Consider the following 60,948-nt stretch of genomic DNA (forward strand, 5'->3'; position numbering starts at 1 on the left):
CATTTACCAATCCTCTATCCATGTAATTCCCAACCCCATGAGCCCTTATCTTGTGTAACAACCTTTTGTGTGGCACTTTATCGAATGCCTTTTGAAAATCCAAATATACGACATCCACTGGTTCCCCTTTATCTACCCTGCTAGTTACATCCTCAAAAAACTCTAATAAATTTGTCAAACACGATTTCCCTTTCATAAAACCATGTTGACTCTGCCTAATCATATTATGATTTTCTAAGTGCCCTGTTACCACTTCCTTAATAATGGATTCCAGCATTTTCCCAACTACTGATGTCAGGCTAACTGGCCTGTAGTTCCCTGTTTTCTCTCTCCCTCCTTTCTTGAATAGCGGGGTTACATTTGCTACCTTCCAACCTGTTGGGACCGTTTTAGAATCTAGGGAATTTTGGAAGATCATAACCAATGCATCCACTATCTCTGCAGCCACCTCTTTTTGAACCCTAGGATGTAGGCCATCAGGTCCAGGGGATTGATCGGCTTTTAGTCCCATTAATTTCTCAAGTACTTTTTCTCTACTGATATTAATTACTTTAAGTTCCTCACTCTCATTAGTCCCTTGGGTCCCCATTATTTCTGGTATGCTTTTTTTGTCTTCTACTGTGAAGACAGATACAAAATATTTGTTTAACGCAGCTGCCATTTCCTTATTCCCCATTATAATTTCTCCTTTCTTAGCCTCTAAGGGACCAACGTTTACTTTTGCTACTCTCTTCCTTTTACATACTTGTAGAAGCTCTTACAATCTTTTTATATTTCTTGCTAGTTTACTTTCATATTCTATTTTCTCCCTTTTCAATTTTTGGGTCGTCCTTTGCTGGTTTCTAAAACTCTCCCAATCCCCAGGTTTATTATTCATCTTGGCAATATTATAGGCCTCTTCTTTTAATCTAATACTCTCCTTAACTTCTTTAGTTAGCCACGGGTGGATCACTTTTCCTGTGGAGTTTTTATTTCTCAATGGAATGTATATTTGTTGAGAATATTGAAATATTTCTTTAAATGTTTGCCTTTGCTTTTCAACAGTCATACCCTTTAATTTAATTTCCCAATCTACCTGAGCCAACTCGCCCCTCATACGTATATAATTGGCTTTAAGTTTAAGACTCTAGTTTCTGACTTAAGTACGTTGCTCTAAAACTTGATGTGAAATTTTATCATATTATGATCACTCTTCCCTAGAGGGAAGAGATCTGTGAAATTACTAATTAACCCTGTCTCATTACACAAGACAAGATCTAAAATAGCCTGTTCCCTGTTTGGTTCCATGACGAGTTGCTCTAGGAAACCGTCTTGAATGCATTCCATGAACTTGTCCTCCAAACTACCTTTGCCAATTTGACTTGCCCAGTCTCTATGAAGATTAAAGTCCCCCATGATGATTGCATTACCTTTGTTACAAGCTCCTATTAGTTCATGTTTAATACTCTGCCCAACAGTATAGTTACTATTCGGGGGTCTATAAACTATTCCCACCAGTGTTTTCTGCGCCTTGTTATTTCTTATTTCCACCCATACTGATTTCTACTTCCTGATCCTCCGAACCAAGATCCTTTCTCACCACTGTCCTTATGTCATCTTTTATTATTAGGGCTATACCCCCTCCTTTTCCATTCTGCCTGTCTTTTCTAAACATCATGTACCCCGGAATATTTAGTTCCCAACCTTGGTCACTTTGCAACCATGTCTCTGTAATGGTTATTAAATCAAACTCATTCATCTATCTTGTTACGAATGCTCCATGCGTTCAGATAAAGAGTCTTCATTTTTTTTCCTGCTTTTACTTGTTGATGCTCTATTATTGGTAAACTCTCTGTCCCTTCCTGCCATACTCTGCTTATCTTTACCCAAATCACTACTCTCTGTTGCCTTGACTTTTCTCATTAGATTTCGAAATTTCCCCTCACTTGACTTCCCCCCACCCCCCCCCCCCCCTTTTTTAGTTTAAAGCCCTATCTACAGCCCTAGTTATTCGATTCGCCAGGACACTGGTCCCAGCCCGGTCTAAGTGGAGCCCGTCCCAGCAGAACAGCTCCCTCTTTCCCTTATTGATGCCTGTGAGGAATTGCGTGGCTTCACTCAATACTGTCCCGGAATGATCTGGCTGAGAGTGAGAGCTCACCTTTTCGGGGTATGGTGGGCATGGACTTTATTAGGGCTGCGCAATAAATGCTGGCCTTGCCAGCGACGCCCACATCCCATGAATGAATAAAAACCCATCCTGGACATTGCCAGCACAGTGCACTGAAGCTCCAGTACATCAGTACGCAACTTCCGATAGAGATTGTTTTGATTCGGTGCAGTGATATTCCTTAGACTGATGCTTGAGGTTAACCCAGTGCAGCCTCCTAGAGGTCACTGCTGTGGAGCGGTATCGGGAAGTAATGTGAAATCTCTAATTATAAAGGAAATCCGATGTAGGAGGAGGAGGGAAACAGGGAAAAGCACCTGGATGTGGTTCTGAGTTTTCCATCAACAAGCCATGCCGATGATTGTCTCTCCCTCTCATATATATAAAAATATATATATATATTTATATATGCTGCATTTTGCAACTATTTCCCAGTTTGCTCTGTCACCATCACAGTCCCTTTAACATGTTTTTTAAAAATTCATTCTTGGGATATGGTCGTCGTTGGCAAGGCTGACATTTATTGCCCATCCCTAGTTGCCTTGAGAAGGTGGTGGTGGGCCTTCTTGTAGCTAAAAGCATCCCTTCTGTTGGTAGGGGAACACTGTGAACACTCTTGCTGCTCCACGTGGGTAGACCAGCAGTCCTCAGCCCAGGTGCCGGGGAGAGCTACTGCTGCTGCTCTGCTCTGCTCCCTGATGCACTCCTCATTGCCGCTCCACTCCTGGAGTGGACTGTACTTTGTTACTATAGGCAGGGATTCCTGATCTGGCAATCAGTTGCTTTACTCCATCGGCTGCACACTGCAGGCCGGGGAATTCCTGCCTGCAGTGTGCAACCGATGGAGTAAAGCTACTGCTCTGGGACCAGAACCGACCGGGACGAATGCCCGAGGGGAGTGGGGGGAGATTTATTAGTTGGCTATAGGTGCATTGTGGTTATGAGGTTGGCAGTAATTCAGAAGATGTTACAATTCCACGTAAGAATCACAAGGTGGAAAAGGTCGAGAACCCCAGGGAACAATCCAAAGTCATTTATTTGTGCAGTAGTTTGCTTTGATAGCAAAGTGTGAGTAAAGTCTTTATAAAGATGCCTGTACATCACTGGGGTAGTCCAATGCTGCTCATTCTGTTCGTGCTGCGTATACCTCTGTGCAATGTGCAACAGGTGACTGACTGCACGGTAGCTTCAAAGAGGGGACTGTCCCCGACATTGAGCTACTGTTCTGCAGGCTGGCCTTGAATTTACCTCAGATATTCCCATCTTTATTTCTCAGTTTCATTACACCCACATTGCTGGGGGTCTTCAGTTTTTGTGTGGTCCGAGCCCACAGAGAGCGATGTCTCCCTCCCGCACATCCTTTGTCTGATGGGGAGCTTCGTACCCCAACTGCAGCAGCCTGGACTTGCTGCTGCTGCCACCTCCCTTTAACAGCGAAGATGAGCTTCCAAGACCAGCCGCGTGTCTGTACAGGTGCATACAAACACCTGTATACGTATACATGGGGGGCTGGAGAGACACCAAGTACTGAGACAGCTCCTATATGGCTTGGATGGTTTGACGGGCGCTGACGCTGTCAGTTCTTCCAACCCCTGCCCCTCCCAGTGTGGCTGAAGGCCTGTTTGTTTGTATCTCCAAGTTGATGTAACCTGCAGACCATAAGAAGGATCATACTTACAGATGTCATTTGACATGCCTTGAGTTTAGAGTTATCCTCACTCTTTGAAGGCCATCGACACATGCCCTTCGCACGAACCTTTAGCTTCTGCTAGAAAGTTGGAGGTGCTGGGTCGGAATATAAGAACATAAGAACATAAGAAATAGGAGCAGGAGTAGGCCAATCGGCCCCTCGAGCCTGCTCTGCCATTCAATAAGATCATGGCTGATCTGATCCTAACCTCAAATCTAAATTCATGTCCAATTTCCTGCCCGCTCCCCGTAACCCCTAATTCCCTTTACTTCTAGGAAACTGTCTATTTCTGTTTTAAATTTATTTAATGATGTAGCTTCCACAGCTTCCTGGGGCAGCAAATTCCACAGACCTACCACCCTCTGAGTGAAGAAGTTTCTCCTCATCTCAGTTTTGAAGGAGCAGCCCCTTATTCTAAGATTATGCCCCCTAGTTCTAGTTTCACCCATCCTTGGGAACATCCTTACCGCATCCACCCGATCAAGCCCCTTCACAATCTTACATGTTTCAATAAGATCGCCTCTCATTCTTCTGAACTCCAATGAGTAGAGTCCCAATCTACTCAACCTCTCCTCATATGTCCGCCCCCTCATCCCCGGGATTAACCGAGTGAACCTTCTTTGTACTGCCTCGAGAGCAAGTATGTCTTTTCTTAAGTATGGACACCAAAACTGTATGCATAGATATATCATCATCTGGCCGGGGATGTTAGAAAGTTGACTCGCACTCGTTGCCAGAATGGTTAACGTTACCCAGACAAACGCTGTCCAGAGATTGCATGCTCCTGGCCCCGTGGCTCTGAAACTATGGCCAGCCATGCCCCTGTGGCCGGCCTTTGATTCAAGACTCTTACTGGAAGCCTATGACTCTTACTCCAGTAGATTAGGTGGGGAGGCGGAGGGAGTTCCAGAGAGTGGGAGCCAGGTGGGTGAAGGAGAGGATATACAAGAGGCTGGATGTTCTCAGACTAGCCCAATAATTAAGTCGTTCTGTGTTGCAGATTCTGGCCTCGATTGAGCTGCTGGCCAGGTCCTTGCCAAAGATTCATCGCAGTGCGTCGGAGCCCTCACTCAATCGGGCCGGCTTCCAGACCGAGGACTTCAGCCTGTACACGTGTGCTTCCCCAAAGACACCCATCCAGGCCGGAGGATACGGTGAGTGCGCGTGAGGACAGAGAACCTTTCTCTCTGCTTCATCTCCCTTGTTCAGGTTGGACACTCAGCCCACAAGTTGCTGCTGCGCTCGTCTGTATACAGATCGGTTGTGAGAATGATGCTCCCCTTCCCTCCTTTGGGCATCAGTTTGTTGCTGGGCTGCAGTCTCCGGGGATTCGCTCCACTCCCTCTCCCAGCTGGGTGTTCTATTCCCGATCTGTGGCCCTCGGCAGTAAGCATCAGCGTGCTCTGCGAGCGGGCAGTGTCACAGCTGAGCCCAGTCCTGTCCTCACCTAATTGCCACGCCTTTCGGCACTGGTCGAAAGAAAGAAGAAAGAAAATGAAGTACTTTTTGAAGTGTAGTCACTGTTGTAATGTGGGAAACACGGCAGCCAATTTGTGCACAGCAAGATCCCACAAACAACAATGTGATAATGACCAGATAATCTGACTAGGTAGCAGTCAGGAGCAGGGAGCCCCAGCTGATTTTCCCCCTCCAGACCTAGGAGTGCCGAGGCACATTGTCGCAGCCCAACCGTCCCCACAGCTGACACGGCCGAACTCAGCACTGACCGGGATCTGTGGAGGAGACGTTTTACTCACAGAATGGAGTTCTTTTACCACTTCACCTTGTTCTTGCTGCAACAGACAGCTTCCATAGTTGAGCCTGAGTTCCCCATGGTCTGAAATGTAACGTATGCCCTGAGCATACAGAATATAGGGCACGGCAATCCGAGCATCGAGTGGTCAACAGCGTCACACGATCAGACGGTGATGGGCTGTGCTGCGCAACGCTGACATCCACTGGTAAGAACTGAGTACTACAAGTAGAAAACTAACTTTTGAAACACGGCCAATGTGATTGTACGGACACTATTTATGTTTCTCCCCCTTCCCTCTTCACTTTTCCTGTGATCCCCTTCTCCTTCTGGGAGGCGTGGCTCTAGATCTGCTCTGAAGTGTCCTGGGATAACGTGTTCAGCACCAGGCCCTACTCAGCTGTTCCTCAGTTGAAACTTTTTAAATCCCAGTGTTTACGCTTTAGTGAACCTTGCGCTCATTAAGGTGAGGGATGTTACAGTGATGGGGAATGAAGCCCATTCCATTTCAGGCACACACTGTTCAGTTGCACTCCCAGGTCAGGTATAACACAGACCCACAGTAAAGTTCCCTCCACTCTGCCCCAACATTGGATCTCAGGCCTAAGCTCAGATGAGTGCACCTTGACTGACATTGTCCCATTCCCCACAAGCACCTCTCTGTGAGATCGCCCATTAATGCTCACCAATGCCCACTAGGAATTGTGATTGAGACTGCCCAAACCCGTCTCCCACAGGACTAGTACGGGCAGCACTCGGGAGAAGTTCACCCCGTCAGTCTGGATCTGAACCCAGCTTCCAGAGGTGAAAGGTCGGTGCCTGATCCACTTGGGTGTTTGTGCTGCAGAACAACCTCCCAGCTCAGTTAGTTACAGAATAACGCACTCTGGGCAGGTACAGCATGGGTTAGATGCAGAATAAAGCTCCCTCTGCACTGTCCCATCAAACACACCCAGGGCAGGTACAGCACGGGTTAGATACAGAGTAAAGCTCCCTCTACACTGTCCCATCAAACACTCCCAGGGCAGGTACAGCATGGGTTAGATACAGAGTAAAGCTCCCTCTACACTGTCCCATCAAACACTCCCAGGGCAGGTACAGCACGGGTTAGATACAGAGTAAAGCTCCCTCTACACTGTCCCTACCTCTGTTTGTATCGTCGTGATGTTTTTCCATGTTTCGCACTAGCCTCTCTCTGACTGAGATTGTCAAATAAGGGCCGTTATATGAGTTGTTACATTTTAGTTTCACTCAATGGCCTGGCTGCGTTGCCAATACTGATTTAGTTTGACTGTGAGGACTGTGGTCATTACTTTGAAGGAAGTTAATCCTTAAACACAACTCCGTTTTGCCTTTGACAGGAGAGTTTACTGCATTCAAATAGACGGAGCTTCATCACCACCCATCGAAGCAGGTGTTCCGCCATCACGTCTTGTGTCCTCCCAGTTGTTCCAGGGTTTAACCTACAAAAACTACAGCTGTTGATAGACGATCCAACTGAGCTGCCCGAGACCCGTTTGTATCATTTTAAAGACAGACTCTGCCGCCAGTTTCTGTGCAGCTGTAGTTTTGAAGTTGCTTGACGCACAAAGCGCGAGTCCCCTTTAACCCCCTCAGTGGGGACCAGCTGTAGAAGCTGAGTGCTTTGATTGTCGCCCTTACAGAAGAACAAAATGGCTTCTCTGGACACTGCTGGGTGGGGGGAGGGGCAGGGGTTGGGGGTGAAGAGGGAGCTTTGGCACTCGGGGGATGTTAAAGTTAGAGTTGAATTCTTCCATGGTGATTATATTGCCAGCTCCCTCCCTTTGCCTCTCTGCCCCAGGTGTGGTTGTGCAATAACCTTATTTATGACCAGGTGAGGCCCCGTTACAATTGAATGGGTCTGTTGTCAGACGACGCGATTGGCCATCATCCCTCAGTCACCCGGGCGATGGAGCACAGAGACGAGCAGCGACACCGAGCCAGCTTTTATTTATATATTGTTTTTAATTTATTCATCCTTTTCACCAAGAGCTCACCACACTATCCCAGCGACTCGGTATTCCCGCTGCTCTTGAGCTCTCCGACTGATGCTTTCGTCTCGGAAAATCTTTTTGTCTCTTCCCCCACCCCCACGTGAGTTACACATGGTCAGCTAGAGAAGTGAATGATTGCCCAGTGGTAGGAAGGAGGTGAGATTGGAGTCAGTGGCCTGTAGAAGGCCTTATTGAAAGGCTTTTCCCTCTGCTGATCAGGCCCGAATGGCTGATCGAAATGGTTAGTTGGCATGTTGGGTGAAATTGGTTTGTTTTATTGCCCTTGTCCTCCAACCAGTAAGGGGGTGAGTGTTTTAAGCCTTGAACGGGGGCTCAATTGCAAGAAAGGTTTTAAGTACAGACCGGGGAGAGCCCCACGTCAATGCCGAGTCTGAGGCGAGTTCGTTCATCTCCTCTGGGGCGCAACATATGGCATCAGCACACCTGGGCTGGGAAGGAGTATAGCCAGCAGGCTATTCGACTGCAGATGGCGTCACAGCTGAGTCACTCGGCTGCGATGCCATCTGCAGTCGAATAGCCTGCTGGCACTCACCATTGAGGCTGTCCAGTACTGGAGGCCACCCACGGAATGGTACCCCAGGAAAGAGGGGGAGAAAAATTGCGGAGGGTGCTGAAGATGATTCAGCTTCTTTAGTGATCGTCGCCCATCGTTTGGAATCACAGCTTTGTCATTGAAGGCCCTGCCCGTTACCAGCATCACCGGTAATATCAGAGGGTCAGGCAAGGCGATGACCGATAGTTGCCAACGTTTAGGTCATTTTCAGACTTTCCATGTGACCAATTCCCGTGCCCAGTTTCAGTAGCTTTGCATTAAACTGTGGGGGAACCAGTGGGCCGAAGAACACTCCCTGATAGCTCAGGGGACATTTAAAATACCTGCGGCTCGGAAACCAGAGCAGTGCAGCCACTCCCAGTCTCTATCTGGATTCTCTTCTGGGCCTCACACAGGATTCTCCAGTTGGTTCCATCATTAACTCGGCAGGGCTCGGAGCCCGGCCCCCGGCCCCGCGGCAGGGCTCGGAGCCCGGCCCCCTGGCCCCGCGGCAGGGCTCGGAGCCCGGCCCCCTGGCCCCGCGGCAGGGCTCGGAGCCCGGCCCCCTGGCCCCGCGGCAGGGCTCGGAGCCCGGCCCCCTGGCCCCGCGGCAGGGCTCGGAGCCCGGCCCCCTGGCCCCGCGGCAGGGCTCGGAGCCCGGCCCCCGGCCCCGCGGCAGGGCTCGGAGCCCGGCCCCCGGCCCCGCGGCAGGGCTCGGAGCCCGGCCCCCCGGCCCCGCGGCAGGGCTCGGAGCCCGGCGAACCTCAGTTATGTCGGACCTGGCACTAGCCTTTTCCGTATCCTCATACACTGTACGATTCACAAACATTCGACAGTAAAAGATGTGCAAAGGCCGATTACCCTGTTGAGTTTGCCCCTCTGGTATCTTGTTTCCCCACAGCTCAGTATCCAGCTCCCCTTTGCCTCCATCACCTCACTTAGCAAAGTGTTTCAAACCATCGAGGAAATGCACTTGTTTCTAAGATCTATTTTTAAAGTTAGTTTTTATTTGTCCTCCTGTTCACATCAGGCCACAGTAAGTTGTGGTCTGAAGGTCATTGTGGGCAGTAAAACTCTGCCCTGCTTACGTTTGAAACCAGACCAGTGTATTCATCTTGGAGCTGGGCTGGGACCTGTCCAGCTCTGTCCATGGTGCTGATCTCCTATTGCAGCTTACCACGCACATCAATAGCAGCAGATCACCCGTGGCGCAGCTCATCCTCACTTGGTTGATATTGTTTTACGAGGATGGGAATGCAGGGTGTAGTATTCTGCTGCTAAGGCGGGGGGCAGTGCCCCTTGTGCTGATTCCAGTTGCACACTTGACCAATAGCTTGAATCGCCTGTTTTTAAAAGACCTTTTATTGCAAGAGAAAGGATGTTCCTTGGTTTTATTTCAAGTTAGTAGTTTTAAAAGAATCAAAATCCTCTGCAGTCATAAGGATAGTGTGTTAGCCTTTGCCATTGGTTCTGTGCTAGTGTTGTCTCAGGGTAAGTTTCAGTTCAGGATCTTGGAGGTCCAAAGTCTTTACGTTGAGACCTGCTACAACTGGCATGAGGTTTTTGGACCTGCCTGCCCAGCACTGTTGTCCATTGTAGTTCTGACTGTCAAATGGAACTGCATGACGGGGATCTCCCTACGTCTAAGAGAAGATCTGACATATCTCTCCCAGCTGAAAATACATCGACAGACTGGGCAGAACACTGTTTGTACCAAGGCCTGGTGACTGACTGAACCCAGTAAGTGAGCTGTGGCTCACTGCACGGACAGCTCTAGACACATACACCTGGTCCCTCCAAGTAATGCTCTCCACCATGAGTTGTGTCTTATGGTTCACCAGCTGTTTAGACTCCGACCCTGGAATGTCCTGAAAGCCGGCGTCAAGGTGGCACTGGTTGGGCACTGACTTTCGTATAGTTAAGAACTGGTGCAAATCTCACCAGGATGGCCATGTGCTCGTGTCACTCAATTCTTTGGGATTAGGTCATTTGTATAATTAGTCACAGCTCCACATGAGGGTGTGCCCTAGTGGTGGGAGGGACAAATTGCATGCAGGTGAAATTTAAAGGGATGCAGACATGTGAAGGGTAGTGGCAGAATGGGGGCATGCTATTTCTTGCATCTTTTGGAAAGGATCTCTAGGCATCGCAACCTGTTGCCAAGGCTGAAAGGGCAGTGGGATAAGACGTGACCGGTAAACCACGAAGGGAAAGAAAGGAAACCTAAGCTTGGGGGGCAAGTGAGGCGTCCAGCCTGCAGCTGAGCCCATGTCTGAGGGATGCTGACGGTGCTGTGTGCGGTGACTCCACTACACAGAGCCATGCCCAGGTGGAGGAAGGCCTGAGTCTGCAGGTGAGCAGTACCCATCACTGGCAGTGCCAGCCCAATGGTGCGGGTAAGCAGGCATCCTTGTAGCAGATGGTACAGCTCTCCGTCTGGCTCTCCTCTGACCTGGAGCCTGTGTAGACAGCTCCCCACAGCCGTCACCAGACAGGTCAGATGATATCTACAAATGTGGCTGGTGGGCCTGCGCCAGTCAGATGCCCTGAAACGCTGCCGTTCGTGCAGCTCCATTGAAAACAGGGCACACTGCGATCGGAGTCAGTCAGTCCATCGCGTCTCTGAACGATGGGGCCTGTCGTCATAACCTACCCTGACTAGGGGCTCCACGCGCAGCTGCCGACTGCACCCAGGCCCAGCAGAAACGTGTGTCCTGCCCAAGTGGAGGCAGAGACTGTCGTTACCGGTCTCAACCCCTTCACATGGGGAGTAACCCAGTATGGAAATCAGGGCCCCGGTTTTGTTTGCAGGAGTTGAGTTTCACCAGTTGCAACGTGCCCCGATCGGCATTCCGCTAAATATTTATAAATAAGAACGTACGGTAGAGTCCGCTCACTCGGCCCGTCCCGTTCGCCTACTTTAGATTGATACACAACATCCTCACAGACTGTTTCTAACTCTTTACCTGCTCCTTGTCCAACCCCTCCACTCACCACTGAATCAGGAACTTTGAATCAGGAATCCTCTCTGTTTTCACACTGTGGGCTTGTGGAATTAGGTGACTTTTCCTGACGTGTAAAGTACATAAGGACATAAGAAATAGGAGCAGGAGTAGGCCATTCGGCCCCTCGAGCCTGCTCCGCCATTCAATCAGATCATGGCTGATCTTCGACCTCAACTCCACTTTCCCGCCCGATCCACATATCCCTTGATTCCCTCAGTGTCCAATAATCTATCGATCTCAGTCTTGAATGTAGTCACTGAGCATCCACAGTCCTCTGGGGTAGAGAATTCCAAAGATTCACAACTCTCTCCGAGTGAAGAAATTTCTCCTCATCTCAGTCCTAAATGTTCAACCCCTTATCCTGAGACTATGCCCCCCAGTTCTAGACTCTCCAGTCAGGGGAAACAGCCTCTCAGCATGAAGTATTTACTCATCCAGATTAGCTTGTGTTTCTAAAGTTTTTAATCCCCCTTCTCCACCACTAGGAGTTAAGTTAGTGGTTGTGGGATGATCTGTTTTACAGCTGAGACAAAGTGGAGGGAGTTTGCAGCTTCCGTCTTTCTTGAAAGTCCCTGTTGTCCATTGCTGTTTGTTGTCCCTTTTATTGTCGTAAAGTTGGGTGCAATGGATGGGAAAACTTTTGGCAGAAACCATGGGTAGGCTGACGGAATTCTAAATTGCTCAGCTCCAAGATCCTCCATGGGCCTCCCAGCGCACGCCCCCCCCCCCCCCCTGTGGGCCTCCCCGCGCACGGCCCCCCCCCCCCCCCCCCTGTGGGCCTCCCCGCGCACGCCCCCCCCCCCCCGTGGGCCTCCCCGCGCACGCCCCCCCCCCCCCTGTGGGCCTCCCCGCGCACGCCCCCCCCCCCCTGTGGGCCTCCCCGCGCACGCCCCCCCCCCCTGTGGGCCTCCCCGCGCACGCCCCTCCCCCGCCCCCCCGTGGGCCTCCCCGCGCACGCCCCTCCCCCCCCCCCCCCCCCCCGTGGGCCTCCCCGCGCACGCCCCTCCCCCCCCCCCCCCCCGTGGGCCTCCCCGCGCACGCCCCCCCCCCCCCCCCGTGGGCCTCCCCGCGCACGCCCCCCCCCCCCCCGTGGGCCTCCCCGCGCACGCCCCCCCCCCCCCCCCCCCCCGTGGGCCTCCCCGCGCACGCCCCCCCCCCGTGGGCCTCCCCGCGCACGGCCCCCCCCCCCCCCGTGGGCCTCCCCGCGCACGGCCCCCCCCCCCCCCCCCCCCCCCCCGTGGGCCTCCCCGCGCACGCCCCCCCCCCCCCCCCCCCCCCCCCGTGGGCCTCCCCCGCGCACGCCCCCCCCCCCCCCCCCCCCCCCCGTGGGCCTCCCCGCGCACGCCCCCCCCCCCCCCCCCCCCCCCGTGGGCCTCCCCGCGCACGCCCCCCCCCCCCCCCGTGGCCCTCCCCCCCCCCCCCCCCCCCGTGGGCCTCCCCGCGCACGCCCCCCCCCCCCCCCGTGGGCCTCCCCCCCCCCCCCCCCCGTGGGCCTCCCCGCGCACGCCCCCCCCCCCCCCCCCCGTGGGCCTCCCCGCGCACGCCCCCCCCCCCCCCCCCTGTGAGCCTCCCCGCGCACGCGCCCCCCCCCCCCCCCCCCCTGTGGGCCTCCCCGCGCACGCCCCTCCCCCCCCCCCTGTGGGCCTCCCCGCACACGCCCCCCCCCCCCCCCTGTGAGCCTCCCCGCGCACGCCCCTCCCCCGCCCCCCCGTGGGCCTCCCCGCGCACGCCCCCCCCCCCGTGGGCCTCCCCGCGCACGCCCCCACCCCCACCCCCCCCTGTGGGCCTCCCCCCCCCCCCCCCCCCCCCCCGTGGGCCTCCCCGCGCACGCCCCCACCCTCCTGCGCGGGGGCTCATGATTTCTATTTTTAAAAATCCTTCCCAATTGAAGTTATTGCTGTGTTTACAGCCTCTTCTCGCTCTAAATCAGAGAGCTCAGGATTAAGAAACCATACATGGTCCCAGTCAACAGGTTTAGTTTGGTTTTATTTGTTCTTGGAATGTGGGCTTTGCTGGCAAGGCCTCATTCATTGCCCGTCCCTGGCTACCCTGAGAAGATGGTGGTGTTTAGCCTGCTCCTTGGACCACTGCATTCCTCGTGGTGATGGTGCTCCCACAGGTCTTCCAGTGGTCTAGGGGGTAAAGATGCCACTAATGTGACACTGAACCCTACAGATCTGTAGCAATCCCGTTCAACTCCTGCTCTGTGCTGAGTTAGCAGATCTCAGCCGGGTCAGTAAATGGGGCAATGCAGATAGTCTCTGGGCCCTGAAGTACAGAGGTAAAGGGTTCCTGCTCCTGACCCCTGCCCAGTGTCCCCTGCAGGACAGTGTGTTTGTGTAAATGTTGGGCATGGTTTGGTTTGGTTGTCCAAGCCTTCATATTTAAATAGCCTGCCAACACTCACTCGGTTCCCACATGGACAGTGGGCGAGGTTAGGGAGAGGGTCAGGTACCTATGAAACTGTTCTTCAGTAACAGCGTGGGAGAATGAAGCTAGTTGGAGGTGTAATTAGACACTTGCACTTATTGTGTTGCTGCAACGGTCTCTCTTCATAATGGGACTCTGACCCTTCCCAAATGCTCCAAAGTTGTAGAAAGAAGCCGTTTCCATAACATTGCACAAAGTGACTGCTCAGTAATTTAATGCGATGGTCCTGTTACTTTGCAGATGTTGGGCACAATTGCAAGTACTGTGCTCATTGGCTAGTGATGTCCTGGCCATGTCCATGTTTTTAACACCAACCAATCATATCCCTGGATTGGTGTCAGCTTGGTCAGTTGGTAGCCACTCGACCTTATCCACTTCTGAGTCAGAAGGTCATGGGTTCAAACCACATTACAGAGACTTGAGTCCAGAATCCAGGCTAACATTCCAGTGCAATACTGAGGGAGTGCTGCACTGTCAGAGGTGCTGTCTTTTGATGAGCTGCTAAACCGAGGCTCTGACTACCTGTTCAGGTGGATGTAAAAGAGGAAAATGCTGTAATGGGAAGATGGTACGGTTGGTGTTCGGGACAGGGTGAGATTGTAAGGGCTGAAAAGCCTCCTTCGCCCAAGCCTACCTAACCGAGAGCGACACTTAAATTGTCTCTGTCACTTACAGTAGTCGGATAACACACAACCGTTGCTAAATCTTTTTCTTACCGGTGATCAATGTGACTGGTGCCTGAGGGGAGTACTCAGGCATGTGACCAGAGCAGTTGGCTCTCTGTCACACATATAAAACCCATCACAAGCTGTTGACTTGTTTTAAGCTGGTTTTAACCCTTTTGCGAATACTGCATTATCTTCTTGTGGAGGGCCGACGGATTTTATAGATTGTAGCTTGGTGAAGAACGGGAAATGCAGTGTTGTAGGAGAACTAAATAAAGAACGTGTATTTCTATAGCGCCTTTCATGACCTCAGGACGTCCCAAAGCGCTTTACAGCCAATGAAGTACTTTTGAAGTGTAGTCACTGTTGTAATGTAGGAAATGCAGCAGCCAATTTGTGCACAGCAAGATCCCACAAACAGCAATGTGGTAATGATCAGATAATCCTGTTTTTAGTGATGTTGGTTGAGGGGTAAATAGTGGCCAGGACACCAGGAAGAACTCACCTGCTCTTCGAATAGTGGCCCTGGGATCTTTCATGTCCACCCGAGAGGGCAGATGGGATCTCAGTTTAACGTCTCCTCTGGAAGATGGCACCTCCAACAGTGCAGCACTCCCTCGGTACTGTAGTGGAGTATCAGCCTGGATTCTGTGCTCAGGTCTCTGGAATGGGACCTGAACTCACAATCTTCTCTCAGGGGTGAGAGTGCTACCATGGAGGGGTGGGGGGAGGGAGGCTGCACTCAGAGAAATGGTATTAGAACACACTGATCCCCTCCATTCACTGCAGTGAAGTCAAGAAACCCACATCAGAGTGTGTTTCCTAAGTGCGCTAATGAGCCTGTTGTCGCAGGGAGGAGAAAGCACAGGTGAACCTCAGCAGACTCATACATCCACCTCTATCGCATACTCCTTTACTGTGGACAGTGAATGGATTTTTTCCCCCCCGAGTTGTACTTGAAGGAAAGGGATATTATTTATACAAGAGCACTTCACCACCAGTTGGGGAATTCACTCCATTTTCATCCTGTTGACCCGCCCGAGCATCATACGTAGAAAATTATCTCCCCCATTTTGTGCCGTCCAGAGGTCAAACCTACAGCAGTGACCTTTTGTACAAAGATGTTTTTTCAAAGGGGTAACTAGGTGGGGAGGGTGAGGGATGAACAGCTGGGAGAGTGGAACCAGGGTTTGTACTGTAAAAATATCTGGGCAGTGTAACTTTTTTAAACCATTTCTTCCCCCTCCAAAAAAGAAACCACAGGTACAATAGAATCACAGAAGGAGGCTATTCAGCCCATTATCCCTGTGCCGGCTCATTGAAAGAGCTACCAATTAGTCTCACTCTTTCCCCATAGTCCTGCAGATTTCTCCTTTGGTCCGGTCCTGAGTGTCTTGAACCTTCGCATATCACCTTTTGTTATTTCCCTATCCCCTGGGGGCAGGAGCTGTCTCCAGTGCCATACCCAACACCTGTCACTTCACAAGGTGCAGGAGGCTCCTAGTTAGAAAAGGCCATTGTCCCACATTCATGTTCTTTTTATAAATTAGGGACAGCGTAGCTTCAAGTGGTCAATCTGTCTGTTTCACCTTGGGTCAGTGTGAAGACTAAACGTGCCCATACAGTCACAGTGCATTGCCTTGCCTCGTCCCCCTCCTCTACTCCTGCGGTACCTTCAATTCTCACCTGTAAATTTGTACAATGGAATATATTGTCAGTTTGCTATAGAGCATGGATACAAAATTTTGATAGATAATTCAAAAAAAAACCTTATTCTGTGTAAAGTTATTTAAAAGACTGTATTATAAAAAGTTATATGTATGTGAATATGAGAAACACTATAATAAAGGACCTGCATGGAACCGGGAGCTGTCTCTGGCCTGTTATTCTCACTGCTTAAGTTAGAAGGGATGCTAGGTCTGATTCTGCAGACGTCTTGTGGATAAAGGCAGCTCTTGGTGTAGCGCTGATCTCAGTTGAAGCAGCAGTGAGATACTGCAGTGGGCCTTAGTACTGGGTGGGAAGGGAAGTAATGGGGTAAGGTTCCTCTCCCCCCAGCCATCCACTGACTGACACCACCCAGCCAGCAAAGTCACCATGGACAAAGTGTAGATTCATACATGAATGTGTCACAGCTGAGTTGGTGGTTGTCTGGCAGGACCAAGAGACCAGCACTGCAGTGAGCACAGCCCCAGGAACCCCCTCCTGCTAAGAAACAGTTCAATATCAGGCCAGTGTTCATGTGTAATATCAGAGGGAAGCACTGGGAGCTGAATCATTCCCTGGAATAAAGGACTGGTAGAGCAATCCCTGTCTAAGCCCAGGACACTGTTACTTACTATAACCAGTAGCTTGGCACAACACAATGATAGTTTTCTGGGCTCACGAGCAGCGGTGAACCATTGCAGGGGTAAACGGTCAGTTGCCCCAGACTGTCGCATGGTCAACTGGCTCAGAGCCTATAACTGTGTCGGGACAGCCGCAGAGCACAGGACCTGGAGATGCAGGACATTGTTACATGTGAAACATAAGGTAGGTCACACAGCCAGCAACTGTTGCTGAGAACCTGCAGCACATTAGGGACAGAGTAAGTGAGCTTGTACCCAAGACTACACCTCACTGAACAGGACACAGGCTGTTCCTCACTACAGTACAACTACTCGCGTTACAGGGGCACCAGTAGGAGAAGGGCAGACTAGGTACCTGTGGCCAGAGCTTGGCTGGAATATCTCCCAGGGGTGGCAGAAGTCTGACTGTGCTCTTCTCCTGCATTCAAGGTTTGGATTGGGAATGATGTTACTAAAAGGGGCTAGGCCAAATTTAACAAGGCACTTTCTCCAGAGAATGTGTTCCTGGCCACACACTGGTTCTCTACTGCACCAGTTCAGGAGGTGGTAGCCTGGAGCGTCTCCACTGCTCAAGGGAAGGATGCGGCGTGTGGGGGAGGGAGGTGAATGTGATGTCTGTATCAGGCACCGCTGCTTCAACAGAATGGTGGTAAACTGGTGGGAATGGGCAGTGGTAAAACCAGAGAGTGACACCCAGTCCTGTTATTGGGTGGGGCCAGTGGTGTGCAGAGGTCTGGCCAGGGTGATGATACACAGACCTCAACCAATGATGTATGGAACACTGGTAGGTAGTTTCCACATGGACTAGGGGGGCGTGGAGGCATTGCCAGTCCTTGGACGCTCAACTAATGGACCTTTAAGGAAGGGGGGGGGGGGGGGGAGAAAGAAGAGGGAAGACAAAAAATGTAAAATGATAAGTGCAAATACTATAATCTATTTTCAATTGAACATCGTATGTCCCTTCCACGTTTGCCTTACTTAAAATTTGAAACATTGGTTTGTGACTTGCTTCTCCCTCTCAAACTGGATATTAAATCACATTATGGTCACTTTGCAAGATGTTCCCTTACTATCTAATTCTGGTTCACTACTCATCACTAAATCTAGTATGGTCTGTTCCCTTATCAGTTCAAAAACATTGTTCCAGAAAATTGTCCCTAATACAGTCCAGAAATTCATTGACTTGAGCTGTTCTGCTTCTCCCAGTCTGAAAATTAAAATCTCCCATTATAAGCATTGTTCTTGCTACATGGCTTTCTTGATCTCACACAAAGAGATAAATGGGTTTGATCTAGTAGCCATTACTGAGATGTGATTGCAAGGTTGGGAACTAAATATTCCAGGATACTTGACTTTTAGAAAAGACAGGCAAAATGGAGACCGGGGGTGGGGGGAGGAGGGTCGGTCGTCCTGATTAAAGAATGACAAAGGATCTTTACCCATTCTGATTCTACTTTCCAATCTTGAGTTGAGATAGGAAATAACAAGGGGCAGAAAACACAGGTGGGAGTAGTTTATAGGCCCCCTAACAGTAGTAATACTGTTGGACAGAGTATTAATCAAGAATTAAGAGGCACTTGTAACAAAGGTAATGCAATAATCATGGGGGATTTTAATCTTCGTATAGACTGGGCAAATCAAATTGGCAAAAGTAGTTTGGGGACAAGTTCATGGAATGCATTCGAGAACAATACATCGTGGAACCAACCAGGGAGCAGGCTATTTTAGATTTTCTATAATGAGACAGGGTTAATTAGTAATCTCATAATAGGATCCTCTAGGGAAGAGTAATCATAAGGTAAATTTCAGAGTTCAAGAGTGACCTACTTAAGTCCAAAACTAGAGTCTTAAACTTAAACAAAGCCAATTACAGAGGTCTGAGGGGCGAGTTGGCTAAGGCCGATTGGGAAATTAGATTAAAGGATGTGATGGTAGATAAGAAATGGCAAAAATTTAAAGAAATATTTCATAACACTCAAATTATACATTCCATTGAGGAACAAAAACACCACGGGAAAAATGATCCATCCAACTGAAGAAGCTAAGGATAGTATATTAAGAGGTTTAAAATGTTGCTAAGAGTAGTAAGCCTGAGGATTGGCAGAGTTTTAAAACCAAAGGATGATCAAAAAATTGATGGAGGGAGAAAATAGAAAAAAAAAGTAAACTAGCAAGAAATGAAAGATTGTAAGAGCTTCTACAAGTAAAAAAAATTAGTGGAAGTAAACGTGGGTCCCTTAGAGGCAGAACCAGGAGAAATTATAATTAGGGAATAAGGAAATGGCAAAGATGTTAAACAAATATTTTGTATCTGTCTTCACAGTAGAAGTCACAAAAAATATACTGGAAATAGTGGGGAACCAAGGGTCTAATGAGAGAGTGAGGAACTTAAAGTAAATCAGTTAAGAAAAAGTACTGGAGAAATTAATGAAAAGCCGACAAATCCCCTGGATCTGATGGCCTACATCCTAGGGTTCTAAACACTATGTTCACTTACCAAAAAAATCACATTTTTGACGTGATTCATTGCCAAGATGTTTCAGGCCCTCCCACCGTGGGTAGACCGAGAGTGTCTCATGCTCACACTATTAGCAGTTTAGGTGAGTTGATTCTGTATTGCAGGTGGCTGCAGAGATAGTGGATGCATTGGTTGTAATCTTCCAGAATTCCCTAGATTCTAGAATGGTCCCCATGGATTGGAAGGTAGCAAATATAGCCCCGCTATTCAAGAAAGGAGGGAGAGAAAACAGGGAACTACAGGCCAGTTAGTCTGACATCAGTAGTCAGGAAAATGCTGGAATCTATTAAGGACATGGTAACAGGGCACTTAGTAAATCATATTAGGCAGAGTGAACCTGGTTTTACAAAAGCAAAAGTGTTTGACAAACCTATTAAGAGTTTTGAGGGTGTTACTAGCAGGACAGATAAAGGGGAACCAGTGGATGTAGTATATTTGGATTTTCAAAAAGGCATTCGATAAGGTACCACAGAAGTGATTGTTACACAAGGTAAAGGCTCATGGGGTTTGGGGGTAATATATTAGCATGGATAGAGGATTGGTTAACGGATAAAAAAAAAAGTACGAATAAATGGGTCATTTTCGAGTTGGCGGGCTGTAACTAGTGGGTGCTGCGAGGATCAGTGCTTGGGCCTCAGCTATTTACAATCTATATTAATGACTTGGATGAAGGGACCGAGTGTCATGTATCCAAGTTTACTGACTATACAAAGCTAGGTGGGAAATTAAGCTGTGAGGACGATGCAAAGGGATATGGACAGGTTAAGTGTGTGGGCAAGAAGGTGGCAGATGGAGTATAATGTGGGGAAATGTGAGGTTATTCACTTTGGTAGAAAGAATAGAAAAACAGAATTTTTTTTTTAAATGGTGCTAAACTATTAAATGTTGGTGTAGAGATTTGGGTGTCCTTGCACACTAATCACAGAAAGTTAGCATGCAGGTACAGCAAGAAGTTAGGAAGACAAATGGTATGTTCGCCTTTATTGCAAGAAGGTTAACATACAAGAGTAAGGAAGTCTTACTGCAATTGTACAGGGCTTTGGTGAGATCATAGCTGGAGTAGTGCGTACAGTTTGGGTCTCCTTACCCAAGGAAGGATATACTTGCAACAAAGGTTCACTAGATTGATTCCTGGGATGACAGGCTTGTCATGAGAGATTGAGTAGAATGGGCCTATACTCTGGAGTTTAGAAGAATGAGTGGTGATCTCATTGAAACATAAAAGATTCTGAGGGGGCTTGACAGGGTAGATGCTGAGAGGTTGTTTCCCCTGGTTGGAGAGTCTAGAACTTGGGGGCATAGTCGCAGGATAAAGGGTCAGCCATTTAGGACTGAGATAAGTTGAAATTTCTTCACTGAGGTTTGTGAATCTTTGGAATTCTCTACCCCAGAGGGCTGTGGATGCTCAGTTGTTGAGTATATTCAAGACTGAGATTGATCGATGTTTGGACACTGAGGGAATCAAGGGATATGGGGATCGGGCGGGAAAGTGGAGTTGAGGTTGAAGATCAGCTATGATCTGATTGAATGTTGGAGCAGGCTCAAGGGGCTGTATGGCCTACTCCTGCTCCCATTTTTTAATGTTCTTATGTACTTATACATCAGATTACAGACCTCCTGACAGAGTCTTGCATCCTTAATTCTATCTAGAGATAGAGGATCATTCATTATCTTATTGAATGGCAGAGTAGGCTTGAAGGGCCGAATGGCCTACTCCTGCTCCTATTTTCTATGTTTCCCCATAGTGTTTCCACTACCTGTGCACCCTTACTGAAAACCTCTTTCCACTGCTGTAATTGTGTCTCAGTACTGTTACTCTTTCTTTCCCAATTTAAGAACATAAGAAATAGGAGCAGGAGTAGGCCAATCGGCCCCTCGAGCCTGCTCCGCCATTCAATAAGATCATGGCTGATCTGATCCTAACCTCAAATCTAAAGAACATAAGTAGGAAGAACAGGATACAGCCCCTCAGCTCCTGGGCCCGCCCGCCACCCACAGGGCCTTGACCAATCCGAACTCAGCTTCATGTCCAATTTCCTGCCCGCTCCCTGTAACCCCTAATTCCCTTTACTTCTAGGAAACTGTATTTCTGTTTTAAATTTATTTAATGATGTAGCTTCCAGAGCTTCCTGGGGCAGCAAATTCCACAGACCTACTACCCTCTGAGTGAAGAAGTTTCTCCTCATCTCAGTTTTGAAAGAGCAGCCCCTTATTCTAAGATTATGCCCCCTAGTTCTAGTTTCACCCATCCTTGGGAACATCCTCACCGCATCCACCCGATCAAGCCCCTTCACAATCTTATATGTTTCAATAAGATCGCGTCTCATTCTTCTGAACTCCAATGAGTACAGTCCCAATCTACTCAACCTCTCCTCATATGTCCACCCCCCTCATCCCCGGGATTAGCCGAGTGAACCTTCTTTGTACTGCCTCGAGAGCAAGTATGTCTTTTCTTAAGTATGGACACCAAAACTGTATGCAGTATTCCAGGTGCGGTCTCACCAATACCTTGTATAACTGCAGCAATACCTCCCTGTTTTTATATTCTATCCCCCTAGCAATAAAAGCCAACATTCCGTTGGCCTTCTTGATCAGCTGCTGCACCTGCATACTAACTTTTTGATTTTCTTGCACTAGGACCCCCAGATCCCTTTGTACTGCAGTACTTTCCAGTTTCCCACCATTAAGATAATAACTTGCTCTCTGATTTTTCCTGCCAAAGTGCATAACCTCACATTTTCCAATATTGTATTGCATCTGCCAAATCTCCGCCCACTCACCCAGCCTGTCTATATCCCCTTGTAGGTTTTTTTATGTCCTCCTCACTCTCTACTTGCCCTCCCATCTTTGTATCATCTGCAAACTTTGATATGTTACACTCGGTCCCCTCCTCCAAATCACTAATATAGATTGTAAAGAGTTGGGGACCCAGCACCGACCCCTGCGGAACACCATTGGCTACTGGTTGCCAGTCCGAGAATGAACCATTTATCCCAACTCTGCTTCCTGTTAGATAACCAATCCTCCACCCATGCCAGAATATTACCCCCAATCCAGTGATTCTTTATCTTGAGCAATAATCTTATGTGGCACCTTGTCGAATGCCTTCTGGAAGTCTAAATACACTACATCCACTGGTTCCCCTTTATCCACCCTGTACGTTATGTCCTCAAAGAACTCAAGCAAATTTGTCAGACATGACTTCCCCTTCGTAAAGCTATGCTGACTTTGTCTTATTAAATTATGTTTATCTAAATGTTCTGTTACTGTCTCCTTAATAATAGACTCCAAAATTTTACCCACCACAGATGTTAAGCTAACTGGTCTATAATTTCCAGCCTTCTGCCTACTACCCTTTTTAAACAAGGGTGTTACATTAGCAGTTTTCCAATCTGCCAGGACCTTTGCTGAGTCCAGAGAATTTTGGAAAATTATCAAAGCATCCACAATCCCTACTGCCACTTCCCTCAAGACCCTTGGATGTAAGCCATTGGGTCCAGGGGATTTATCCGCCTTGAGTCCCATTAATTTACTGAGTACCAATTCCTTAGTGATTTTAATTGTATTTAGCTCCTCCCCCCTCTTGAGCCCCCTGTTTGTCCAGTGTTGGGATATTCTTAGTGTCCTCTACCGTAAAGACGGAAACAAAATATTTGTTCAACATTTTTGCCATCTCCATGTTTCCCACCATTAATTTCCCGGTCTCATCCTCTAAGGGACCTACGTTTGCCTTAGCCACCCTTGTTCTTTTTATATAACTGTAGAAACTCTTGCTATCTGTTTTTATATTTTTTGCTAATTTATTTTCATAATCTATCTTCCCTTTCTTAATCAATCCTTTAGTTACTTTTTGCTGTCTTTTGAAGACTTCCCAATCTTCTATCCTCCCACTAAGTTTGGCTACCATATATGTTCTTGTTTTTAGTCAGATACTATCCTTAATTTCTTTACTTAGCCATGGATGGCTGTCATTTCATTTACACCCTTTTCTCCTCAGTGGAATATATATTTTTTGAAAGTTGTAAAATAACCGTCTTACCCTTTAATCTATTTTCCCAGTCCACTTTAATCAATTCTGTTCTCATACCATCATAGTCTCCTTTATTCAAGCTCAGTATGCTTGTTTGAGAACCAACCTTCTCACCCTCTAATTGGATATGGAATTTAACCATGTTATGGTCACTCATTCCAAGGGGATCCTTAACTAGGACATTAATTAATTAATCCTGGCTCATTGCACAGGACCAGGTCCAAGGTTGCTTGCCCCCTTGTAGGATCAGTTACATACTGCTCAAGAAATCCATCCCTAATACACAAACTCTTCCTCAAAGCTGCCCTGCCCAATTTGATTTGTCCAGTTAATAGGATAGTTAAAATCCCCCATAATTATAGCTGTTCCCTTACTACATGCCCCAACTATTTCCTGATTAATACTTCTTCCAGCAGAGTTGCAACTATTTCTGTCCTTTAAGATCCTATTCCCTGGAATATTTAGTTCCCAATCATGCCCATCTTGTCACCTGATCTAATAGCTACTACATCACACTCTAAGCTGAACTTGTGCTTCTAACTTGTTTATTTTATTTCTTATACTACGTATTAATGTAAAGAACACTTACCTGGGTAATAATTTAGTAATGAGTAATGAACCAGATTTAGTTAACAGCTTAACTGTGCGTGAACATCTATTCAATAGTGATCATAACATGATTGAGTTCAATGTAGTGTTTGAAAGGGAAAAAAGTGAATCAGCTGCTAAGATTCTAGACTTGGGTAAGGACGACTTCAATAGGATGAGACAGAGACTGTCCACAGTAAACTGGGCAAATCTGTTAATGGGTAAAACGACTGATGATCAGTGGGAAATGTTTAAAGAAACATTTAACGTGATACAGAATCGGTTTATACCCCTGAGGGGCCAGAACTCTACTTGCCAAAAACAGCCATGGACAACTAAAAAGAGGTAAGGGACAGTATAAGACATAAGGAAAGGGCATACAAAGGCAAAAAATGGCACAGATCCTGGCGAATGGGAAAGATACAAAGGGTCACAAAACAGATAATAAGAGCTACAAAAGGAGAGTATGAAAAGAAACCAATACAAAGAACTTTTATAGTTATATTAGGAAAAAGAGGGTGGTCAGGAGCAGTGTTGGCCCCTTAAAAACTGAAAGTGGGGATATTGTCATTGACAATGGGGAAATGGCAGACATGTTGAATAATTACTTTGCGTCAGTATTTACAGTAGGAAAAGAGGATAGCATGCCGGAAATCCCAAGAAAACTAATATTGAATCAGGAACAGGGACTCGATAAAAAATATAAGTAAAGCAACAGTAATGAAGAAAATAATAGCTATAAAGAGTGACAAATCCCCAGGACCAGATGGTTTCCATCCCACGGTTTTAAAGGAAGTAGGTGAGCACATTGAAAGATTATAGTTAGGGCATCTGCAAAGTTCTCTAGATTCAGGAACCATCCCTCTGGATTGGAAAATTGCACGTCTCCTTTCTTAAAAAGCGGAGTGAGGGGGAAACCAGGGAATTATAGACCAGTTAGCCCAACATCTGTTGTGGGGAAAATGCTGGAGTCTATAATTAAGGATAGGTGACTGAACACCAAGAATTTTCAGTTAATCAGGGAGCTAGCATGGATTTGTGAAAGGTAGGTCGTGCCTGACAAACCTGATTGAATTTTTTGAAGAGGTGACTAAAGTAGTGGACAGGGGAATGTCAATGGATGATATTTATATGGATTTCCAGAAGGCATTTGATAAGGTCCCACATAAGAGACTGTTAGCTAAGAAAGAAGCCCATGGAATCAAGGGAAAAGTACGGACTTGGTTAGGAAGTTGGCTGAGCGAAAGGCGAAAGAGAGTAGGGATAATGGGTAGGTACTCACATTGGCAGGATGTGACTAGTGGAGTCCCACAGGGATCTGTCTTGGGGCCTCAATTATTCACTATTTATTAACGACTTAGATGAAGGCATAGAAAGTCTCATATCTAAGTTTGCCGATGACAAAGATTGGTGGCATTGTAAGCAGTGTAGATGGAAACATAAAATTACAAAGCGATATTGATAGATTAGGTGAATGGGCAAAACTGTGGCAAATGGAATTCAATGTAGACAAATGTGAGGTCATCCACTTTGGATCAAAAAAGGATAGAACAGGGTACTTTCTAAATGGTAAAAAGTTAAAAACAGTGGATGTCCAAAGGGACTTAGGGGTTCAGGTACATAGATCATTGAAGTGTCATGAACAGGTGCAGAAAATAATCAAGGCGGCAAATGGAATGCTGGCCTTTATATCCAGAGGACTAGAGTACAAGGGGGCAGAAGTTATGCTGCAGCTATACAAAACCCTGGTTAGACCGCACCTGGAGTACTGAGAGCAGTTCTGGGCACCGCACCTTCGGAAGGACATATTGGCCTTGGAGGGAGTGCAGCGTAGGTTTACTGGAATGATACCTGGACTTCAAGGGTTAAGTTACAAGGAGACATTACACAAATTGGGGTTGTATTCTCTGGAGTTTCGAAGGTTAAGGGATGATCTGATCGAAGTTTAAGATATTAAGGGGAACGGATAGGGTGGACAGAGAGAAACTATTTCCGCTGGTTGGGGATTTTAGGAGTAGGGGGCACAGTCTAAAAATTAGAGCCAGACCTTTCAGGAGTGAGATTAGAAAACATTTCTACACACAAAGGGTGGTAGAAGTTTGGAACTCTCTTCTGCAAACGGCAATTGATACTAGCTCAATTGCTAAATTTAAATGAGAGATAGCTTTTTGGCAACCAAAGGTATTAAGGGATATGGGCCAAAGGCAGGTATATGGAGTTAGATCACAGATCAGCCATGATCTTATCAAATGGCAGAGCAGGCACGAGGGGCTGAATGGCCTACTCCTGTTCCTAACTGTCCTCACCCTGCTGATTGCCTGGTCTTTCTGACATGTGCATTTTCCCCTCCTAGGGCAATTAGGGATGGACAATAAATGCTGGCCTAGCTAGTGACACCCACATCCCACGAACGAATAAAAAAGTTTACGTCTTTCCGCACTGCCCTATTTACCTTTTCCAAAATGACATTGGACCCTCTGGTTTAGGTGAAGGCCAGAGTCGGTACAAAAGTATCACAAGAATGTGAAACCCTTTCTACACAATCCTAATCTTTCTCTCCACATCTGGTCCAGTGCATGGCATCGAGCGTAATCGAGACTAGCCTGAGGGTACCCTGCTTAATCTAGAAGATGGCTCCTTACGATCCCTTTGCAGAAGCACAAACCTACTCCAATCTATGGCCTTAGTTCCCATGTGAACAATGACCTCTGGCTCATCCTCCCATTCCAGAACCTTTTGTATTTGCTCTGTAATGTCCTGACCCCTGGCACCTGGGAAGCAACATATCAGGATCAGGTCTGAAGAAACTATCTACCCCCTCCTGACTGTAGAACCCCCCACCCCCTCCTGCTAGCAGCATGTGTAAATTCCTCATTAAGCTAATCAGCAAATCCAAGTGTTGAGGGTGAATACAGCGATTTTTCCCTCTCAAATGTTTAAGAACAAACTTGCACTTCTGCAGCGCCCTCATGTCAGAACATCCCATGGTGCTTTGCAGTCATCAAGCCATCTTTGAACACGGTTCATTACCAATAATGAACAGGAAGTTATGGTTTAATGAAGGTGATGGAGCTATGGGAAGGGCCCAATCCTGACCCTTGACCCATGTTTGGCAAGTGTTCCACGTGTGGGCATCAGGTGACAAACTGGCTGAGCCACAATTCCCTGGACACAGAACTGGAATCGATTAGTGATTGAAGCACAGGCAGGAATACGAAAATTAAAACTTTAATTACAGTTGAATTCTCCACAGAACTCAATTATCCATTAAAATTAAATAAAATTAGATAAAAACAGTCATTCCATTTCCATTTTTAAATGGCAGTAGCTTTGAGGGGCATTTCCCTTGTAAATACACTCCACTGAAGATTTTGATCCCTGTACATGAGATCAGACTTGCACACCTTTTGGTAAATGCTCTCACTAACCCTGTTCAGGTGCTGGAATCTCCCACAGCCAGGCTGAGGAGTTAACAGAAGCTTCAAACCAAACCCACTGAAAAAGGGACAAGTCTGCTCAGTGACATTTCTAAAACAGACAAATATACACAACCCAGACTCATTTCAAACACTTGATGCCTTAAGTCCCCTCCAAGAGTGTTTTTGAGCCTAAAATGAGAGTTACTGCTGCATTAGAGGGATTTTTTTTTATATGAATAGTTTGCAATACCTGTAACTAGTGGTTTTTATCTAGATGAGACAGCTAGCTGCTGGAGATTGGATAAATAAACAGGAAGATCTAAAAGCTCAACATTTACAGGTTAGAGAGAGGCCATTTTAAACTACAATATAAAAATACTCAAGACAAGAGCTGCCATTACACACTGCAGCTGTGTGCTATCAAAAGGGTGGGCGAGAAGTGGACCAGAGGTGATCCAAGATTACATTTAGAGACTGCTGCAGTTTAAGTCTGAAACTTCTGGCCTACTCAGGCTCTTTTGTTTCAGGTAGATTGATTGAACCAGGAGAGAAGTCATCAATTACCCGATTGAAGGTTGTCCAAGCCGGTTTATCAAGCAAGCCCCAGACTGGTGCCATATTCTCACCCTCCCTTCCCCTGGATTGGCCCTCAGTAACCACCACAATTGAAGCTCATTGACCGGCTGGTTCGACCTCCCACCATCCTCTGACTCCTCTTCTCTGGTAGGATTGGTTTCTTCACTGAGTGAAGGGCTTTAAGATCAGACTGTGGGAAGGCCTGAGAGAGTCTTGCCTTCATCAACTCCCTAAAAGAGTATTTTGGGGAGAGAAAGCAAACATTAAAAAGGAATGATGAGCCCAAACACCATGTTGCAGTTTACTAAATTAGAGGTAACTGAATGGGGCCATTTGGCTCAAAGTCAACCCTGGTGTTTCTCTTCATGCGTCACTTAGTCTAATCCTGCTCGATCCTCCACACCCTTCAGGGATTAGATTCCTCCAGCTTTAAGGTCATGTGCAGAGTACTGGGAGTCACCTGGGTAACAACACCAATGATCAGAGGCACCCACAAACATCCATTTCACAAACTGGAGTATAACAATCTCACCATTCAACAGGCAGCATTCTAAAGTGAACCAACCTGGCATCTTACAACCTTGGCCATTCCTACCCTCCACCTCCTTGAAGGGCCTACCCTCCTGGTGCAGGGTTCCAGTTACCAGCAGTGCCCAGCTCAAATGGGCATTCATGAGAGCCTAAATAATATTGGGTTATTTAATGGTTGAACATTGCAACCAAAACTTTATCCTCAGACATGCACTTTCCAAGTATGGTGACCGAACAGGACCTCTGAATTAGTCACTCGACTACCCCACCTACCAGATAGCCCAGGGTCAGAGGTCAATTGTAGCAAAAGCAACTAATTCAGCCGAAAGGACTGAACTGGGCACCATTGTATGGCACACTACTGAACAGCACAGCCTCGGGAGAGCTAACAGTTTTATTGATGCAGGTGCTCCCTTGGCAACCATTTACAGAAATTCAATACCCCAAATCTGAGTTTATGATTACAAGGTTAGTCATCTGCCCAAGATGGAGTGAGTCATGCCCACTAATGGGAAATTAAAACAAAGTGGAAATCTGAAAGACTGAATGCTGGAAATACAGGTCGATCAGCATCTGTCAAGAGAACAGGCAGGTCATGACCTTTTGGGTCTGTAGCATTCAGAACGGAAGGATATGCTCAGAAAGCATAGACATACCTTCTCTTTACAGGTGCTGAATGACCCACTGGGCATTTATTAATTTAACAGCTAGATAGAGCAGGACAGAATGAGCATCTATAAACTCCTGCTTTGCCAGGACCTCAAATTGGAACATCCATCTCCCCCACACCACAATAAAGACCAGCTTGATTTACCCCATCATCTCAATGCCAGACTCATCACAAGAGGGCAGACAGATGGGGGTTGAAGCTTGTTTGTTGGACTCCCTTGTCCCTAGACACTTGCAACCTATGCTGGTCACCTGTACTTAGTCATAGAGTCAGAGTTATACAGCACGGATAGAGGCCCTTCGGCCCATCGTGTCCGCGCCGGCCATCAGCCCTGTCTACTCTAATCCCATATTCCAGCATTTGGTCCGTAGCCTTGTATGCTATGGCATTTCAAGTGCTCATCCAAATGCTTCTTGAATGTTGTGAGGGTTCCTGCCTCCACAACCCTTTCAGGCAGTGAGTTCCAGACTCCAACCACCCTCTGGGTGAAAAAGTTCTTTCTCAAATCCCCTCTAAACCTCCCGCCTTTTACCTTGAATCTATGTCCCCTTGTTATAGTACCCTCAACGAAGGGAAAAAGCTCCTCAGTATCCATCCTATCTGTGCCCCTCATAATTTTGTACACCTCAATCATGTTCCCCCTCAGCCTCCTCTGCTCCAAGGAAAACAAACCCAATCTTCCCAGTCTCTCTTCATAGCTGAAGCGCTCCAGCCCTGGTAACATCCTGGTGAATCTCCTCTGCACCCTCTCCAAAGCGATCACATCCTTCCTGTAGTGTGGCGACCAGAACTGCACACAGTACTCCAGCTGTGGCCTAACCAGTGTTTTATACAGCTCCATCATAACCTCCTTGCTCTTATATTCTATGCCTCGGCTAATAAAGGCAAGTATCCCATATGCCTTCTTTACCACCTCTCTGGGCAACCTTTCCACTTCCTAGTTACTGTGCAGAGCTCAGGCTTGTTCCCCTCATTCCCAATACCTCTCCAACATGGCCGTCCTGAAACGTTCTACGTTGAGCTCTTTCCGGAGCTGCGAGGCCAACTTCCGCGAATTCCTGCGAAGGACGGGGTGTCTGGTCAGTCCAGCCGAGGAAGGTCTCTCCACAGGATCTGGACGAATCATTAGCTGGTTCAGGAGAGAATACACAGCCATTAGAAGAGAGACACAGCCTGAGGGAGGGAGATCAGAAACATATGCTCAGCATTTGTTGGTTGCATTTTTGTCATCAAGCTGGACAAGTGAGAGCAAGTGAACGTTTGTACTTGAATTAAAGCTGTACAATCCAAATTTAATTAAACACCTTAACCTGGAGACATCAGGTCTGATCAGTTACACGGATTTGAAATTGAAAACAGTTTATAGGAAGTTGTGAGAATTTCACAATTACTTGGATACCAGCTATTAGAAACATGGTCAGTGTCATACACTGTACAATTTGCTTTTTGCACAGGTTAGAGAGTAAAGCTCCCTCTACACTGTCCTGGTATCACTCAAGCTATTGTATCTGACTGTTTCTTCCCCCTCACCCATCACCTCAATATTTGTGCTGTGGGCCCACACTCACTAGAGGATGGATAGAAGGTTTGATGAACTCAAATGAAAATATCCCACATCTTTGAACATTGACATTTTCAAAGGCCCAAACCAGCACTGAACACATGCCCCTGAAGAGTTACAGGATCTCAAACTCAATCTGACTGGTAAGTGCTTTGGTCAGGGACAATCCCACAGCAACGTGGAATTCCTGACCTTCAAATAAAGTCCACCTTTACCCATTTTCATAACTAGGAAGACTAAGCTAGGATAGATGTATATAAAAAGGTTCCCAAGTAGAAACCTGTTAACTGAAAGGGGAGAAGTAACCATGGGAGATGTGATTTGATGAGGAGCTGTACACAGACCCTGTCCTGTGCTCGGTGTGGAATTTCTTGAAATTAAGGCTCGCTGTTTCCTCAACTCAACTGGACCCACCATTTTATATCACTTCTGTGAAGCACCTTGGGACATTTTAAGCAATGTTAAAGGCACTGTACAAATGCAAGTTTGTTATGTAGGTAACATCTTAAACATCCCAAAGCATTTCTACACAATGTGTGGGAACAGATGCTATTATCAGATGGATTTTTCCTGAATTTAAGTCTCCTTTTGGGAGCCAAAATAAAAGCAAATGTGTAAGTAACGTCAGCCTCTCAAGTGAACTCTCCTCCCATTCCACAGATAATTATAGTTATAATATTATAAATTAAGGATAGGGTGACAGAACACCAAGAATTTTCAGTTAATCAGGGAGAGCCAGCATGGATTTGTGAAAGGTAGGTCGTGCCTGACAAATCTGATTGAATTTTTTGAAGAGGTGACTAAAGTAGTGGACAGGGGAATGTCAATGGATGTTATTTATATGGACTTCCAGAAGGCATTTGATAAGGTCCCACATAAAAGAGACTGTTAGCTAAGATAGAAGCCCATGGAATCGAGGGAAAAGTACGGACTTGGTTAGGAAGTTGGCTGAGCAAAAGACGACAGAGAGTAGGGATAATGAGAAGGTACTCACTTGGCAGGAAGTGACTAGTGGAGTCCTGCAGGGATCTGTCTTGGGGCCTCAATTATTCACAATATTTTATTTTTTTTAAAATTAGTTAGTGGGATGTGGGTGTCGCTGGTGTGGCCTGCATTTATTGCCCATCCCTAATTGCCCTTGAGGAGGTGGTGAGCTGCCTTCTTGAACCGCTGCAGTCCATGCAGTGAAGGTTATCCCACAGTGCTGTTAGGAAGGGAGCTCCAGGATTTTGACCCAGCGACGATGAAGGAACGGCGATATATTTCCAAGTCGGGATGGTGCGTGACTTGGAGGGGAAAGTGCAGGTTGTGTTGTTCCCATGTGCCTGCTGCCCTTGTCCTTCTAGGTGGTAGAGGTCGGGGGTTTGGGAGGTGCGGTTGAAGAAGCCTTGGCGAGTTGCTGCAGTGCATCCTGTGGATGGTACACACTGCAGCCACTCTGCGCCAGTGAAGGGAGTGAATGTTCAGGGTGGATGGGGTGCCAATCAAGCGGGCTGCTGTGTCCTGGATGGTGTTGAGCTTCTTGAGTGTTGTTAGAGCTGCATTCATTCAGGCAAGTGGAGAGTATTCCATCACACTCCTGACTTGTGCCTTGTAGATGGTGGAAAGGCTTTGGGGAGTCAGGTGGTGAGTCACTCATCACAGAATACCCAGCCTCTGACCTGCTCTTGTAGCCACAGTATTTATATGGCTGGTCCAGTCAAGCTTCTGGTCAATGATGACCCCCAGGATGTTGATGGTGGGGGATTTGGCGATGGTAATGCCATTGAATGTCAAGGGGAGGTGGTTAGACTCTGTTGGAGATGGTCATTGCCTGGCATGAATGTTACTTGCCACTTATCAGCCCAAGCCTGGATGTTGTCCAGGTCTTGCTGCATGTGGGCTCAGACTGCTTCATTATTTGAGGGGTTTCAAATGGAACTGAACACTGCAATCAGTGAACATCCCCATTTCTGACCTTATGATGGAGGGAAGGTCATTGATAAAGCAGCTGAAGATGGTTGGGCCGAGGACACTGCCTTGAGGAACTCCTGCAGCAATGTCCTGGGACTGAGATGATTGGCCTCCAACAACCACTACCATCTTCCTTTGTGCTAGGTACGACTCCAGCCACTGGAGAGTTTTCCCCAATTCCCACTGATTTCAATTTTACTAGGGCTCCTTGGTGCCACACTGTCAAATGCTGCCTTGATGTCAAGGGCAGTCACTCACCTCACCTCTGGAATTCAGCTCTTTTGTCCATGTTGGGACCAAGGCTGTAATGAGGTCTGGAGCCAAGTGGTCCTGGCGGAACCCAAACTGAGCAACAGTGAGCAGGTTATTGGTGAGTAAGTGCCACTTGATGTATCCAGTGCACTCAGCAGTTTCTTGATATCACGTGGAGTGAATGGAATTGGCTGAAGACTGGTTTCTATGATGGTGGGGATATTGGGAGGAGGCAGAGATGGATCATCCATTCGGCACTTCTGGCTGAAGATGGTTGCAAACGCTTCAGCCTGGTCTTGTCTTGTCTTTTGCACTCACGTGCTGGACTCTGCCATCATTGAGGATGGGGATCTTTGCAGAGCCTCCTCCTCCAGTTAGTTGTTTAATTGTCCACCACCATTCACGACTGGATGTGGCAGGACTGCAGAGCTTTGATCTGATCCATTGGTTGTGGAATCGCACGTGTGTAGTCCTGAGTTGTAGCTTCACCAGGTTGGCACCTCATTTTTAAGTACGCCTGGTGCTGCTCCTGGCATTCTCTTCGACACTCATTGAACCAGCGTTGACCCCCTGGCTTGTTGGTAATGGTCTGGCATATTCCTCACTCTACCACAAGGTTACGGATTGTGCTGAAATACAATTCTGCTGCTGACGGCCCACAGCACCTCATGGATGCCCAGTTTTGAGCTGCCAGATCTGTTCTGAATTTATCCCATTTAGCACGGTGATAGTGCCACACAACACGTTGGATGGTGTCCTCAGTGCGAAGACGGGACTTCGTCTCCACGAGGACTGTGCGGTGGTCACTCCTACCAATACTTTCACAGACAGATGCATTTGCGACAGGTAGATTGGCGAGGATGAGGTCATGTAAGTTTTTCCCTCGTGTTGGTTCACTCACCACCTGCCGCAGGCCCAGTCTGGCAGCTATGTCCTTCAGGACTCGGCCAGTAGTGGTGCTACAGAGCCACTCTGATGGACATTGAAGTCCCCCACCCAGAGTACATTCTGTGCCCTTGCTACCCTCAGTGCTTCCTCCAAGTGGTGTTCAACATGGAGGAGGACTGATTCATCAGCTGAGGGAGGGCGGTAGGTGGTAATCAGCAGGAGGTTTCCTTGCTGATGTTTGACCTGATGCCATGAGATTTCATGGGGTCCACAGTCAATATTTGAGGACTCCCAGGGCCACCCCCTCCTGACTGTATATCACTGTACCACCACCTCTGGTGGGTCAGTCCTGCCGGTGGGACAGGACATACCCAGGGATGGTGATGGAAGAGTCTGGGACGTTGGCTGAAACATACGATTCTGTGAGTATGGCTTTGTCAGGCTGTTGCTTGACTCGTCTGTGGGACAACTCTCCCAATTTCGGCACAAGTCCCTAGATGTTAGTGAGGAGGACTTTGCAGGGTCGACTGGGCTTGGTTTGCAGTCGTCATGTCCGGTGCCTAGTGGTCCGATGCAGGGTGGTCTGTCCGGTTTTATTCTTATGACTTTTTTTTTTAAAAAAACAAGATTTTACAACTGAGTGGCTTGCTAGGCCATTTCAGAGGGCGATTAAGAATCAACCACATTGCTGTGGGTCTGGAGTCACATATAGGCCAGACCGGGTAAGGACAGCAGGTTTCCTTCCCTAAAGAGCATTAGTGAACCAGATGGGTTTTTACAACAATCCGGTAGTTTCATGGCCACCATTACTGATACTAGTATTTTAATTCCAGATTTTATTTAATTAATTGAATTTAATTAATTGAATTTAAATTCCTCAGCTGCCGTGGTGGGATTTGAACTCCTGACTCTGGATTACTAGTCCAGTAATTTATTAACGACTTAGATGAAGGCATGGAAAGTCTCATATCTAAGTTTGCCGATGACACAAAGATTGGTGGCATTGTAAGCAGTGTAGATGAAAACATAAAATTACAAAGCGATATTGATAGATTAGGTGAATGGGCAAAACTGTGGCAAATGGAATTCAATGTAGACAAATGTGAGGTTATCCACTTTGGATCAAAAAAGGATAGAACAGGGTACTTTCTAAATGGTAAAAAGTTAAAAACAGTGGATGTCCAAAGGGACTTAGGGCTTCAGGTACATAGATCATTGAAGTGTCATGAACAGGTGCAGAAAATAATCAAGAAGGCTAATGGAATGCTGGCCTTTATATCCAGAGGACTAGAGTACAAGGGGGCAGAAGTTATGCTGCAGCTATACAAAACCCTGGTTAGACCGCACCTGGAGTACTGTGAGCAGTTCTGGGCACCGCACCTTCGGAAGGACATATTGGCCTTGGAGGGAGTGCAGCGTAGGTTTACTAGAATGATACCCGGACTTCAAGGGTTAAGTTACGAGGAGATTACACAAATTGGGGTCGTATTCTCTAGAGTTTCGAAGGTTAAGGGGTGATCTGATCAAAGTTTAAGATATTAAGGGGAACAGATAGGGTGGATAGAGAAACTATTTCTGCTGGTTGGGGATTCTAGGAGTAGGGGGCACAGTCTAAAAATTAGAGCCAGGCCTTTCAGGAGTGAGATTAGAAAACATTTCTACACACAAAGGGTGGTAGAAGTTTGGAACTCTCTTCCGCAAACGGCAATTGATACTAGCTCAATTGCTAAATTTAAATCAGAGATCGATAGCTTTTTGGCAACCAAAGGTATTAAGGGATATGGGCCAAAGGCAGGTATATGGAGTTAGATCACAGATCAGCCATGATCTTTATCAGATGGCGGAGCAGGCTCGAGGGGCTGAATGGCCTACTTCTGTTCCTATAATAGTGCAGTTAACTGAGCTGGGAAGTCCACTGTGGGTGTTATCTTGCATTTATCAATTGGATATCCATGTAAACCCCAGTCATGAGATGGGCAACTACACCACATGGTCAAGATGCAAACACTAGCAACTAATGAACTGTGTCCTGGCTGGTCAGGAGACCCCTCTCTGAAGTTGAACTCCTGTTAAAGACCTTAACGATTTAGTGCATCTGTGACCAATATCACCCACTGCCCAGGGAACAGGCACAACCCAAGTAGCAGGCTTAGGCCATCCTTGTGGGTGCCCAGGTGCTGGGGAGAGCATTAGCTCAGGCATCAAGACAGGAACATGGTGCAGGTAAAACTGGAGCCCACAGGCGACAGACAGCAGAATAGAATCGCAACAGATTTAGAGTCTTGAAGCTCAAACATTTGGAACGACGAGTATTTACTCAGTGACGGGTCAGTGGGCAGATCACCCGACCTGCAGTTGAAGGTGGGAGCAGAGGAGAGACCAAGGAGCTCCACATCGAAATGAATCAAAGGAACAGGAAAAGCTGCCCAAGCCATGACCCCAGACGTCTACACTTTCACATTTTGTTTAGTTCTGTATAGGCAGTGTATAATTTATATGTAGAATAAAAGAAAGATGCTCTGCACTATAGAACAGTCCTTCAATCTCTGATTATAGGATCCTTCAATCGCTCATTTGGGCAGCCAGATCAACAGCAGAACTGGCCTGAAGGGTCAGCAATTTGTATTGACCAATAGAAGCCTTACACATTAACATTGAATCATGTAATAAACTCCAGTGGCCCAGTTAGCCTTCACCAGTCAGATGCTCCACAGCAAATCCAGAGACAGGTTTGGGTGGGAGATGGTGAAGCCCATCAGGAAGGTGTTCTCATCACCCCCAGAAAACAGATCACAACTGGACCATGGTCCCACAAGCAGCAACTGTCCTCCGACACCTTGTCCAAAAGGTCATTCTTTGGCCAGTGACCAGGGCCTTTTCCCAGGAGGACCTTCTCTGCCATCCTGACCAGACCTCACTCAGCAGCCATGTGTCTATTCAAGGGTGTGAATGAAAGATCGCTAATCCAGTTGGTGACAGGTGCTGAGCTGGAGTGGATGGAGCTTTACTCTGCATTTAGCTTCTGATCTGAGCATGCTCTGTAGAAGCACTGCTATTCCAAGAATACAGTAAGTACACAATTCCCCACCAGACATCACCCCAGAGATCAACATTTCTCCATTAATTTACCATCTTATAAATGATAAGAATAAATTACTTACTTTCAATAGGCTGTAAAAGTCATGTGACAGCTGCTGAGGAATTGTGGGAAGGTTGCCCTTCCTGATGTAATGCCAAGCCATGTCGTTCTGAGGCAGTTCCTCGGCTCCTGCTGCCAGTGCCATTGTGAGACCCAGTGCAAAGATGTCGGCTTTGGGCAAGTTCGAATAGTCCTGAGGGATCAGAATGCATTGTGTTGGGCTACAATCTTGTAAATAAGGGCTTTCTTCAGATGGTCTTCCAAGACAGCCTCAGTCTAGGGATTCAGACACCAGCATGGAAGGAAGCAAGACTATAGAGCAAAATTCTGACTTGCCATTTACACTAAATATTCACGTGCACTGAAATCAGCTGACTTGTAACCAGTTCCTTTGCAACTGGAAACACTGGTCTGTGCTGCCATTTTGTTTCTTAAAATCCTGTCCTATGATTTGCAATCAAGCGTGTGCTTCAATTATTGGTAGAATCTTGTAATTCAAACAACCTTTGCCCCCACATTGATCAAATGAATTCATCCCAGATCCCACGGTGCTCGAGACAGGGGTTCAGATCGTGGCATCGCTACCCTGCATGTGGAAAGGAGGCTGTTCCAAGGTGGGAATCACAGGGATCAGAGACTTGACACTGGGTTCAAAACTGCTATTTAACAGGAGACAAAAAGGGAAACACTTGCCTGTGCTGAAAGCAAAATGGTGGAACATGGGAAAGAGTCATGTTGCAAGGCAAATAGAAAAAGGAACTAGTGTCGTGGGTATAGAAAACAATATACAGATATGAACACACCAATCTCATGTACTGTTGCATCCAATCGTCACTCCACAGGAGATTGGAGTAGTTTTAATATATTAAAGGGTCTGGGGAAAGTGACCACTGTACTCAGTTTAAGGTCATTGAGCAGATTACCAGGGTAGACATAATAGATTGACTACAAACTGGTTTATATGATGGTTTCTTATCTTGCAGCCTATCTGTAGCCAAGGAGGAAAAAAGACACTTGCATTTATATAATTCCTTTCATGGTCTTGGGTCATCCCAAAGCACTTTTCAGCCAATTAAATACTTTTGAAATGTTGTAATGTAGGAAACATGGCAGCCAATTGGTGCACAGCAAGGAGATAATTACCAGATAATCTGATTGAGAGATAAATATTGGCCAGGAAGAACTCCCCAGCTCTTCAAATAATGCCAAGGGATCCTCCATCCAGTCGAGAGGGCAGATAAGGCCTTAGTTTAACGTCTCATCTGAAGGACGGCACCTCCGACAATCTAGGCTGAGGGAGTGCTGCTCTAAGAACTCGAATCCCTGGATTGGGATTTGAACCCATGACCTTCTGACTCAGGTGGGCCCTACCCACTGAGTCACAGCTAATATGAGGGAAATCTAAAGGTCAGTAACTTCAGAAGTAAATTGCCAGCCTGTATGAGAAGCCAGGAGCGCAGTCGTGGTGGATTCACGATAAATGGGATGCAGCAAAACCCCCTCCCAGGGAGAACTTCACTGTCTGACACCCGGTCACTCATGCTCCTAGTTTTGGGGGAGGGGCCCTCAAAGGGACACAAGACTCTTTACACCATCTTTCAATTAAACTCACCTCTTGCAAGATCTCATTCGCCAAGAAGCAGCTATCTCCTTCCTCTACCTGTGGATTGGAGATTGAAGTCACATGGCCAAGGTCACCTTAAAAGGCAAAGGTATTCCCGAGTGAGTCACCAGCTAGATCAAACACCACAGCTGCAAGGTTGAGAACTTAATGCTAAGTTACAAGTTAAATTTAATCAGGTTGTAGAGCCTCCGTATTATCATTCAAAACTATTGACTATCTGAGGAGGTGCAGTTAAAATGAGGGGGTAAATAAAGGAAAACTGAAAGAAAGGAAACCAATTTGATTTTTGTTGAGTTATCTATAAACTAAACGACCAAGATTCCAGCCACAAATTCCTTGTTTCAAGAATGTGCTGCCTGGAGGTCCCAGTAAACTCACTCCACAGTTGTCCCTCCACTCTGCATTTCTGCAGTCCCTAAGGTTCAGCGATAAACTTTTGCTCCAACTTGCTTGAAGTACCACTGAAAAGGCATTTACCAATTTTGTAGAGTATGTTGGTGACCAAAGTCCCCTCCTCATCAGCGTCACTCTCCTCTTCCACACAACCAATCACGTCAGGCGTTACTCTTTGACAGATGAAGATGTTACCTAAGGGACGGGAGCAATGAAGGGATCCTGTGTTACTGAAAGGACCATCACCAGCGGTACAGGAGAGTTAAGCTCTCAAGTACTGACCTCATTTAAAAAGTTGGAGAAAGCCCAGCATGCTGATGCCAACTGACCCACAAGTAAACAGCCCTGGGCTCCTCTCACCCAATGTCCAGCAAACCCCAGGTCAAACATCCATCTGAACAAATGTAAAGCCTCTACAGGCATCTGAAGTCTTAAGAGGTGAAGGGAACTGCACTGCGATGGGCCAATGTGTTTGAGTGACCAGTACAAGATGGGCCCTTCCCACTATGCTTTAGATTATGATACGCCTAGTTTAATAGAGAGCTTCAAGTCAAGAGTGGCAGCTGTGGAGTTACTGGAAGTCTTAACCAATTGTAAACTAGTTTGTTCGTTTACATCTGAAGCATCAGTTTAGCATCAAGTAGTCAAATCGACATCCAGCACCGATGTGATCAGTCCTCACAGTACTCCCCTTACATTGAGCCTCAATACTCACTCGGCTTCACGTCCATGTGAACCAGGCTGGAACTGTGAATGTACTTCAGTCCCATTGATACCTGCAGTAGAATCTCCTTCAGCTCCCCCTCCGCCAGCAATATTCCTTCTCGCATGTTCTCCATTAGTGCATCTGCCAGACTGCCCCCTGAAATCACAATTCCCATTTATACTGTGCCTTTAACATAGGCAAATGTCTCAAGGCACTTCACAGGAGTATTATCAAACAAAATATGAGAGTCAGATATTAAGGCAGATAACCAAAAGTTTGGTCAAAGTATGTTTTAAGGAGCATCTTAAAATGGGGAAGAGAGAAGCCAGTAGTCGTGGTCCATATTGGTACCAACGACAGGTAAAAAGGGATGAGGTCCTGAAAGGTGAATTTAAGAAATTAAAAAGCAGGACTTCAAAAAGGTAGTGATCTCAGGATTACTACAGTGCCACGTGCTAGTGAGTTTAGGAACAGGAGAATAGACAGGATGAATGCGTGGCTGCAGGGATGGTGTAGGAGGGAGGGATTTAGATTCCTGGGTTCTGGGGAAGGTGGGACCTGTACAAGCGGGACAGGTTACATCAGAGCAGGACCGGGACCGATGTCCTCGTGGGGGTGTTTGCTAGTGCTGTTGGGGAAGGTTTAAACTAGAGTGACAGTGGGATGGGAACCTGAGCGGGGAGTCAGAAGGAAGTCAAGTTGAGAGCATCGAGAGGGGAAGACCCAGGGGAAATTTACAATACAAATAGTACAAACAGTTGTTCAAGAACAAGTGAAAGGGAAAAGCGTAGAGCAGCAGAAAGAAAGTGTACTTTAGGCACTACAGATAAAGTGAAAACTAGAAGGCATAAGGCGATTAACCCAGCTTCAAAGCTGAAGGTCAGGCTAGGGTGTGTGGCCCAATTAAGTTCTATATACAAATGCAGAGTATAAGGAATAAATTAAATGAACTACAGGTTCAAATTCAAATTGGAGGGTATGACATGATAGTTATTATTGAGACATGGCTGCAGGGTGGTCAGGATTGGGAACTAAATATACCGGGTTATAAGGTCTACAGGAGAGATAGGGAAAATGGAAGAGGGGGAGGAGTAGCCTTAGTGATTAGAGATTAAATTAATTCAATGATAAAGGAGGATATAACGAGAGGTAAGCAGCCAACAGAGACCTTATCAGTTGAATTGAGAAATAGGAAAGGATCTAAGACTATAGTGGGAGTTGTGTATGGGACACCTGGCAGCAGCTCAAGTGCTAGATTGTATAAATGCAGAGATTAGACAAGCATGTAACAAAGGAATAGTGGTCTTAATGGGGGACTTTAACCTTCACAGATTGGGAAAAGCAGACTAGCAACTATCAAAGGTAGTGAATCCGGGATAGTTTTCTACTATGTCTGAGAGGCAACAAGGGGGCAAGCCATACTAGATTTAGTAATGAGTAATGAACCAGATTTAGTTAACAGCTTAACTGTACGTGAACATCTATCCAATAGTGATCATAACATGATCGAGTTCAATGTAGTGTTTGAAAGGGAAAATTGAATCAGCTACTAAGATTCTAGACTTGGGGAAGGCCAACTTCAATGGGATGAGACAGAGGCTGTCCACAGTAAACTGGGCAAATCTGTTAATGGGTAAAACGACTGATGATCAGTGGGAAATGTTTAAAGAAACATTTAACGAGATACAGAACCAGTTTATACCCCTGAGGGGCAAGAACTCTACTGGCCAAAAAAAGCAGCCATGGACAACTAAAGAGGTAAGGGACAGTATAAGACATAAGGAAAGGGCATACAAAAAGGCAAAAAATGGCACAGATCCTGGCGAATGGGAAAGATACAAAGATCAACAAAGGGTCACAAAACAGATGGTAAGAGCTACAAAAAGAGAGTATGAAAAGAAACTTGCAAGGGATATCAAAACCAATACAAGAACTTTTATAGTTATATTAGGAAAAAGAGGGTGGTCAGGAGCAGTGTTGGCCCCTTAAAAACTGAAAATGGGGATATTGTCATTGACAATGGGGAAATGGCAGACATGTTGAACAATTACTTTGCGTCAGTATTTACAGTAGAAGGATAGCATGCTGGAAATCCCAAGGAAACTTATATTGAATCGGGGACAGGGACTCGATAAAATTAACATAAGTAAAGCAACAGTAATGAAAAAAATAATAGCACTAAAGAGTGACAAATCCCCAGGACCAGATGGTTTCCATCCCAGGGTTTTAAAGGAAGTAAGTGAGCACATTGCAGATGCCCTAACTATAATCCTTCAAAGTTCTCTAGATTCAGGAACTGTCCCTCTAGATTGGAAAATTGCACATGTCACTCCGCTTTTTAAGAAAGAGGGAAACCAGGGAATTATAGACCAGTTAGCCTAACATCTGTTGTGGGGAAAATGCTAGAATCTATAATTAAGGATAGGTGACTGAACATTGATTAACTGAAAATTCTCAGAGAGCCAGCGTGGATTTGTGAAAGGTAGGTCGTGCCTGACAAACCTGATTGAATTTTTTGAAGAGGTAACTAAAGTAGTGGACAGGGGAATGTCAATGGATGTTACTTATGTGAGACTTCATCAAATACCTTCTGGAAGTCATAAGAGACTGTTAGCTAAGATAGAAGCCCATGGAACAGAGGGAAAAGTACAGACTTGGTTAGGAAGTTGGCTGAGCAAAAGGCGACAGAGTAGGGATAATGGGTAGGTACTCACATTGGCAGGATGTGACTAGTGGAGTCCTGCAGGGATCTGTCTTGGGGCCTCAATTATTCACAATATTTATTAACGACTTGGATGAAAGCATAGAAAGTCTCATGTCTAAATTTGCCGATGACAAAGATTGGTGACATTGTAAGCAGTGTAGATGAAAACAAAATTACAAAGCGATATTGATAGATTAGGTGAATGGGCAAAACTGACAAATGGGAGGTCATCCACTTTGGATCAAAAAAGGATAGAACAGGGTACTTTCTAAATGGTAAAAAGTTAAAAATAGTGGATGTGCAAACAGACTTAGGGGTTCAGGTACATAGATCATTGAAGTGTCATGAACAGGTGCAGAAAATAATCAATAAGGCAAATGGAATGCTGGCCTTTATATCTAGAGGACTAGAGTACAAGGGGGCAGAAGTTATGCTGCAGCTATACAAAACCCTGGTTAGACTGCACCTGGAGTATTGAGCAGTTCTGGGCACCGCACCTTCGGAAGGACATATTGGCCTTGAGGGAGTGCAGAGTAGGTTTACCAGAATGATACCCGGACTTCAAGGGTTAAGTTACGAGGAGAGATTACACAAATTGGGGTTGTATTCTCTGGAGTTTAGAAGGTTAAGGGGTGATCTGATCAAAGTTAAAGATATAAGGGGAACAGATAGGGTGGACAGAGAGAAACTATTTCTGCTGGTTGGGGATTTTAGGAGTAGGGGGCACAGTCTAAAAATTAGAGCCAGACCTTTCAGGAGCGAGATTAGAAAACATTTCTACACACAAAGGGTGGTAGAAGTTTGGAACTCTCTTCCACAAACGACAATTGATACTAGCTCAATTGCTAAATTTAAATCTGAGATAGATAGCTTTTTGGCAACCAAAGGTATTAAGGGATATGGGCCAAAGGCAGGTATATGGAGTTAGATCACAGATCAGCCATGATCTTAACAAATGGCAGAGCAGGCACGAGGGGCTGAATGGCCTACTCCTGTTCCTATGTTCAGGGAGGGAATTCCAGAGCTTAGGGCCTAGGCAGCTGAAGGCACAGCTGTCATTGGTGGAGTGAAGAAAATCAGGGATGCGCAAGAGGCCAGAGTTGGAGGAGTGCAGAGATCGCTGAAGGTTATCAGACTGGAGGGGCGAGGCCATGGAGGGATTTGAAAACAAGGAGAATTTTTTTTAAAAACGAGGCATTACTGGACCAGGAGCCAGTGTATGTCAGGGAGCATGTGGGTGATGGGAGAATGGGACTGGAGAGTTAGGACATGAGCTCATCCAAAACTCCATTGTCCAAGTTTATGGAGGGTGGAAAATGGGAGACCGGCCAGAAGGGCATGGGAATAGTAGAGTCTGGAGGTGACAGTCACGGACGGATAAGGGGCACCAGATCCACGTGTTGCCCAAAGTGAGGAAGGTGCAGCCTTTTGTCTGCGGCCCCCACTAGTCACTGCCTGCCACCCGGAAAAACACTCATTTATTTCTACTGTTTCCTGTCTGTCAACCAAGTCTCAATCCATGCCAGTATATTCCCCCAGTCCCATGTGCTTTAATTTTTCACACTAACCTCGAGTGGGACCTTATCAAAAGCCTTCTGAAAATCCAAATACACCACATCCACTGGTTCTCCCCTATCTATTCTACTAGTTACCTACTCAAAAAAACTCCAGTAGTGTTAAGCATGATTTCCCTTTCATAAACCCATGCTGACTTCGTCCAATCCCATTAATGCCCTCCAAGTGTTCTGTTATCACATCTTTTATAATAGACTCTAGCATTTTCCCCACCACTGATGTTAGGCTAACTGGTCTGTAATTCCCTGTTTTTTCTCTCCCTCCTTTTTTAAATAGTGGGGTTACACTGGCCACCCTCCAATCTGTAGAATTTTGGAAGATGATCACCAATGCATCCACTATTTCCAGGGCCACTTCCTGGGATGTAGATTATCAAGCCCTGGGGATTTGTCAGCCTTTCGCCCCATTAATTCCATAGCACTATTTTTTTTTACTAATACTAGTTTCATTCAGTTCCTCCCTCACTAGACCCTTGGTTCCCTAACATTTCTGGGAGGTTATTTGTGTCCTCCTTTGTGAAGACAGAACCAAAGTATATGTTTAATTGTTCTGCCATTTCTTTGTTCCCCATTATAATTTCCCCCATTTCTGACTGTAAGGGACCTACATTTGTCTTCACTAATCTTTTTCTCTTGACATTTATAGAAGCTTTTACAGTCAGTTTTTATGTCCCCTGCTAGTTTACTCTCATACTCTATTTTCCCCCTCTTAATCAATCTCTTTGTCCTCCTTTGCTGAATTCTAAACTGCTCCCAATCCTCAGGCTTGCCACTTTTTCTGGCAATTTTGAGTCTCCCCTCTTTGGATCTAACACTATCTCTAATTTCTTTTGTAAGCCACAGTTGAGCCACCTTTCCTGTTTTATTTTTGCGCCAGACATGAATGAATAATTGTTGTAATTCCTCCACACATTCTTTAAATATTAGCCATTGCCTATCCACCGTCATCCCTTTAAGTGAAGTTCCGCAATCTATCCCAGCCAACTCACACTTCACACTCTCGTAATTTCTTTTAAGATTCAGGACCCTAGTTTCAAATTCCACTACTTCACTCTCCGTCTTAATGAGGAATTCCATCATGTTATGGTCACTCTTCCCTAAGGGACCCCGCACAAGATTGTTAATTAATCCTCATTGCACAATACCCAGTCTAGGATTGCCTGTTCTCTAGTTGGTTCCTCAATGTATTGGTCTAGAAATCCATCACGTACACACTCCAGGAATTCCTCCCCCACAGTATTATTGCTAATTTGGTTTGACCAATCTATATGTAAATTAAAGTCACCCATGATTATAGTTGTACACTTCTTGCATGCATCTCTAATTTCCTGTTTAATGCCCTCCCCTACATCTCCACTACTGTTTGGGGGCCTATAGACAACCCCCAACATTTTCTGCCCCTTGGTGTTTCTTAGCTCCACCCATACAGATTCCACATCGTGATTTTCCGAGTCAATATCCTTCCTCAATGTGGCATTGATTTCCTCCTTTACTAACAACGCTACCCCACCTCCTTTCCCTTTTTTCTTGTCCTTCCTAAATATTGAATACCCCTGGATGTTCAGTTCCCATTCTTGGTCACCCTGCAGCCATGTCTCCGTAATCGCAACTATATCGAACCGTTAATATCTATCTGCGCCGTTAATTCATCTACCTTATTGCGATTGCTCCGTGCATTAAGACACAATGCCTTTAGACTTGTCTTTTTAAGATTGCTAGTCATCTTAGTTTTATTTTGCACTATGGCCCCATTTGTTTTTTGCCCTTGTTTTCTCTGCCTTCCACTGTTGCTTCTTCCCTTTGTCTTTTGTTTCTATCCTTGTTACCCCCTCCTGTCTCCCTGCTCAGGTTCCCATCCCCCTGCCATTCTAGTTTAAACCTTCCCCAACAGCACTAGCAAACACCCCCGCGAGGACATTGGTCCCGGTCCTGCTCGGGTGTAACCCGTCCCGCTTGTACAGGTCCCATCTTCCCCAGAACTGGTCCCAATGTTCCAGGAATCTAAATCCCTCCCTCCTACAGCATCCCTGCAGCCACTCATTCATCTGGTCTAATTCTCCTGCTCCTATACTCACTAGCACGTGGGCTAACTGAATGATGGAACAGGCTCGAGGGGCTGAGTGGCCTGTTCCCATGTTGCAGATCTCAGCAGACAGATCCTGCGAGAATATTGTGCGAGGGTTACTGACAGACGGTCAGGAGGTCCTTACCGTTACAGTACTCATTCTGGATCAGCATGTGGTCATCCTCCGCCCAGGCCGAATAGTAACGCACCACGTGGGGATGATGTCCTAGCACTGCGTGTGCGTACACCTCGCGGAGCGCCGTCTGCCTGCAAAAGAAACACAGCCGCACCGTGACGATGGGTCCCCAACACTGGCAGACAGAGCTGGTGAGCTCCAGTCTGCACTCACATTTGCAATACTTGCTGCATTGTAATCTGTATCGACAAACCATGCGGGCGGGCCTGCCCCAACTTGCTGCTTTTAAAATAAACAACTCACTAATGCAATTAATATTAAGGGAGAGAAAAAAAAAAATAGGAAAAGAACTTTCATTTCTATAGCACCTTTCACAACTCCAGGACAGCCCAAAGTGCTTGACAGACAGTGAAGTACTTTTTGAAGTGTAGTCGCTAACAGCAATGAGACAAATGACCAGATCATCTGGTTTTTTTCCTGAAGTGGTGTTGGCTGAGGGATAAATATTGGCCAGGACACCAGGGAGAACTCCCCTGCTCCTCTTCAAAAAGTGCCGTGGGATTACATCCACCTGAGGGGGCAGACAGAGCCTCAGTTTAACGTCTCAACCCAAAAGACAGATTTAGACAGTGCAGCACTCCCTCGGTATTGCACTGGAGTCTCCGACTAGATTACGTGCACAGGTCTCTGGGGCGGGGTTTGAACCCATAATCTAACTCAGGTGAGTGCTATCACTGAGTCAAGGCTGACAAGGAACAAGCACTTAGTGGGGGTCTAATGGCCAATTTCTAGTGACCAGCACATACATTGAGGTGGATCTCACACTTGGGGTGGGTTTGCTGCAGTCAATTCAGGGTTATATTGGCAACTAGATGAGTTTCAGCATTAATATTTGCTTCAATTTATTTCCAGATCAGAATTAAATAATTTCTAAGAGCAGAAACCCTGCAGCACTCGACACTCACTCATCGACTGAGCCGGAGAGAGGCCTCTTCAGCCGTTTGATGGCATACAGGCAGCCATCAAGGCGCTTCACGCATTTAAACACAGCGCCAAACTCCCCACAGCCGATCTTCTCCAACTCGTAAAACTCTGTGGTATAACGAGAGCCCATGTTGCTCTCACGGAGGTTAAATCTCTAGAGGGAACACAAGTGTGAAGCCCATTTACTGAGACAATATTCATTTTAAATTCATTCTGGGGGATGTGGGCATCGCTGGCGAGGCTGGCATTTCCTGCCCATCCCTAATTGCCCTGAGAAAGTGGTGGTGAGCCGCCTTCTTGAGCCGCTGCAGTCCGTGCAAAGGCTCTCAGTGCTGTTAGGTGGTGGGGAATCGGTGGAGTTCTAGGATTTCAATCCAGTGAAAATGAAGGAACGGACGATTTATGTCCAAGTCAGGATGGTGTGTGACAAGTGACCCAACTCAGAGAAATCTAACTGGTTCACTAATGTCCTTTAGGGAAGGAAACCTGCCGTCCTTACCCGGTCTGGCCTCTGACTCCAGTCCCACACCAATGTGATTGACTCTAATGGCCCTCTGAAGTGGCCTAGCAAACCACTCCGTTATATCAAAGCGCTAGAAAAGTAACAGGCAGCTTTGGGGGAGGGGCAGCTCAACAAGTCAGCTGGTTTTCCATTTCGCTGTTATTCCCCCTCACCCCTAGGACAGGCATCTCATTTAATCACAACCAGGAGTGTTGACTCCAGAGTGGCAGTGATCAACCTCCCTCCGTCAGAAGGCATCAAATCATTTTTTTGTTCTGGGCCTTTGGCCTACAAGGCAGCCTTAGGAAGTCACTTCAAATCCTGTGTGATGTGAGGAACCACATGGTTCAAGGCAGCCTCAGGTGACTTAACCCCCCCCCTCCCCCACAGGCAAGGCATTGCTTTGCAAACCATTCTACTCTGCCAACCCACTCCACACCCACTGTAAATGCCACCCTCCTGATATTGAGGGAAAGGATCCAGCTTGATGCCCACTGTCTGGGTTTTCACAAGTGAAAGTGACCTTTGGAGAATTGCCCTCAATCCATTCTACAGGTCCACACGCTGCACAAGTCAACACCGTACTCAGCTTTCAGCACGAGTGTAAGTGGTGGTGTGGGAGACGGTCAGCAAACAGGCAACTTCTCAATACACACAGCCCAGCCTGATCACTCACTGCCCTCACCCAGGGTCACTGGGACAATTGGAATGCCCCAGACTGCTGCTCAGAGATTAGCTGAACCAGTACAGACCAGGAATCAAACCTGGATGAGCTCCTGGTCTACAAGACTCAGAACAGCAGCCTCTAGCTGGGCCCAACAGGAACAGACCAAGAATTAGACATTACCATCTTTCTCGAAAAGCATTGCTGAGGTAGTGGGAGTGCCCTGGGCACAATCTCCTCACCTTTGATTGTATCAGTGATTCCTCAGTGACGTCTCCATCTCTCATTTCAACTTCTTTCCTAAAAAGGCAAAGTCCAACAAAAGCAAAGCAACTCAGATCCTAGGCCACAAATGTTCATAAGCACTGGCACAATCAATCACTTCTCCCTACCCAACCTGCACAATATATGGATACCCGTGTCTGTCTGGGACAGTTAGAAGACCCACCTTCCACAAGTAAGGGGGCAGCTCTGGCAGGGATGGCTTCAATTGCAGGCTCCTCACACCTGCCTCATCAGAAGACAAAGCACCTTTGCCTTGTGGTAGGGTCCTGCATTCATAAACTGCAGCAAGGGGCCACTGCAATCGACTGAGTAAACACACACCTAAATTACACTTGCTAAAAGGTGTCTTTTGCACCAAGGTGTTAATGCTGAGACCACCTTCCTTACAAATATATCCCGACAGGTCAGCCATTAAAGACACAGAATTCGTCTACTTCACTCAGTCTGCAAACTCACATCCATTAAACATTTCAAAGATAAGACTCAAGCAAACTTTACCTAATTAGTTTCTGGGCATAAACAGTGGCACCAAAGGAGGCAAACTGACTGTGGAAGAATGAGGTCAGGGGTCATGCATTAGCCATGTCTGACACACTTAACATGCAAATGTTATATCCTTGTTCAAAAAAGGCAAGGATAAACCTAGTAACTATAGGCCAGTCAGTTTAACCTCAAATGATAATCTGGGACAGAATTAACAGTCAGATGGATTGATTAGGGAAAGCTAGCACAGATGTGTTAAAGGCAAATCATGTTCAACCAACTTGATAGAGTTTTTCGATGAGATGAGAGGGTAGGTGAGGACAATGCAGTTGATGTGGTGAATATCAAATGCCTTTTGAAAATCCATAAAGTGCCACACTGTAGGCTGATCAAGATTGCAGCCCATGGAATAAAGGGGGCAGGAGCAACATGGATACGGAATTGGCTAAATGACAGGAAACAGTAGTGGTGAATGGTTGTTTTTTGGACTGGAGGGAGGTATACAGTGGTGTTCCCCAGGGGGTCAGTGCTGGGACCACTGCTTTTCTTGATATATATTAATGAATTGGACGTAGGTGTACAGGGCACAATTTCAAAATTTGCAGATGACAAAACTTGGAAGGGTAGTGAACAGTCAGATGGATAGTGATAGACTTCAAGAGGATATAGACAGGCTGGCAAGATGGGCAGGCACGTGGCAGATGTGGAAAAATGCAAAGTGATCTTTTAGGAAGGAGGAGGAGAAGCAATATAAACTAGAGGGCACAATTCTAAAAGGGGTACAGGATCAGAGATCTAGGGGTATATGTGCACAAATCATTGAAGTTGGCAGGGCAGATTGATAAAGTGGTTAAAAAAGCATACGGGATCTGGGGCTTTATAAATAGAGGCATAGAGTGCAAAAGTATGGAAGTCATGATGAGCCTTTATAAAACACTGGTTCAGCCACAACTGGAGTATTGAGTGCCATTCTGGGCACCGCACTTCAGGAAAGATGTGAAGGCCTTAGAGAGGGTGCAGAGGCTATTTACTAGAATGATTCCAGGGATGAGGGGCTTCAGTTATGTGGATAGACTGGAGAAGCTGGGATTGTTCTCCTTGGAACAGAGAATGTTGATAGGAGATTTGGTAGAAGTGTTCAAAATCATGAGGGGTCTAGACATTAGATAGAGAAACTGTTCCCATTGACAGAAGGGTCAAGGACCAGAGGACATAGATTTGTGATTGGCAAAAGAACCAAAGGTGACATGAGGAAAAACTTTACACAGTGTTTAGGATCTGGAATGCACTGCCCAAGGGGGTAGTGGAGGCAGATTCAATCATGGCCTTCAAAAGGGAACTAGATAAGTACTTGAAAGGGAAAAAATTGCAGAGCTACAGTGAAAGGGCAGGGGAGTGGGACTAGCTGAATTGCTTTGCATAGAGCCGGCACAGACTTGATGGACCGAATGGCCTCCTTCCATGCTGTAACCTATAATTCTATGATAAAGTCATCTTTACTCTATTATTCAGAGTTAGATATATTATTGCTCCCTATGACAAGACACAAAAACTTTGCTATCGGTCAGACAAGTGACCCAGGCATGATCGAGGGAAGGGGAAACATCCAGTTGATCTGGCAGTGAAATTATTTCCAAACAGAGGTTTAAGCCTTTTGACTAATCAGAAACTTGAAGAATACAATTGTAGTTTCTACAGCATCCAAAGACTAAGTGTAACTCACTCAAAATGATAATGCTGAACAGAGATGCTGCATTAAGCAATGCCCAACCAACGCTGGAATCAGTTATATCAGGCCAAGTCAAACAATTGCAACTTGAGGCCAAGTTGCTATAACCGCCCCACTGTGTTCTGGTCATTGAGATACGAGAGAATTTACAGAGCAGTATTAGAGATTGAGAAAGGAATCAATCTCCTGTTAACAAAAAAAGAAAAATCTAGTCTTCAAAGCTGCACTTTACTCTTCCTTCTGTTAGATTAGTTACTGGACATAAACCAGACACAGTAAAGATGTACAGAGGGATTCCACTAGATTTAGTTCCCACATCAGCAACGCTGGGATTTTCCAGCTAAGAGGTCAGGGACCTCATTTCTACAGGTCTTGCTCTGATAATTCACCCAGCAGCAGATACAGAAAGTCAAAAGGAGGAAGGGCTAAACGTAACCAGTATTTTCCCTCCTCTAGGAAGATGCACCAAACACTCAAGTACTTTAACTCACTATACAGGGATTTGAGGCACAATCCTGCAGCTGCACAGATGCAACACAATAGGCAGCCCCAGTGTTTAGCACTACTGCACACAGCTCAAGACTGTAGGACTTAATGATGTCAGTCCAGGATCGTCTCACGCTGAGGACAGCAGACACTCATTGACTTGATGCTACTTTCATTCTACTCAGCAACCGGGAGCTGAAGAGGGGCTCAAGTCAACTTGTCTCATTCGACAGATCAGTTCAGATGAAGGCAACCATTCAATCACATCCTGTCCATGTACCAACAACCTACAATAACCTTTACCTGCCTCTTTCTTCGATCCTTTTCTTCCTCTTTCCGGTTTTCCCATTTTTCACACTGCGGGTCAGGCCCAGTTCATGGTACAGAGTTGGAGTGAAGGGGTTTACGTTCACCGACGGAACTCGGAGGTGCTCAGAACCGGTCGAAAATCCCAATGGTCGGCGAATCCTTGAGACAGGCCCCTTGGTGGCAGTAGAGAGTTGGCCAGCCTTGGAGAAGAGGCTCTAGAAATAAAACAGACAGTAACTCCTCTAGATTCAAGGAGGAGCAGCAATGGAAACTAATCATCTGATGGTGATAGGAGGCCCAGGTTCCTGGATTAGAATAAACTTTACTCCATTCTGACACCTCTGGTGAAGGCCTCAAGATCCACCCAATTTGATTGGGTAGGAAAAGAGGGGAAAGAAGAAACATCTCATGTTTGACCTCAGGATCCATTCCGAAAGGATATTCTGTTGGGACCAGTGGTGTTAAAATCTCCCACTTACCAGGGCACTGTATAAAACAGTCTACAACCACCAGTACTCAATTCTGGAAAAGCACCAGAAAATCTCAAAATGAACCAGGTCAAATTGAAACCCAGGTAGACAGCAACAGGAGGAGCCCACTCCCCTAAAGACCCTTGCAGACCCCCATCATACGGCAACACTGTTGGGGCACAGTTCTCTCCTCTCCACCTTAGCGAGGCCTTGGAGATCATTACCAGTAACAAGATAATCTGCCCAGTGATTCAAACACCAGGAGGAAAAGGAATTAATCATTTGAAGTGCGTTTTATTTTAAAGAATTAAAATCCAGCAATTTTAGTTTCAAATTTGTGCCTGTTTAGTCAAAAGTCATCTTTTAAAAAAGTGACCCACATATCTAAATTAGTCACTGACTGGGCATGTCACCTGAAGTGGGAGTTTGAGAGATGTCAAGGTATTTAAGGTCAGATCATTCACACAGACCACGAGGTTCTGGAAGTCAGGAGAAGATTTGAGAGCTTTTGAAAGGTTCAAAGGCCCAAGCTGATGTTTGAAATATTTTAACAAAGATTTCAGACAAACTCAAGTTGTTCCAGTCCAATGATTAATGCAAACATTTAAATTTACCGATACAGACAGTGCAGTACAACGGTGAGAGACAATGTACGTCAAAGTTTAATCCAGTTAGGGAGACAACTCACCCTCAATGAATTTAGGGGCAGAGGAAAGTTGAATTTCCCAACACTGCAGCCCAGCCTGACACTTGGCCAAAGGTGAGAAGATTACAGTCAAAGGCCAGACTCAAGGGAGTGTAGTGAGGGGTTGAAGAGACAAGGAACATAACACTGCCAAGACTGTAGTGTAATCGGAGATATGGATTGGTTCTGTTACTAGTGAATCCCAGCCAATGCTGAAACATTGTGGCGTTTACAATTACAGTTGTGCTTGTGATTTTAGTTTACTGTTGTTTTAACCTTGGGGCAGCACAAACCGGGGCTGTTAAACATTAGTTAGTGCATTTGTTTCCAACTCAGCCTTCGATACCTGTAACACCAGAGACTAGGCTGTGTTCGCCACGTTACGGTAATCCTGCCGTTAACAAGACTAGGCTCAATCAACCGATCTCAGAATGGGGGCATGCAGGTAAAGTTCAGCACCAATTAAACTGGCCTTCAGACAAAAACAGACAGGAATAAATCCCCAACTCAATTTCCAGTGTGTACATTGGGGAGAACGAACTTACGTTTCTATAGTACCTTTCACAATCTCAACATCCCAAAGTGCTTCACAGCCAATGAAGTACTTTTGAAGAGTAGTCACTGTTGCAAAGTAGGAAAGGCAGCAGCCAATTATCACCCAGCAAGATCCCACAAACAGCAACAAGACAATGTCCAGATCATCTGTTTTAGTGATGTTGGTTGAGGGATAAATATTGGCCAAGACACCAGCGAGAACTCCCCTGCTCCTCTCCAGATAGTGGGATCTTTATGTCCACCTGAAGAGGTAGACGGGGCCCCGGTTTAACATCTCATTGGAAAGATGGCATCTCTAACAGTACAACACTCCCTCAGTATTGCACTGGAGTGTCAGCATGGATTAGGTGCTCAGGTCTCTGGAGTGGGGCTTGAATCCACAACTTTCTGACTCGAGAGTGCTACCAATTGAGCCACACTTAACACCTTTAGTTGGAGATCACATCTTTCTCCTGTGCCTCCCCAATCTTTTGAAAGGCAGATAGAGAAGGCATCTGGAGACAAAAGGCCTGACACAAATAGTTAAGCTGCTCTATTCCACTACCCTGTGAGGAAAAGTGCTTCTTGATTTCCTCCCTGAAGGGCCCAGCTCTAATTTTGAAGGTTACGCCCCCTTGTTCTGGATTCCCCACCAGAAGGAATGGTTTTCAAAGTGATAAAAAACTTCAATTAGATCACCCTGAATCTTCTAAACTCAAGAGATCACAAGACGAGTTTATGCATCTTGTCCTCATTTTAACCCTAGTATCAAAAGTCCATCAGACTTTTCTCAAATAGAAACCTAGAACAGAGTAGCCCCAACTTGGGCTTCATCTTCTACACTAGAACTTAGGACTTCAACTGGGCAACTGTTGAGATGCCAAGATTCACTGAGCACTGCACCAATATCAGCCATTCTGAAATAGAACATGCTCTGGGATTGCACTGTGTACCTTGTCTTTCTAGTTAACACTTCTAGGTCACAAAACTAGTCACTGTAGATTAGGTTAGTCAGTTCTTAGATTGATGAGTATTCTAATTATTACCCTGCATATTCTCAACATGGTTTATGAATAGATCACAAGATTATAGATGAGGCAAGGCTATTTTTGGCCCATCTATAATCAATCAACCAGAAAAGCCTGCAGTTCAGGAACAACCCTACCCATTTCTTAAACAAGTCCAAGATTTTATCTCCAATATCCTACCTGGATGTCCACCCAAAGCATCACTGCGTGAAGAACCTCCCAATACCAATCCCAAGTCTGGTTTTTAACCAGTTGGAATCTGTGCACCTTGCCCGGGCATAGTTTTGTTTGTAGTTTTCCCAATTAACCCTTTAAGACCAACATTTCAATAGCACTCTACAACACACAAACATCTTTGAGCTACTGGACAAAGTAGACCCCAACCAGGAGGTTTGGGGGGGGGGGGGTGCAGAAGGGAAGAGGGGGAGGCAAAAGCAGTTGAGAAGTTAAGGTGGGTTTTGAAAGCTGAGGTGGGGGGTGGAGGAAGCAAGATGGAGTTCAGGGGAAAAAATTCCAGAAGGCTAGGGCACTATAATGGGCACCAACAGTGGCATGGGGAACAAGTCAGTGTTTGAAGTGTGGATGGTGTGCACAGGGTGGAAGAGATCAAAGGTAGAGTGAACAAGGCACCAGAGGGACTTGAAGGCAATGAGGCTTTAGTCAATTCACTGAACCAAATGGAGCTTAGTGATGCAACAAACAGGAATGGGTCTTAGTGTGGGTGGGGGCACAGGCTGCAATGGTTTGACAAGCTTGGAGTGTGGAGACCAGCGAGGATAGCCGTGGAGAAATTTGAGCTGCGGTGACAGCCATAGATAATGGTTCCAGCAATATTGGGGTGGGGGAATGGGGAAAAGAGTGGGGAAACAGAGGTTTGCATGAACATGGGTGCACATTGCAGAGGTAAGTGAAAGCAGTCTTACAGGGAAAATGTTCAGGTCAGGATCAAGTAGTACAAGGTTCAACACCTCTGGTTTGGCTTAAGGAGGCAGCCAGGGATATTGGTGAGGTAAAGGCTGTTGGTAGGAGTTTGGAAGATGGGGAGAGCATCACTTTAGGTGACATTTGACAAGGGTGGTTCTGGCTCATCCTCGTCAGAAAAGCAGCTTTGGATCACGATTCAATTACTGACGAGGAAGGCCATACAGCCCAGCTCTCCAGGAAGACCCTATAGACTCCCAGCCCAGCCCAGCATCCAGCTGTTACAATTCTGTGACTTTGTCTCCACTGCCCTACACAGATGTCCATCCCATGTTGGCCACATTATCTGATACAAGTTCCAAGTTTGCCTTGCACTTTCAACCATGTCCTACCATTTATTTTGAAGTAATTTTCCAGATCTACTTTTTCCACATCATTCCTGCTACCTTGAGGAGGTCCCTCAGTCACCTGTTTTCAAGGCTAAAATGTCCAGGTTTCTCCAGTCTGTCAGAACTCAAATCCTAGCAATCAATGTCATGGCTTGTTTCTGCACTGCCCCCAGCACTTGATCTCCCTTGTGTCTCAATGCCCAGAACAGGCCTCAGTACTCAATCTGATCAGAGCACTGTTTGATCACAACTCCCCCAGATATTCAGTACTGTTTATGCTAGATTTTAGCATTCTGTTTGTTTTGTTGATTGTGCTCTACAAGATTTAGGCATGTTGAGAATCAGATGTACTGAAGTCCTGGACATTAAACCTCATCTTTGGCTATTTTGACATCTTTCATTGAATACTCATCCATTTTATCTTTCTAGATGCAATACTGTATAGCAGTCTATTAATTGTCATCTACCACTGTTCTGTCCACATATACTTTGTTTAATTCCAGAGTTGCCGCCAAAGAATTAACTGCCCCACCCCCAAAAGAAAAAAACTCATCTCCCCTCTGGCTTTTTTGCCAATTATCTTAAACCTGTGCCCTCTGGTTACTGACCCTCCTGCCAGTGGAAACAAACAGTTGCTCCCTCATCAAAACCCCTCAATTTTGAACACCTTTATCAAATCTCCCCTTAACCTTCTTTGCTCAGAGAACAATCCCAGCTTCTCCACATAACTGAATCTCATCCCTGGTAAATCTCCTCAGCACTCTCTAAGGCCTTGACATCCTTTCTAAAGTGTGGTGCCCAGAATTGGATACAATACTCCAGCTGAGGTCTAACCAGTGATTTATAAAGGTTTATCATAACTTCCTTGCTTTTATACTCTATGCCTCTATTAATAAACACATCACATATGCTTTTTTAAAAAACAGCCCACTTCAAAGATTTGTGTATGTGAACCCCCAGGTCTCTGTTCCTGAACACCCTTTAAAATGGTACCTTATTTTTTAAAGCTTATATTGCCTCATTCTTCATCCAAAATGAATCACTCCACAATTCTGTTAAATTTCATCTGCCATGTGTCTGCCCATTTCACCAGTCTATATCCTCCTGAAGTCTGTTACTATCCTCCACACTGTTTACTACATTTCTAAGTTTTGTCTCATCTGCAAACTTTGAAATTATACCCTCTATACCCAATTCCAGATCATTAATATGTATCAAAAAGAGCAGTGGTCCTAATACTGACCCCGGAGGAACACCACTGTATATTTCCCTCTAGTCTGTAAAACAACCATTCATCACTACTCTGTTTTCAGTACCTTAGCCATTTTCTTATCCATATAACGAAGTATTTAAAATTATGAAAGGATGGGATAGGGAAGATAGGAGTAGACTTTCCGGTGTAGACAGGTCAAGAACAAGGGGGCCACAGATATAAAATTAAATGTAAGATTTAGAACAGAGAGCAGGAGAAATATCTTCAGAGTTGGGAGGCTGTGGAATTCAGTTCCAGGGTTAGTGGTTGAGGCAGAAACTAACATTTGAGATTAGATTGGATAGAAGGATGAAGGAAAAGGGGTTGAAGGCTTATGGGATCAGGGTGGGCAAATGTGATTAAAACCATTTGCTCACATGGAGGGTAAACACTGACACAGACTGGTTGGGCCAAAATGCCTGTTTCAATGTTTGATCTTTGTATGTCTAACTCCTGTACTAAGTATTCATTCCCATCAGTCAGCTATTTCCAAGTTTTACCCTGTATTCCCCATCACTAACTAGCAGTCTTTGTGCTGAATCCCTCGGCACTATTTGAAGAACAAGGGAGCTCTCCTAGTGCCCTGACCCAACATTTATCCCTCAACCAACATCACTAAAAATACAGATTATCTGGTCATGTATCTTATTGCTGTCTGTGGGAACTTTCTGTACAAATTGGCTGCCACCTTTCCTACATCGTAACAGTACTTAATCAGCGGCGAAGCACAGAGACATCCTGAAGTCATGAATAGGCACCATATAGATGCAAATCCTTTCTTTCAATAGAATCAATTTACATGAATTTTCTGAATCCAAGCTATGGTTCAATTACATAGAATGTACAGCACAGAAACAGGCCCTTCGGCCCAACAGGTCTATGCTGGTGTTTATGCTCCACACGAGCCTCCTTGTTCCCTACTTCATCCAACCTTATCAGCATATCCTTCTATTTCTTTCTCCCTCATGTGTTTATCTAGCTTCCCCTTAAATACATCTATGCTGTTCGCCTCAACTATTCCTCATGGTAGCGAGTTCCACATTCTCACCACTCTCTGGGTAAAGAAGTTTCTCCTAAATTCTTTATTGGATTTATTAGTGACTATCATATTTATGGCCCATGGTCCTGCAAGTAGAAACATCTTCTCTACATCTACTCTATCAAACCCTCTCAATCTTAAAGACCTCTATCAAGTCACCCCTCAGTCTTCTCATTTCTGGAGAAAAGAGCCCCAGCCTGTTCAGCCTTTCCTGATGAGTACAACCTCTCAGTTCTGGTATCATCCTAGTAATTCTATTTTGCACCTTCTCCAGTGCCTCTATATCCTTTTTATAATATGGAGAGCAGAACTGATCACAGTGCTCCGAGTGTGGTCTAACCAAGGTTCTATAGAGTTTTATAACTACCCTGATTTTCAATTCTATCCTTCTAGAAATGAACCCCAATGCTTTGTTTGCTTTTTTATGGCCTTATTAACCTACAACACTATTTTTAAGTGATGTGTATCTGTACTCCTAGATCCCTCTGCTCCTCTACCCCATTTAGGCTTTTATTATCCAAACAGTATGTGGCCTCCTTATTCTTCCTACCAAAATGCACCACCTCACTTATCTATATTGAAATTCATTTGCCAATGATATGCCCATTCTGTAAGTTTATTAGCATCTTCCTGTATTTGGTCGCAATCCTCTGATGATTACACCCCCTGATATAGGGTCATCCGCAAACTTTGAAATTGTACTCCTGTTTCCAGAGCCCAAATCGTTAATGTAAATGGTGAACAGTGGTCCCAGCACCGATCCTTGTGGAACTCCACTTCCTACCTTTTGCCAGTCTGAGTAACGACCTATAGCTCCTATTTTATTTTGTCCCCAGCTTGCTATCCATTCTGCCACTTGTTCCCTGACTCCACATGCTCTGACCTTAAGACCATTAACATGGAAGTCCTAATGCAGTTATGAGGCTCCCAAAACCACACATTACTTCCTACCCACCAGCTCAGGTACAGTCAACCCGAGCCGTGTTACAGGAAGCTTAGGGGCGAGAGAGAGGGTGCCTGTCCTCTAGACCATTGCCACAAACCGGTGTAAAGTTCACTAGTCCCGATTTACACCGGGTCAGTTTGGAATTATGTGAAGAGTTTCACCGGACAGGAGCCCAAACCCACCAGGTTAGATGGGTTTTTAGAAATATTACTAGAATTCAGTGTTTAAGTATTGAAAAGGATTAGTTATTAGGCAGACACAGGAGAGACTCAGAGTCCCACCTTGGGAGTGTAGGGGGTGTCACACAGCCGCAGCTTCCTCCAGCTCATACAGTGGATGGGAGACCCGGGACTGGAGCGTCTCTCAGGCAGGCGAGTCCCGGAGCTTCGGGGCGACCGCCTGTCCCCGGGGAGAGCAGGCAGCCCGGCGCCGACTGGGAAGCGACTGAAGGGGGAGTCACATCCTCTCCGGGGCGCCGAGGCGGCGGCTTCCTCCTGGACTCGAAGGTCACAGAACTTCACCTCCTCCACCTCCTCCTCCTCCTCGCTGGAGAACTGGAGCCTCTGGGCGATGGCACTGAGGGTCAAGCGGCTCATCTTCACTCACCACCCGCGGGGCAGCGGCTCTTGGGGCGGATGGGGCTCCCGCTCTTGACCGGAGATGTTCAGCAGGAAGAGACTCAGTGAGGGTTGGATGGAGGTCCCTCCTATACCTGCAAGAGAATAAAGATAGACCTTCACTACTAGCCCTCCACTGACCACAAGACCCTGCTCCGGCCCCTCAGGCTCCCACTGACCCCTCCCCTCACTGACCAGTCCCTTTAGCCTCTACATTGACCCGTCCTCCCACTGACCCTCCCCTCACTGACCAGTCCCTTTAGCCTCTACATTGACCCGTCCTCCCACTGACCCTCCCCTCACTGACCAGTCCCTTTAGCCTCTACATTGACCCGTCCTCCCACTGACCAGTCCCTTTAGCCTCTACATTGACCCTCCCCTCACTGACCAGTCCCTTCAGCCTCTACATTGACCCTCACTGACCAGTCCCCTCTCTCTTGATCGTCACTATTTCGGCCCCCACTTCTCCTTTATAACCAATCCTGATTGCGTCATTAAGGCGGGAAGTTTCGAACGTGTCCATTTCACCTGCAGGGACCTGATTTTTGTTAATTAACATCAAGTCACTAGTGTGGGAAACCCCCCCGTACTCCAATCACAGACTAGGTCTAGACGGTTCACTGCACTCCTGGTGTTGACCAGTGCTAACTCACTAACTCATCAAACATGAAACTACCGCCATGTTCCAAACAATTGGCCAATTAATAGGAAGTTACAGCCCCAGGTTAACACCACTGGGCTGTAGCAATGTGATCAATCTGTGTCAGTGACTCTCTACATTGAAATACACACAGGCCTTCCACAACTGGTGGGCACCGCTGGCACTGGTGTACATAGTGGGCATGGGTTTGGGTCTTTGTGCCACCTCAAAAAAGGTGGCACTTGTGTTAGCTTTCTTTAATTTGGGTTGATGGCACGGGGGCAACCCAGTATCTCCTTACAAAAAAAACATTTATTTTGCTGTGTGTATGAGATAGTTTCGAGTTTTATGTTCTTTCTGTGTATTCACATCGTTTTGCATCTTTTTAAGACTGTTGTTATTCACAATGCAAGTTTTGAACTTTATTCTAAGTGCATCGCCTTCGTACAGCCCCGATAACTGCACCGATCATCCAGACAAACAATTAACAAACTCCTTTCCCCCGTCTATTGCTGGGTCTTTGGAATTGTACAGCAGACCGCAGTCCCAAGCTTCTCATTCCTGGTCTCGACCCAGTGACCCCGGCTGGGAAACACACACAGTGTATGTGGAACCTGGTCAGGAATCGGGCTGGATTGTGATGCTTCCACGGTTGAATAGCCAGCATGCCCATGCTGCCACAAGGGTGCATGTGATGTACAAGAGGGTGGGACTGAGCCTGTGGAGATGTGTGGGGAGAAGAGGGGGTATTTACAGTGTATTTATTTTACATGAAATCCTAATTTTAGTGCTTCCATTTAGGCCTTTTTTTAGATTAGCTGCAAGGAGAGACATAGACCTAGCCTGTATGGAGTTAGGTGAGTGACTGTGAGGGAAGGGCAGAAGTCATGACTTATTGGGAGGTGACTTGTGGAATTCAATGTAAATTCCCTGTCCTATCTCCCTCCGGCTGGGACACGAATGGGAGAAACAGGACTTAGTGCTATTCGGCAAGGAAACCTTCACCGTGATACTACATTTTGTTTTGGCCTGTAACAGTGCAAATTTTTC

General features: G+C 46.3%; 2 protein-coding genes across 3 annotated transcripts in view; one reads left to right on the forward strand and one right to left on the reverse strand.

Annotated features, from left to right (window-relative positions):
* Window positions 1–7,273, forward strand: part of braf (B-Raf proto-oncogene, serine/threonine kinase) — a 108,246-nt gene extending 100,973 nt beyond the window's left edge. For both annotated transcript variants that reach the window (XM_067999936.1, XM_067999935.1), the window contains 2 exons: window positions 4,840–4,993; window positions 6,954–7,273. In XM_067999936.1, the coding sequence (XP_067856037.1) occupies window positions 4,840–4,993; window positions 6,954–6,976 (177 nt within the window). In that variant the 3' untranslated portion in view covers window positions 6,977–7,273. The remainder of the gene's footprint in view (window positions 1–4,839; window positions 4,994–6,953) is intronic.
* Window positions 7,274–26,996: 19,723 nt separating this feature from the next.
* LOC137335025 (wee1-like protein kinase 2-A) lies at window positions 26,997–59,348 on the reverse strand. The gene is made up of 11 exons (XM_068000113.1): window positions 58,923–59,348; window positions 51,372–51,592; window positions 48,328–48,385; window positions 46,901–47,073; window positions 45,945–46,066; window positions 39,466–39,612; window positions 38,835–38,945; window positions 38,346–38,431; window positions 36,756–36,926; window positions 29,924–30,069; window positions 26,997–27,969 (listed from the first exon to the last, which is right to left on the reverse strand). Exons 1-11 carry the CDS (start codon window positions 59,235–59,237, stop codon window positions 27,813–27,815), a joined length of 1,707 nt encoding a protein of 568 aa, XP_067856214.1. The 5' UTR covers window positions 59,238–59,348; the 3' UTR covers window positions 26,997–27,812.
* Between the last annotated feature and the right edge of the window lie 1,600 nt (window positions 59,349–60,948).

The sequence above is a fragment of the Heptranchias perlo genome, chromosome 18, assembly GCF_035084215.1.
Source record: "Heptranchias perlo isolate sHepPer1 chromosome 18, sHepPer1.hap1, whole genome shotgun sequence".
Lineage (NCBI taxonomy): Eukaryota > Metazoa > Chordata > Chondrichthyes > Hexanchiformes > Hexanchidae > Heptranchias > Heptranchias perlo.

What these genes read in the sequence shown, in the direction of transcription:
- LOC137335025 (XM_068000113.1), bottom strand. Translation starts at nt 59,237, where the DNA reads ATGAGCCGCTTGACCCTCAGTGCCATCGCCCAGAGGCTCCAGTTCTCC. An exon ending in AGGATCGAAGAAAGAGGCAG is followed by an intron (nt 48,386 to 51,371) that starts GTAAAGGTTATT and finishes TTGCCTTTTTAG; the next exon opens with GAAAGAAGTTGAAATGAGAG. An exon ending in CGAATGAGATCTTGCAAGAG is followed by an intron (nt 36,927 to 38,345) that starts GTGAGTTTAATT and finishes CTGATCCCTCAG; the next exon opens with GACTATTCGAACTTGCCCAA.